Raw genomic sequence first — 72,089 nt, 5'->3', positions numbered from 1 at the left:
CTCTCTGCATTTAATTGGTAGGACTGCAGCTTCCCTGCCTAAACATTTTACCCGCTTCATCAATACAGCACAGTCAACGGTGTAGTTTTCCAGAGCAATGACAAGGCCTGTTAGAGCTACAGGCACTTCACAGGCTTAAATTTTAAAAGTTTGTGTGTAAATCAATTGTTTCACAGTGTGGTTACATTTTTTTTTTCATTGAAACTATATTGTGAATTGTGTGGCCAGCTTCATAAATTCATGGTCTAAGAACCTGTTAAAGCATGTTCTCTTCATGAGGTAGGATAGTTTCTTTTTTTCTTCTCCTGAGCCTAGGTTATGTAGCTCAGTTAAGTGATTGGTAGCTAGCTAGGTTAACTAGGTTGGTAATGGAACTCAGTTCAGGGAAGGAGACACCATCTGCTCAAAAAACTTGGGTTAGTGCAAAGGAAGCACAGATCTTGGTGGTGGAGTAGGTCTCCCTTTGGGTATTGCACACTGAAGTTAGATTGGCCATAGTGAGGCCTTTTCTCAGCACTGCCCACTCTCCCCACTTACGCCCTGGGGGCAGGCAGAGCATATGGACAGGCAGGATATTGAAGGACAGCAGGGAAGCAAGGGGATAAACAAATACTGGGCCTGAGTTTGGAGGAGAAGAAAGAGGAGACCAAAGAGGGAGAAGGTTCCCTAACTGGATGTGGCAATTACACAGCACACCCCAAGTGGAAACGTCATACATTGAACCCATTAGCTCAGAGACAGCCATGGAATGATAGACAGAAAAGAGACAAAAGATAATAGAGAATGGGAGAAACTTTTAGTAACTTGAAAGTGATTTCTGGGAACATTTTTGTGTAGTACACTGTGTACAACCCCTAAACTAGCCCTTATAAGAAATTTATAGAAAATATTTTTGTTCATTGTACTGTTCATTGTACTTTTCCTCACTTTTTTTTCTAGCTGTTTTCCTTCTCCCAGTCTGGGCTGTTGAGCTGTGTAGCTCCAGCATGGTAAGGAAAAAGTCACGTCCAGTCCTGCCCACAGACTATCCAATATCCTCAAACTCATCTTCGACTGTGACTCCATGCAGATATTTGCTCAGTAAGAGCCCAGGACTTATCAGAGCCACAAAGGTAGAAATTGCCTATACCTACCAGAATTTAATTTTTGCCAGCTCTCAAGAAACAAAAATGAACAATTAGATTATAAATGACCCTTGTAAATAGAGCATAGAATTTGTCACTGCAAGCATTCATTGAAATTCCTGTTATCAATACCATTTTTCCAATTTTTTAAGGTCTGAGTCATGACTAATCGTAGACACAATTCAAGGTAAACTGATCTATCATGTCTATCAAAAGGAGAGGAGGCTGAAGGAAAAACATTCCGGCCTCAGGTGTCTCAGGAGCTGGTTTTCCACATATCTTGAGTCTAGAAGCACTATTCTTGAGGTGAAGGAGCAGCTGAGGGAAAAACACTACAGGCAGGCTTCAATGCACTAAATCAGTGTTTGAGGAAATATTTTTTCAGTAGTTTAGAAATAATCAAAATGGTATTACTCAACTTGGTTAGCAGTGTATGTTAATGGAACCCCAGTTCTGGAAGACTCTCATACAATGCCCCCAGGTTTTGTTCATGATCAAGGTGGGAATGACAATACAAACCTGTAGGAAAGGCTGGAAAACCAACTTGATGTAAACCCACCTGTAAGGATTGATAATGGCACTTTTCATTTACAAAGGACAGCATCTCTAATCCACAGGGGCCACCATTTCTTCAGTATGTACATAGAGTGATTCACTCTTCCAGCCTACATAGCTGTGGGAAGTCTAGTGACTTCCCTGAGGAGGGTAATGTGCAATGGTGTTCATATTCTACCAGTGGTCAATAGTCCGCCACCTCTTTCTCTGGACTCCTCTTCCCAGCCCAGGTTTCAGGACATCTCTGGTATATCAATGGTATATCAAAGCAGGGAGAGACACCCTTGTTCTTCATTCTGCAAGGGATGAAACACCCTCCTGTGTGTAATGCTTTTACTGAATAATTGGAAATAATGCATTGAAATTGCAGTAAGGAAATAATTATAATCAAATATTAGTATCACCATTCTTTAAACCATTCATCTAACCCTACCACAGGGAGATGTTTAGATGGAGTTCCTCAAGAAACAGAAACCAAGACAAAGAATAGTGTGCAGGATGGATGTGCTCTTGGGATCAAAACCTGGGGAAGGGAAGGTAAAGAAGCGGAATTAGGCAGAGGGAAAGGCTGGGGGATATGGTGCATCTCAGTGAAGGCTTCAGATGACACCGTGGAGAACTTTGAGATGGCTCTCAAGTTATCTCAAGTTGAGGCAAAAAGGACAGGTCTTTATACTGCTGTGTTACTGGAGGTGAGCTGCTTCAGAAGGATGCCACTGGGTGAGGTGAAGCTCTTTAGTTCAAGCAATTTTCAAAGAGGGCTGACAACTGAGTGCTTTCTGTCAGCGGCACTCCTAGTGGTTGGGAAAATGTCTTTGCTTCCTAAAAGAGGATCGGATGGGGCATCACAGTGTCCCCTGTATGTAGCTTTAACTGGTCATCTCTCTCCTTTTGCATGGCTGCAGCCATGTTGCCAAGATCCCACGTTCCCTGTACTTAGCCCTCTTTCCCATCATCCTCTCTCTTTTCTCAGTCCAGGAAAGCTCCCCAAGTCCCAAATTCAGGACATCAAAAAGTGATAACTTCCTGTTATTTATTGCTTTATCACAGAGTCTCCACTCTAAGCTAAGTATTGTGTCTTACCAATAATAACCAAAATATCTATTGATGTGTTCTTAACAGAATAGCTTCCTTTTGGGATCACAGAGAACAACCATAAGCTTTGAAATCACATATTTTCCTTAATGAATCTATAAATTCCATATTATATTCTTAGGTGGTGCTCAAGGCCAAATTCTCTGCTTCCTTCACTTGCCTACACTGAGTTTTAAATGTAAATAATGGATTGGGGCCAATGAAGAGTCATTCTCCCCTTTTCAAGAGCAAATCTGAGTCATTTTTGTGTGCATTTTGATTTATTTGTTTTCCCCTTATTACAAACTGGTAAGAGTAAGTAAAATGAACTTGCATTAAATGCTAGCAATATAAATACTTAATATATACATATGTTTGTGTTTATATGTAGGCATATATACACACATATATAATATGCTGTTTTAAAAAGTGGTTAGAAGTCATCAACAGCTAACTGAATTCTACTTGACAACTAAGACTTTCATGTAATCAAGTCCTTTTTTAATATATATAGAGACATGCTCAAAACTATTTTGACTTAGTGGATTACAGATGTAATATCTTGATTCAGGGTGAGTTTGGAGATGTTACAAATGTTTATCAATAATAAATTTTATAAAGAGTTTGAAAAAATATAAAATGACAACCATTTTTTGAGGTGGCATTCTGTTCCAGCCACTTTATATGTAGTATTTCATCAAATTCTTCTAACAACTCTACAAGCTAGATACTGTTATCCTCCTTTTATAGATGAGGGATCTGAAGTTCAGAGACATTGCCTGGTGTCCCCAAAGTAATATTAGATATGATGCAATTTAATCCAAAACTCATTGGCCCCAAAGACCTTGTTCTTTTCACTCTTCAACTGTGATGCAGGTCAGAAATCTACATTTAAAGAACTAAGTAGTCCTGGGTTTTAGAATAGGCAGTTTGGATTTTTCAGCCATTATCATTTCACCTCTTAACTCAGTAAATTTTATTTACACCTGTAGATGCTAGAAAACATAAGATTCAGTGTGGTTGAGTCAGTTGACTTTGTATGTATGTATGTTTAGGTACTCAATTTTTGGGGAAAAAATTTGACTGTGAGGAATTTGTTCATCTCATCCAGTCTTGTATGAATACATGAATACATCTGGATGTATTCACGTTTTGGGGATGGTTTTAGATATGAGCCTATTTAGCAGCTTGGGATAAGTGCTGGTAAGATGTTAATGTGGCTGTACCTTTTTCTATAAAAACAAAGTGAAATAATTTAAAATCTGGAAGGAATTTTATGTTGGCACAGTAAATTGAAGGAAAAATGTGTAGTCATTAATTTCCTATTCTATTTGAAAGGACACCTGCAGATTTTATTGATTAGGCATCTTAGCAATAACTCTGTTGCCTTAATTAGTTGCCTTAATTACATCAAGATTAATTTTCACTCTGAGTATCAAATTAAAGAAATCAAATAAAAATGTTTATTGAGTGTCTACTGAGTGTGAGTCATTGTGAAATAAGAACTGGAAAAATATAATGAGGTCATACATTTGTCCTCCATTTTAGAATAATGTTATTTATATTCTCTAATATTTCTTCCAGGGTCTTTTCTTATATAATGTTGGCTATCTTATCCTAAGTAACAAATTTTTCTGGAGATCTTTTTTCCAGATAAGGGCTGATTATTTTTTCATCCACGTGGAAAACCTCTTGTTCTTACCTGGAAAACCCTCCACTCTATTGTAAGCACTGATCGGCTTATCCAGCTCCAGCCCCTATTCTGCTCATAGCTCCCTGGTTTTCCCTTTGAGAATCTCTCATATCACTCCCAGCCACGGAGTAGGATAGATAATCACAAGCTCCAGCAAAGACCATATAACCTAAGCAAAACTGGTTAAAATCTTGTCCACCTGTGGGTAAAATTGCAGTATTTCCAGAATCTCTCCCCTGGCCATAGTGCATCTCCATATCAATAGGTGTTTCCAAGGGGTGGAGAGAAGTAGCCGTCTCCATATCAATAGGTGATTACAAAGTAGGTAGAGAGAAAACATGCACATGGACTGGAGAGGTATTTTGGGGGTCCTTTTGCAGTCGGGTTGTAAGAGAAGCCACAGGGGAGCAGAAGTAAGTGACTGCTTGTAAGCAATAAATGGGTTTCTCCCACTTTATTTCTTCCTTTGACTGATTTTGGCTTCAAAGGTTATTTGCCCCCAGGTGGGAACATATTTTCCCCTGGAGTTATACCACCTTGATTAGATTGATGGGAACATGACCAACTGAGTCAATGAGGACCTTTCCTCAGGATTTTCTGGAGTTATTGAGGGGAGAAACTCTCTTTAACCTTGGAAGATCTGAGTCAGTGTCTGCTGGATGCCACAGGTGGACAAGGCCTCCCTGTGAGGCCAACACAGAGGAAGGTAGTCATAAAGAAGGGGAGAAAAAAATTATAAACTAGGTCTAGCTTACATCATTTCAGTCTTTGCTTGGAATTAGACCACTCCTGAACTTTCCTAATACATAAGCCAGAAAATTACCATTTTGAAATAGCAAATTTGAATTGGGTTTCAGTATTCACAACTGAAAGATGCATGATGAATGCACATACCTGGCCAACTACGTCAGTGGGAGGGAAGAGGCAGCACTGCTCTGGTTGCACAGTCCTGGACCTTGTTATGTACATCATTTCCCTCTAAGAAGTTTCCTTGCCTTCAGCATCCTTACTAAGGTTCTAAGAGGGAATTTAGTTTGGGAAAGTCTCTCTAGGCCTTCCACTCTAAGCCATTGCTTAAATAAGTTTGAGATCCTCCCAGGCCACTGAAGTGAGAAGGGGGCAGGAATTGTATATGTATGAGATCATTCTATCTTGGGACTTTCTTCTATAGTGTTTCTAAGCTGTCATATTACTTTGTTCCTATTGTTCACTGAAACTCGACAGCTGTCAGATAATAGATGATACAGTGACAATACAATTAATTAATATGCCTGCAAAGAGACTGGGAAGAAGATGCTGGCTGCTTCCTGGCACATGAGTTCATCTGTCTTCCCTGAGCACTGATTAACTATTCTGTCTGGAGAGTGCTCTGCACAGTGTGAAAGAATACAAGGGCCTTCAGACAAGATTCTGATGGGGAGTTTTGTCTGGCTTGTCCAGTTGTACCAATGAGTCTCTTAGAGCTCTACTTTTCTTGTGGAACTTGACATCACTCACACTGGCTCAGTCAAGTTCCCTAGTTACAGGGTCACCTGGAATAGTGTTCCTTTCTTTCTGGGCTCTTATTCCAGTCTGTAAGTATGCACTGTGTGAGCTTTTTCATGAATACTTAGCTATCTGTAGGTCCAGTGTTAGGTCCATGAAACTCACTTGTCTTTGAATCTACAGTACCCAGCACAGTGCCTGTCATAGGAAGGCATTCTGTGAACACTTGTTGAAAGAATGAATGCATAATTAATAAAATAAAGAAGGGGAATAAAGTCATATTTCAGGAGATGAATTGAGAAGAACCAGTTGGTAAAAGATGGGAAGAAAGGAAGCAGAAAACACATGCAGTAAGATACAGAAATCTCTTGAGAAAGTACACATTTCATCCATGGGACCCCTGTATGTAGTCTTCCAAACTGAGTGAGAGCTATGTTACTCTAAACTGCAGAGGGTACAGTCCCTATACTCCTTGGAGAATCGGGAGGCTTCATAAAGGCCTTGCTGGAAAGTGGGTGAGATCAGAGAACAGGAGAGAAATTCATAGGTTCATAGTCTTAGAGCCAAGAAGAACTTGAGAATATCACTTTGTACAGTCTCCAGACTTTATACAGGGACTTTGTGTTCATAGGTGTGGCATCCATAGGTGTTTGGTGACTTTTATGAAGTCAAAGTCATGGTTATTTACAAAAAGTGGTTTTAGTTTGTTTCAAAAACAAACCAATTTGACTCTTTTCAGAGTATAATTAGGCAGTTCCCTTTCCTTAGTCCAGAGATGGGTCACCCACATTTTTTGGAATCCTCTTAGAAAATGACTGAGTTAAGAATAGAACAAATCCACATGTCTGTCCACACTGGGGGAATTTCCCATGGCTGTGATATGGTGCTAAGGGGAGGTGTGGGAGTGAATGTGGGAAAGGGGGCAGAGGTGTAAGCATCACATATAGGGAGCTACAGATTCTCTCTTGAATCAGGAATGCCATCAAACACAGAAACATCAACTTTCATTGCCTCGTGAAAGCAGGTAAATCACACATGTAATGCACAGCATGGCTTGACCTGGTGGTTCCAAAACTGTGGTAATAGAAAGCTCTCTGGAGAAGTTCCTGCTGCCAGTGGTAGGGTTTCACAAGACAGCCCCCAAAATGCTCTTGGTGCCACCCAGACATCATGAAAGGAAAGATGTAGTGGGCAGGAGACACATGCTTCCCTGCATGACTGAATCCTAAATGGAAAGAACACTTTCCAAAACAAGGAGAGCAGTCTGAAGGCTGGCTGGAGCCGCAGGTCCCATCCAGGAAGCAGCTGCTGAGCAAATCCCAACTCCAGGTGAAGAGCAATGCACATCGCTGGTGACACGCCTTTGAGGACACTGCGAGATACGGCGTGGCCAAGCTCCAGTGAATTGACAGCCTCACCAAGGTGGCCACATTTAGGCTTATTACCTACATTCAAAATCCACTCTGGCAGCGGGAGAGGCAGGAGAGAGGTATGGGTCAGACCTATTCATGTGGGAATGGGTGAGGCTGGAGGGCAGTGACGGTGTCTTCCTTACACTGCCTGGAATGCACAGGCAATTAATAAATGGCTTTTAATCAAAAGTGAGTGTTAACATTCTTGCTCATATGGCTGAAGAGAATTGTGCTGCATCCACTCTGTCAGCAGGCCGTGATGGCAGGAGAGACGAGGGAGGCAAGAAGCAACATAAGTGGCTGCTTCTCAGTGAAAAGGCAGTTTGGGCTTCAGTCCTGTACCTGAGTTGGCCTGTGCCAGGTGTACTGCTGAGATTGTGCTTCCAGGTTCCCTCTCATTTCCCTTTCCAATTACAGATCAAGGGGTCTGCCTGGCCTCTTCTAAACCCAAGCTTCATGAACTTTAATGTGTCTATAGACCACCTGGAGATGTTGTTAAAAACACAGATTCTGACTCAGCAGGTCTAGGGAAAGCCCAGGACTCTGCATTTCTAGTAACCACCCAGGACCACACTTTGAGCAGCAAGATTGTGGACCAGTGGTTTCCAAACTTGCTGCACATTGGAATCACCTGGAGACCTACAGTTGAGGTGCAGATTCTGATTCAACAGCAGGTCTGGGGTGGGGCCTGAGACTCTGCATTTCCATCCAAGTTCCCAGGTGATGGATGCCTATGCTGCAGCTCTGCCAGCCACAATTTGAGCAATGAAGTCAGACTGCTAGTTCTCAGCACCTAAGGGTCACCTGCAGAGCTAAAAGAAATGCAGATTCCTAAATTCCACTCCCAGAGAGTCTAATAAACTCTTTCAAGGAGAGTCTGGAAATGCAAAGCTTAAGGATTTATTTTTTATTTCTATGACAGTTATAATTAAGGGAGGGAAAAAAATGCATGTTAGAGTTTTCAGAATCTTTTTACCTTACTCTACATTATGACAACTTTGCATGCTTGCATTTTTTAACATTTTTATTAATCCTGGTGGAAGCCTGTCAATAACATAAGCAAAGAAAAGTTATTATTGGATGGCATAACTGTCAGTCATCTTGGGATTGCTTAAGTGCAGGAAGGAGGTCACCTACGCAGACACAGGTTGTAACCAAGTTGTGGGCTTTATTGAAAAAAACCTTCTGAGTGATACAGTTCTTTGAGTTCTGAATCTTTCAAGCCAATTATAAGGAAAGCCTGTCAGTTACTTGGGGTATGGCAAGATTGGGAATCTTCCAGATCTTTGGCTAAGAATTCCTTCAAATAGCAGGTCTGGACTGGAGAGCAGGAATCTGCATTTGTACAAACAGCTTATTTGATTCTTGTGCACACTTTGAGAAACACTTCTAGAGAAAGGTCATTGTGTGAAAGAGCTCTGCAATGTTCAGTTCTTTTACACTATTAATAAAAAACACAGTAATTTTCAAATTGCTCCTGAGAGCCTTAAGGGTCCATAGATGTATCGCTGGAGCCATCCACCAGAAGCCAGCAAAGAACCTAGTGGTCCTAGTATTTTGTACCTTGATTCCACATCAGTACATCTGAGCCTTTATTTATATAATCATTTATAAAGGGGTAGCACATACATAAAGTTCATTTGAAGAAAAAGGAGTGTCACTGTTAACAGCAAAGCAAACCACCACTGTGAACAGTAACAACATCTGAAAACTGCTAGATCAAACAGGTCATGGTAAAGCTCTCTGTGTCAGGCTCTACCGAAGCCCCTGCCTTTGTCTTTCCTATTCGCTGAAGCTTTATTTTCTGTGATTCCCACCTGCTGACCAGGCCCACTGGTGCCACTGCCAATACTGTCTGGAGCAGGGAGCTCCTCAGCTCTAGTGAGCATCGGATTCCACGAGGCTGCCTGCAACAGTGCCTGGACCCTGCTGTCACTGGCAGGTTGCTGTGTTCCTAGTGGCAGACTTGGGTGGGTGCCCAGTTTCCTGGGGAGAGCCAGTAAAGCTTAAGAAGGAGGAAAGGCTTTGAAGTCAGACAGGCTTAGAGTCTAGACCTAATTTTGTTGTTTTCTAACTCTTTGATCTTAAGCAAACTATCTTATGTCTCAAGGTCTGCTTTGAAGTCTGAGCATAGAGCATTCACCATTTAGGGTTGTTATGAGGATTCAGTTAAACATGCAGAGCCTTGCACAGTACCTGGTATCAGAAGGTGCTTAATGAGTGGCAGCTTTCCTTAATTGTGGCTTAAGGCTTGTGTTGCCAAAGTGTGCTTGTCGCTTGATGTAACATCACTATACATTCCAGATTTCCCAGGGGTTTTGTATTTAGTTTCAGATGTAATTCAATGTTATTTGTAGGTAAAAGGTGTTTAATGTGATGGCACTTAGTTAAGTGTAAAATATTCAACAATGTTTCTTCATAATAGCTTAGGAGGGAAAAAAAGTTAACCAAAAGCTATCAGGGGTTTGAGGAAAATAATGGACAAGTCTGGGGGAATCAGACATTAAATAAAAGTTTATTACCTATCCCAGAAACCTTTGCCCAAATGTGTAACCATTTTTCAAATATGTAGTGCCAATCAAACCTCATTTCAGCTTGAACTCTCTGTTTTAACTCCTTGTAAGGAATTCTGTAGTAATATTAGATTTTAAGATTCAAATTGCAAGGCAACCTCCTTATTGTTACCATTGTCATTATTATCTAAATGTTATTGAAAGTTGCATGGCCAGACGTTATATTAAGCATTTCACATACTAATTTATTTAAACAGCAATGACTCTCTGTATTAGACAGTATTGCCATTCTTATTTTACCTGGATGGTATTGAGGCCTAGAGGTAGTTTGCCCCTGGTAACAAAGCTAGTGAGTGGCAGGATGACCCTCAGACCCTGGGTGTTCAACTCCAAGTCTACACTGAAGGTTAATTAACATCAAGCCACCTGATTACTTTGCCAGCCAGGGCTTCATCAGAAAAATGAAGAAGAGAGCTCTTCCTAACTCAGCACTGTCTCCCCCTTGGCCACCTCCACCGTGTCTCCTTTTCTTCTGGTTCGTCTATTCTCTCCATTAGCAATGATTCAACTCTCAGTGCTCGGGCATTTGAAAAATTAAAGAAAGGCAACATTATTATTCATTTCATTTTGAAGCAGCGGAAAGAGTGATTGTATTTCCAAGACTGAGATGTCTTTCCTTGACATGAACATAATAGCTATCAGTATTGAATGGTTTCACCAAGTGGATAACATGTATTGTTGCACGTAACACTTAGTTACCCTATGAGATATCATCACCCTATAGGAACCAAGGCATAGACACTTCGAGTTACTTTAATACGGTCACTTTGTTAAATGGTGGAGCCAGGAGTCTAGCCCTGATGATCTCATTGTGAAGTTTGTGCTCTTTATCTCTATACCACACTGTCTTTAGTTTTTGTAAGAGATTTACGTATTTCTCATTCACATTTGTCTTCCTTACATACTAAATAACTTGAAGCTTCACTTTATTTATTTATTTATTTACTTCCTTCCACTTTCCTACAGAGTCCAGTGCAATGTAGTTCATACAGCAAAGTCTCTGAGCAACCTCTAAGATCTTCTGCTGTACAAGAGGGAAGAAGAGGTGCATTTATGAGCTAAATAATACCACTAGCCACATTCTTTTGTCCTGCCCGTTCTTGGGGACAAACCCTCTCCCATGGAGAAATCTCATAAATCTACAAAGGCGTGTGATTAGTCTCCCTTGGGTGTGTAGTTTATCCATTTGCTTTTATGTCTTCCTGTTAAGTATGGAACTGATTGACGTGATTATCTCTGACAGCATTGAGACTACTAAGAATTAACACAGCAGATGACTTGAAGAATTTCTCTGAGCAGAAGTACGCCTGCTGTAATCCATGTCATCTTGTTTACTCTTCGTTCTAAACATTCATCAGGTGAATTGCTGTGCTTTTTTTTTATGCTCTGTGGATGTTAGTGTCCATCTCTGCATTCCTTCAATTTTTATTGTCCTAGCAGGAAGACAGAGGCAACATGGGAGATTGTAAATAGTTTATTTCTAAACTTCCTTCTAGGAACTCTCCTCTTCTTGGAATCCTATTTGCAGTTACTGGTAGCAATTCACTCATTTATTAATTTTTTTTCTCTCACCAAACACTTATAGAGTGCCCGACACTGGGCTAGACCTCAACCTAAAAAGACAGACACGGTTTTCACCTTCATAAAATGTACAGCTTAGTGAATTCACCTAATAAGTATTTGCCTTCTAATGGTATTGAACTATACATACACTTTATAGTGTTCATATAATTTTCATAGTGTTAAATAGTAAAATCTAAGGATTTTCTACAAAGAGCATCTTATTTAATCCTGAATAAAAATCCCAAGGTAGAGATTGCTGTCAGACAATGTGTAGGTAAGGAAAAGGAGGCTTCAGGGGTAAATAACTCACTCAAGTATCATAGTCAGTAAGAGGCAGGTTTGGGATTTTTAACCCAAGTCTTCCTCAAAGAAGTCCAGTGTCCTTTCTCAGTACTACCGTGATATGACTTTAGTGTTGCTTCAAACTAGTATTTACATTTTAACCTGACTTTTAAAAATTTTCAGCTAATTTCTTTGCATTATGTGTTTATAGATGTCTTACACACAACTACTGACACAACATTGGGGATTCCTAGCTAAACCTTTTAGCCACTTGGATTATCCTCTATTTTCCATTCCAAAAACACCTCATGCGAGTGTGTCACAGCACTTCTTTGTGGGCCTTCAAAATCTTCTAGGACTTATTGAGTGATAGTTACGCTTGTGATTGTAAAAACATTTAAGCCTATGTTGAAAGTTGTTTGTTTTTTAGTGTAGTTATGTAACAAAATTCTCTGGTAAACTTAAGTGTGATAAAGATGGTGGTCTTTTCTTTATATTTGATTCATTTTTAAAGTTATATTAGACTAGTCCAACAGAAGTCTTTATGCAATGCAAGAGCGCACTACATACATTAAGCCCCATGCAACAGAGAGACAGAGAGAGAAAATAGATGCGCAGGTGAAATTCTAAACATTGTAAAGTTTCCCTTGAATCCTTCTAACCTGACAATGTCTAGCAAGTCAACAATGTAGGCTGTGTTAATGTTAAAAAGAGCTTTGTTAAAATAATAATATAATATGTCTGAAAACTTACTGATTGTAATACACTTAGTGATATAAAAAATATTATATAACAAATTATATGAGGGTTCTCATATGTTCCTGCAATGGGATTTGATAACATTTACCAGAATTAGACTGAAAATAATGGATTTCTGCTGCTTTAAATGCTTTTTGAAGCTACGTGGGTGAATAATTTAAAAAACTTAATTTCTCTTGAAGTCAAACTGACTAACATAAGCCTGATTCAGAATTATCTTTTGACTTTTTGTAGCTCATGTAGAATAAATATTCTCTAATTGGAACTCAGCTATTACCATTGACAGCAAGCAACTGTTTCATAATACCTTAAAGCAAGGTCATTACCAAAATCAAGTGATCTCAATTATTGTGAAAGTCCATGGTATTTATTTAAAGCACATTTACTGTGTATCTACTATAGGCATAAGGATAATGATTTATTGCATATAGTTTGGCTGCTGGCATCACAGTCACCTTTCCATTGATTTGAAAGCTATCTAATCTTTCTGTAAGATTAATACTTAGAATGTCGGCAAATCCATCCCATTACGTCTCTTGATACATTCATCCTCCAACCAGGGTAAGTGCAATGTTCCTTTAAATGCAAACGGAGGACTTTCCATGACTATGCAGTTTTGATCCCTGGAGTACCCATTAGCTCCATTCTTTCCCAGCAACTACGCTTTTAAGTATCTACAAATTTGTCCTATTTATGTATTCTCCTGATTCCCAGACCTCAAACATGTCTTACTTCTAGTTTCTGACTCCCTTCAGTCCTGAGTTGGAGTTGCTGTTACTTCCCATGTGGTCATCCCTAGAATTAAAGGGATCAGTCATTTTTGACACTTACTAACACAGCGGCCAAATAAGTGTAACCTCATACCAAGAGTTACAAATAATAGCTACCATTTATTGAGGGTTTATCATGTGTCAATTTGTATACTAGGTAATCACAAATTTAAATTAGTAATATAAAAATTTAAATGATTGATATACTGTTTAATAATTAAATTATTAATATTAATTATAAACTATTCTTATAATCTACATAGTAGCCTGGTGATATATATATATACACCTATTTTATAGATGAGAAAGCAGAGGCTAAAGATATTAAAGTGACCAAAGTTACATCATAACCATCATACAGTAGCAGTCTTTGTTCTCTAGAATCTCAGTTTAAATTTAAAGGGCTATGTGAACAGGAATCAGTTGAGTATTATCCACAGTAAATAGAAAAGGAGCAGATGAGAGAGAATTTTGACCTTGGCTTTGGAAAGATTTCTGGAGGTGGCAGAATTGAGCTGAGTTTTGAATGGCGGAGATAACAGAGTCTTCATTAAAGTTTTACAGATCCATTCATATAAATCCTCCATGTTTCTTATTAAATCTATTGGTGTTATTATATACTTTTGAGTTATTGTGAATGGTATCATTTTTTTCATTACATCTTTTCCAACTGGTCATTGCTGGTATATAGGAAATCTATTGGTTTTATGACATTTATTTTATAATCTGCAACCTTGGCAAGCTCTCTTATTATTTCTACTACTTTTTATTCGATTCCCTTAGGTTGTCTGAGTAGGCAACAATCATATCAACTTCAAATGAAAATATACTTGGCTCCTTTTTTCCAAAATATATATCTCTTAAATTCCATCACAGCATTAAATAATATATGCAATAGCTAATATCCTCATCATTTTCTGAATTTTAATAGAAATACTTTAGAATTTCACAGTTGAATATAACATGGACTACTGGCTTAAAATGAAAGTTCTTCATCAAGTTAGGGAAGCTCCCACCTGATCCTAGGTAACTTAAGAGTTTTAAGCAGTAATGGTATCATTTTTTTCCTAGCATGTGTTAGAGGAAGAACAACAGGAGAGAAATCAAATGTGAAATCAAATTTTCTTAAACTGATGGAACTAAGCTGAAATGATCTTGAAGAGAATTGAATAGAAGTTAGCTGTAGGTTAGGAGAGATTAAGCTAGAGATACAGGTCTGTCAAGGGTCTGAACAACAGCAATTAAGTCAAATATAAAGAGTAAATGCACCATGCAAGGGCCAAGGCCAGCTAAATGAGCAATAAGCTCAAGGATGTTTACCTCGAGAGAGTGGAGGCCTGGGCATGTTTGAAGAGAGAGAGAGAGCCAATAAAGAAAAAATTTAAGCAAACCAGATAGAAGGAATTATTCATAGAGAAAAATCTGAGGAGGTGGGAAAGTGGGAGGTTTGGAAATAGACAGGGAGAATAAGACCAGGAGACAGATGTACGAGTTCATTTGTGTTGAAGTATATAAGAATATACCCAAAGTATGCACATAGGTATTTTCTGGGAGGGAAAAAGAAAAATGGCTTCCAGCTTCTCAGAGAAATAACAGATGGGGTTATCTGCTCAGAAGATGAACTAGACAAAAGAATAGAAGGACAGTATGGCAATAACTTTCATTGCTCAGAGTTTTTACTATGGGGTGGGACTAGATAAGATATTAACTTAAACATTGAAATAAAATTAAACGAACACATTTAAGCCCTTGTTCTTGTTTTGACAGGATTAGATCTATCTTACCACTTTGTAGGTGGACCAAATTCTGTGTCTGTTTCTTAACACATTCAGTGAGAATCTTTACATTTATTTAGGAAAATACCTATAATCACCAATTTATCTTTAAGTAACACTAATGATAAGGACCATCCTTTGCCAGAAGTGTTATAATAAAGTTACCAATCAATCATTAGTTCTTTAATTACTAAACATCTGTTGCATAAGCATCTGGCTTTTTTGCTCTTAATTCCACAATGTGGAATTTTCCGGAGAATTAATTAGGGGAGAAAATAATTTCTGAACAACAATTAGGAGCAACTGTCTGAATCTATCAAGGGCTATTGGGCTCGAAGGTGAGGTTCACTCAGTGTGTGACCTTCTTTAACTGTTTTATAGGGCATGGGGTGATCCAGGACTGAGGACTGGCACAGGCAATGGGAAGCAGTCCAAGGAGGCAAAGGAATGCCGACCAAAACATCAGACATCAGAGAGAGGGCTGACCAAGGCAGCAAGCCCAGGGAGAAATTCAACAATGATCTAGTAGATTATTATGGATTGCATATATCCAGCCTTTACATGTGCAAGTTAACAGGGGAGAAATCAACTTAATGGCTAAAATCTTTCACTGTGTATTCTCAGCTTAGACATCCATCAATAGGGTTGGCTCCTGAGCTACCCAAATCTCAGTAGTAGATGTTCTGTTAACCATAGTTTATCTTTGAGTTGCCTTTACTGTGGCACTGCTATATATTTTTGTTCCCACCCAGTAATGTGAAAAAGAAATTGAACTTATTATGATCAGTAAGTTTAGATTTTTAACCTTATTTCTGCCACACAGTTGTGTAACTTGGGGAAGATTTTATCTTTTTAGAATCTCAATTCCCTCACCTCTTAAAGAGAGGAAATGGAGACAGAAGGAGGGAAGGAGGGAAAGCAGAAGGGAAGAGAGAGAGAGCTATTAAAGTAGATGCACTTAGTGATGTCCTCCCAGTCCCAACAATCCAAAGCCATAAACCAATGAACATTTTCTGTGGTCTTAGAGTGCTTTTAACATTATTTTGCTTAAAATCCTTTTCTTCCTCTGTAACTCTTCTTCATGAAAATCGTCCATCTTGTCTCCATTTTCTTCTGTATTTAAAAATCTCCTCCTCTTCATTCTTCCATCTCGTCCTCCTCCTCTTCCTCTGACACATGCTAGGAAAGATTAAAACCATGATATCTCTAATAAAATTATTTATTTTATTATACAAACCATTTCCTTCTTTTCCATGGTTCCCTCTTTTCATTAGGGTATCTCTTAACTATTTTTAAAAGATAAAGGTATCATTTTTATTGCCATCATTATTATTATTACAGCTTTGATACTGCTACAATGCCTATATATGAAAATTACCCTCACTTCTAATATCTCATTTAGTTAGATTCTTCCTAGTGAGACTAGCAGAACTCCACAGGGCCTGGAGGAGGTCAAACTTTTATTTCAAGGGTCACCCAATGAATATTGCTATTCATCAGTCAAGAGGGAAGAGGTGAATTTGTTCCAAGTTCTAATTAAGAGCAAAAAAGCCAGATGCTTATGCAACAGATGTTTAGTAATTAAAGAACTAATGATTGATTGGTAACTTTATTATAACACTTCTGGCAAAGGATGGTCCTTATCATTAGTGTTACTTAAAGATAAATTGGTGATTATAGGTATTTTCCTAAATAAATGTAAAGATTCTCACTGAATGTGTTAAGAAACAGACACAGAATTTGGTCCACCTACAAAGTGGTAAGATAGATCTAATCCTGTCAAAACAAGAACAAGGGCTTAAATGTGTTCGTTTAATTTTATTTCAATGTTTAAGTTAATATCTTATCTAGTCCCACCCCGTAGTAAAAACTCTGAGCAACTTAAGAAAGGTAATAAAGTACAGCATGATAAAGTAAGTCTGGATGTTCATATGCTCATACTGCAATATATTAGCAGTAATTATCTGAATGATGGGGAGATCTTTAATTTTCCTTAAAAAGTATTGTGTATCTGCATTCTCTAAATTTCATAGCAATTAACATGTATCAATAATATGGTATAAATAATACACATAAAGGTTAAAGGAGCAATTACTTAAAATGAAGTCAAAAGTGAGATTACTGTTCAGAATGCATGCTCTGAAGTCATTTAATGCTTGCTTGCTGCCAACCACAAATTTAACTGAGTTTTGTGCCATCCGGTGCAAAAAGGAAAACACAACCAATTCCATAATCCAGAAGGTGTATGAGGTTAAAATCCCATCCATTTTTCAAGAGAGGCACATGTGATCCTGTTACTGATAACTTAAAAAATATCCTTAACCTGGGTTACACTGTAATGTAAGAAATAAAAACCCTAACAACCTTCTCCTGGAAGGTACAGTGATGAATTTCGTGAAGTGGTCTGTGTATCCCTCAGTTCAAACTAGTGACTTTTTTCCACAGAATAATTCAGTGTAAAGCAATTGCCTAGAGGGTTGACATGGTGTCCATAGTGTATTGGACTGACTGATGGCTGTCTTATTCCAGGCCTAGGTTTTAGAGTGATCAGAGGAATGGATATACTGCATAATCTTCAAGAAATCCTACATAAATATTGTTTCTTTCATTCAAACTTTTAATAGATAAGCAATAACGAATTTATTATTATCCTTTCTGGCAAACCTTGAGAATGCAGTCATCTGAGGAGACTAGTTAATACTTAGACATGCTTTCTTGTAGTGGAAGAATGAATATTCTTTTATCAATTTAAAGATCTTAGCAAGGACAGATGCATGAATAGATGGCCATCCCATCTCTCTCAGAGGCTGTCAGAATAAACACTTATGGGAAAACCAGCCAGTGCTCTCCTTACAAAGCAATCTTGGTTTTATTTTAATACCCTTGAATGGGGTTGAACTTTATCTTGAAAGGGCAAAGTTAAAAACTGCATTTAAATATAGTATTTTTAAAAATTCAGATTTGATACTATGTCTTCTTCCAGCTTCCCCTAAAGTTAACATCTTACATGGCTATGGTACACTTGGCAAGCCAAGAAATTAATCTCATTACAATGCTATTGACTGAACTATGGACTTTGTCTTTCCACTAATGTTCTTTTTCTGTTGAAGGATTTGACCCAGGACACCACTGTGATGTAATCATCGTGTCCCCTGAGTCTCCTCCAATCTGTAGTTTCTTGATCCTCCCCTATTTTTATGTGTTGAGATTTTCAAAGAGCCCAGGTTAGATTTCTTTGTAAAATATATCTCAGTTTGGGTTCGTCTGTTTTCTTATGATTCAACTGAAGTTATGGATTGGGGGGAAACCTACCGAGGAGGTGAATTGACTTTTTCATTGTATCATACCGTGCTGGGTACATACTATCAACATGATTTATCACTGGCTAACCTGTATCACTTGGTTAAGGTGGTGTTTGTCATGTCTCTACACTCTTAAGTTATTAGTTTTCTTTTTCATTCTCTCTTCTTTGGAAGTGAGTTGCTAAATTCAACCAAAGCTCAAGGAGAGAGGAAAGCTCTGCTTCCTGGAGCAAGGAATATCTACATATATTCCTGAGAATTATTGTCTGTGAAGATTTGTCCCTTCTCCATTTATTTCTTTTTCAGTTATTTATTAACATTATTATGTACACATGGGTATTTGTTTGATTCATTGGGTTTTAAGCCACTGTTCTCGTTATTGATTTTGTTGCTCAGATTTTTCCAGTTTTGTTCATTGGGAGCTCTGTCAGGTTGATTCCTGTGTGTCCGTGTGTCTATCCCTTTTTTTCTCTTTTTCTTTTTCTCTTTCAATTTTATTGCATTTTCTTTCTGACACTACAAGGTACTCTAGACTTATCTTTATTTTTCCTGCACTAGCCCAAGAATTAGCCACATCTCTAAGGAGCCCTGTTACCTAATTTTTTATTCATGAATTCAGAAACTTAAAATGAGGTTTATTTTCACTTAAGTATCTCAAGGCTGATGCAAATTTGCAGATGGTCCATCTTATGCATGTGGATCTTCCCTTGATCTTTTAACTTTCACAGTGTCAGAAATTGTATCTGACATGCAATTGAAGAACTTACCAGTTATCAGAAAGCTTCTGTTTTTAACCAGATAAATGCCATTTATACAAGCTCTAAAATGGTGCATATTATTCCTGTTCAGTCATATCTTTTGTGACCAAGAATGGTTTAATTAAATTCTCCTCTAAGAAATAGTGCAATGCCAATTTATGTTTTTGAATTTAGTGGAGATGAGTGTAAATTTCTTAGCTTGCACTTTCTAAATATGTTTCCTAGTTTATCTGTCCTGAAATATGGTACCAACATTGTTGAGGTCTAGACAGCTGGCTAAAGTTAAATGCAAGCTATTTTTCCCTATGAGCCATATGCTCTGGGAATCACTTTGCTGATAGATTTATAACCCTTTGCTATGATCAGGAGGAAAGTAGGTGTGTCTCTAAAATATACCATACATAATCCAGGCACGACCAGGGAGAGCAACAATTTATTGCCACTTCTTCAGTCTTATGAATACAAAAGGGGCAGGAAGTAGATTGTCAACATGAAAAAGACTCTAGCTGTGTTTTCAGGAGACCATATTTTTTTCTGAATAAATGTTTCTTTATTTAATCCATTTCTTTAAAATAGTACTGCAACCTTCCTGTATAAGTTGAATTTGCTTCTCTAACACCCACATCAAAATTTCTCCCAGCACAATATCCCAACATTAAAAATTTAGGTAAAAAATCTTTTTCTTAATAACCTTATAGTCTCCATGATGCAATGTTTATTTGATTTAGTGCTCCATTATGTACTCTTTACTGATCAATTGCTTTGGCAATGGTCAAAAATCAGTAGTTTCATTGTCATGTTCCTTAATTTTAATGGCCTATATACTACTAGGAGACATAAACTGGGCATATATAACAGTAGAAATAGGTTGGGGAAGGAACTAATTCATGCTAATGTTTGAACATAGAGAACCAGTCTGGCCTTAAAAACCCATTCATCAAAACCTTTGTTCCAACACTTCTGCTTTTGCATTATTGGAAGAAATTTCTGATAATCTCATTTCCTGTAGAGTCTAAATGGGCCACAGTGGTCAAGTTTCTATTCTGCCTCATCATTCACAATGTCTTTAGTTCCATGGAAACAGCAAAACAGAGAGAGGAAGAAAGGTAGTTCCTGATAATAATGGTAATTGTATCACCAGGCTTATACATTACAAATTGCCTTCTTATACTCCACCTCTTTAGAGATTCCTAATCAATTTTGCCTGGACACTGACTCAAGTAGAGCATCTTGCGTATTGTTTCAAACACCCAAGTGCTTTCACTAATAGCAGGACCAGAGTACCAAGTAAGGGTGAATCTCCAGGTCTTCTTTAAGGATCTAAGTAGCTTGAGGGCTTCCAGGAAAGATAACTCTCCCTTGACCAGAAGACTTCCATAAAGTACAATTAGTCAAAGATACCAGAACATAAAGAGTACCCGAATACAATGGGGGCAGGGGGTGGGGGTTTAGAGGAATGACATCAATTGTATTGAAGAATGGACAAATATGAAAGGCCTCAACAAGAACATAAAAACATCATAGTTGCTATTATTGTTTCCAGTTTTATTATTAGGTGAACAGCCAAGGAGATACCATAGATAGAACACGAGAGGTTTATGGTGTCAGAGATCTCATGAAGCAGCCAAGTTCAACTAAACTTCCTCATTCTAATAGCACCAATGTCAGCCGAAGATGTACTTAGTACAACAGAAGTCTCAGTTTTCAAAGTCAGTAGTAACCTTAGAGATTTCCCCATTTTTCAAATAAAATGAGACTTGTCCACTTTCACTCAAACTGTCTCTCCTACTTTTAAAGCCTCCACAGAAAGATAATGGAACTCTTCTCTATGACTCCTCTCAGAGTTCATCATTGTTGACTGTCACAGTTTTCTACTGATGTCTAGCTTGAGTATCTCATGCTGCAGTTTACGCTCCTTCCCTTAACAAATAGGAAAAGCAAGATACGCATATTCTTGTTGTGCATTTTGCTATCTCAATGGAACATTCTTCAACTTACAGATATATGATTTGGGGAAAAACTGTTTTTAGAGCTGACAGAAAAAAAATCACCTGATTCACACTCCATTAACTCTTCTTTTTTAAGAAAGTCGTTTTTCCAGTCTTCCACTGAGCTGAAGCATTGCTCTTCACAAATAGACTGCTCTCCTATGATTATATATTTGCCTTTAAATGTTAAACATGAAAGACTGTTCATTTAAGAAGACTTTTGATAATCAAACCTAAATAAATATCTCAAAAAGAACCATTTTTTTTTTTCATAGCTTTGCTGATTATCGCTCTGCAGAGTGATATTAACTTCATGGAATAATGAAAGTTAAAACTCTACAGGGGAAAAGCACTCCCCCAGAAGGTTTCCTTGAAACCACATCAGCATAGGAAATGCTTAGCAAAAGTTTATCTGTGGCTAAGAATAGAATGCAATTGTTATACAAAGCTGCAGTTACCTGGCTTAAATTCCTTTTCTCAGGAAAGTAATGGATCCAGAAACTAATAATTCCATATATATATATATATTAGACCAAATGTTATTTAGGATGAAAGTAGATTTTTCACTATAGAGAGAATCTGCTAAGTTGCAAAATAAATATGTTTTAAAGAAACTATCTATTCATTAAGCATTAACGCATGCAGTAGAGAGAGGCCCTGCCTGGTACGCCCACACACAATGAAGGTGAGCTGTCAGGCTGCCTTCTCATAGGAGAATCAAGTAGTCTGTGCTTACCAAATTACTGTGCTATCCAAAAGTGGCCACTTAACCCCTTGGATGCCTTTTACCCAAATTCACAGCTATTGAGAACAGCATCTGATTGGCTAAAAAATGACTTTGAGGCAGTGTGGGTATTATTTCTCTCTCTGTCATTTTCTTCCTAGTAAAAGCTCCTTATCTGACATTATGCCCCTGATGCTAATTTGATGCACAAGATGCTGTGTTGAGTCTTTCTGGCAGCCTCCGTAACAAGTGCACCTTCCCTAGATGCTACCATGGCTTCGTACTGCAGGAGCTGGAGAAGTCTTTGCATGTCATATACTTCAAGTAACCCTTTCCTCAGATAAGCAACTCAGGCTGAGACAGACTGAGTTACTTGCTCAGGACGGCTAGCTTGTTAAGGACAGGGCTTCAAAGAAAGCCCAGATCTCCTGACTCCCACCCCAGTGCTATCTTTGGTTTACAAAACTACCCTTGATCCCTTAAGTGGGAGGTGGGGGAACTTCTAGTTCAAAGTCATAGCAGCACCATGTAAACTTCAATGTATTGTAACCTCAGACACTGAAGGGGGGAATGGAATAGGACTTGGGGCTCATAATGAATGAGCACAAAAGCACCAGGGAGGGCGGTCTGGGAGATCCTGTGGAGATAAGGTGGTGGTGTAGTGGGAAGACTAGGAAAACCCCTGGGGTTTGGGGAATGTTCGGCTTTTGTGTATGTGTACCTCAGCCCTTTATTTAGAGGCCAACCAAGCCTCAAGGAGGGCCTTCAGTGTTTAAATTTCAGTGCCTTAAGCACAATAACAGAAACCCTAACCACTTACCTAAGGGCTGTTACAGGTCAGAAACTATGTTAACCTCATTAACTGCCTTAGGCAATTTGCTCAAAATTTGTGTATAGAAGGTCTCACCTTTGCTGATATCGTCAGGCTGTACCTGTACCTCTAACCTTCCATCCGGGAACCTGCCTTCCCAGAGCGTCAGTCATATCTAGATTCTGCCTCTTTGTCCGGCAGCTAGACTGAGTTTGGCTCTTCATTCTGGCAGCACCATGAACAGTCAGGCTGAGGACCAGTCTCCCCAGTACTGTATCCCATTCACACTCCAGAAGCCTTTCCCTGGTCTGGCCTCTGGAAGATTGCAGGTACATCCTGGGGATAATAGCTGCTGGCCCTGGAACTGCAGCCTCTGTTGTTCATCCTGGGAGCTGGGGAAACCCAGTTACACCTCTGGCCTCTTTTTATCCTTTGTATAAATGCGATATAATGTTAGTTTTTTAAATGAAGAAATCCCATTTCTATTCAAGGTTAGTGATGTGATAACGCAGACTTCACTAGCCTAGAGCTGTCACCCTGGGTTTGAGATCCCCCTGATTCCCAAACTAGCTATTTAACTCAAGTTCAAATACTCTGTGCTAATTTATCTCTCCATGATATTGCACTCATGATTTTCTCTATTTAGAACACCTTCCTTTCTTTATCTATTCGGTGGTGTTGCACTCCGCTTTTAAGGCTCAGTTCAAATGTGTACTCTGCTAAGACTTTCCCCATCACTCCATTCCTTTCCCACTGTGGGGAGGCTGTATTTATAGAGGAAGAAAAGAAATTGTGAAAACAGAGTTCTCAAGTCGTCAGGAGCCATAGTGTTTAATTAATCAAAGTTGTAAGTCTGTAGGGTACAGGATCCAAGAATGGTAGGCGTGGTAAGATGACTAATGAATAAAGATTTTTTGATACAAAACAAATTATGACTCAGGTATCCTCACTTTGAATCCAAGGCTGTCTTCATCACACAAGGCTGTTGCCACATTAAATTGTGAATTTAACATTCTGTACAGAGGAGATGCATTAGTCGACTGCATCAACACACTTCTGAAACTGCAGCATACAGACAGCAACTGCTCTTAGCAATGAGGCTGAGGTGAGCCTTTCACTGTGTTTCTGAACTGAGGCACTTTACTGGAACAGCCTGAATGTCAGATGAATATTATCAGAAATGGGTAGCATAGTCTTCCCAGTCAGTAATCTGTGCTGCTTTCAAGAACAAGGAGGAAGAAGCAAAGACCAAAAAGAACAGAGATCACTGAATTAAAAAAAAAAACAATGACAAATTGATCTTTTGAATTAGTACATAAAGATAGGATGTCCAGCACACCAATTCTTCTGTGCTGGCAGCTAACTGTCTACCTGTTGGTAGAAAAACATCCCCTGCACAGAAAAGGGACCAGTCATATTTAAGAAAATGAAAAGCTGTTAAATAGCAATAATAGACGCAAACAGGAAGTGAGAAGTCCAGAGAATGCATCAACAAAAGCAAAGGAAACAATGTGCTAGATGGCCCATTCTAAATGTAGCTTTGGTACCTAGAGGGCAAAAAAGTTGAGAACACATTCTCCAGCTGAATTTATGGGAGTGGAGTATACGTTCATTAGCTCATCAGGACAAAGTACTCAACAGTAAGAGAGTAGCAAAAAAATAATTCTGCCCTTCAGAAATACATTTTTTAACTTAAGGTATCAGGAGTTGAGAGATTTCTTGATGAAAAATGCCTGCAGCCCTGCTATCACATTAGCCTTTATGGTTGGGAACTGGAGGATTCACTAAAGGCACCCAGAGATGGAAGCAGAAGGTGAATGCCCTGCGTCTGATAGAGTGTCAGACACAGAAGGGGAAGCAAAGGAAAGTTTTCCCTGGATGCCAAGTGCACATTCCCCTGGGTAAAAGGGAGGACAGCTGTTGAGTTGCTCCCTCTTGGGATTAATCGTGAACAGCTTTTTTACAGTTGTTTCAACTTTATGATACTACCAGATAAAAATAGTTATCTCTATTAGGGCTTTGCAGTTTCTTAAATGCTTCAAATTACGTGACTTTTAATAGCCTACGCTCACAATCACCCCACATGTTAATGCATTTTATTGCCTGAGCTGATCTGTGGCAAGTCACAGTCCCTTCCACTTTGTTCCCAGCCATCACCCACTTCTATGTGATCCTGACCCTGTTCCATCCCATTAAGTTAAGGCCCAAGTCGGTCTCCTACCCTTGGCTCTGACTCCCATTTTCTGGCCTATCTCTGTTGTTTGAGCTTTTGTAAATGCTCATGGCTGCACAGCCAGGTTCCAAGTCCTCCAGACACTTCAGGTCACTCATCCAATTCCTACACTTCTCACTACCAGCCTAATTCCTCCACCCACCCCCAGCCACTCCCAGGTAATTTTCTCCTTAACCGTCCAGTTAGTGTGAAATAAACCTTAGTACTTCCCTGATTGCCCAATATTTTAGCTGGGCCTATTTGTTTAGACAAGGAAACTGACCCTGAGAGAAGTTTTATTGGCCAAGATCACATATCTCATAAATGCTTGAGGTACAACCCCAGTTCAAGCTATTTCTAAGCATCAACAGCCTAAACATTAACCATCCTTTCTTTACTCCCCCATCACATATTACTCAACAGAAAACACTATTTCAGTGTAAATTAACTGTCTCTCCTATAAGGATTTCAAGACTAGAGTTCTCTCCTACCTGTTAATTTTTCAAGTTTACTGACAGTGCCATGGCCTGGATTGCTTTGGTTTGGTGTAAGTGATATAAAGATCCAGACAGAATGCCCCATGTAGTAAAACTGTAACTACAATTAGGAATGTGTGTGCTCACATGTGTGCATGTATGAGTAGCTAGGAGGGAAATCTGGGAAGGGGTAGCCCCTGATCAAGGATCTCATCATGGAGGGCCTGTATGCCATATTAAAGCATTTGGCTTTTGCCTTGAAAACCTAAATGAGCCTTAAAATGTTTTTAAGCAAGAGAATAATAGAATCACATTTATAGTGTTTGTATTATGTTTCGTGGCTTCAGCCTTCTGTGTACCACAGATATACTCCCAACAGACTTAAAGACATGGACAAAAAGAGGTTCAAAGTCTTGAGGGGATTCTCAAACCATAAGTAAATCCAAAATGATCATCTTTTATCAAGCAAATTAATTCCAGCATCTATGTTGATATCTTCTTGACAATTTATAAATTTCATACAAGACAAAGATTAAATTAAATTACATGCAGAAAAAATATTTTAAATCAGATATCAACTCCAGTGTTACTGAACTATTTTCCATTTCATTTTAGCATATAATTGAAGAAAACATATTCTGGGTTGTACACCATTTAATAATTTCCATTAATAACAGTACTCTTTTGGAGATGTCCTTGGCTGACCGAGCATTGTCTCCCAAAAACAGAAAGATAAATAACAAATAGATTGTTCATCAAGTGACATTGCTTTTGTCTGAAAACTTATCCCATTGCTGTTGGAGGTTTAAAAAAAGAAAAGTAGGAAGTCCTGAATTGCCTGAGTTGCAGTTTTCTCAGATGAATATATAATAAATCAACCTCAAAGCCTGACTATATAAACGTATGGTTTCTGTTCTAAATGGGCTTGCTCTGGGGCCTGGAGAATCAAAACAGTTTTTGGAGAAACTAAATAATATTGTCAGCCTTTAAAAATTACCTCTTGGATTGTAACAATGAAAAAGAACAAAGTTTAGGCCCAAAGAGTTGCATCTACTGTGGTCTATGCTTCTACCTGAAGTACCAGGGGTGGCCTGTAACTCAAAGTAATCAGCATCCCAGGCAGCCAATCCGTGAAAAGCAGAAGACAGGTACTTCCTAGGAGCTGTCCGGAACCTGCAGTCATGAGACACTGGCCCTGGCACAAAGAGGCTGTGAAAAATCTCATTAATAATGAATAAAGCAGGAGACTACCACTGGTCATTTCAAGGGCTACAACTTCATAAGAAACCTGAAGGGCAGAACTTGGTCACTATGTTATATATAAGCTGAACAACAGAGTCTCAGTCAGAACAGGTAGTAACAGGAAGTGGAGGATTCAGAGAACTGAATTTACAGAACACTAAAAATAAGTCACTCTCATTTACTGTAGCTCCCATGTTACTACAAAATTGATTATTATGATGAAAACCTGATCACATCTGTGCAGGTCCCTGATAGGCTGTTAAAACTGGTATTTTTCTAACTCATGTTTCAACATTTATTTATAGAGATGGCTCAGGAAAGTGAGGAAAGGAGAGGGGAAAAAGGACTCCAGATTCTATACTGCATACATCAGAACAGGGCTGGAGGTCACTTGTTTGATCTTCCTCAAAAAACAGTTTAGGTCTATCTATTGATACTTATTCCTTGAGGGTCTACTCTTTCCCCCTAAGTGGCCTATCAGAATAATGCTCCCAAATAAATGCAAACCCATTCCCCATCTCTTCCCATCCAGGAGTTCTGGTAAGTAAACTTTTCTCCCTCTTTTTACATTCTATATAACATTTTAATGTTCCAGTCAACTACCCATTTAACCTGGCTCTGATCACAACTAGATGCCATTCATCTGAGAACAGTTACACACAACGTGACATGTTTTATAGCATATTTCTAGTTTATCAAGCTTATTCCAATATTTCCTCATGTACATATCCTTCTGAGCGTATAAGAGAGAGTACGTAGCATGTGCAAGGTTGTACAGATCTTAAATAGCAGAGACAGAAACTCAAATTCAAGTTCTCTGACTCTGACCTAACCTTTAAAATATGCTTCTAGATTGGGCCTTCCAGCGCTTCTCTCTACCTAGTAGTCATTTTTTTCAGTGATAAAAAAAGAAAAAAGCATAGCCCTTGCCTTAGCTGCCATAGGCAGTTATGATATAAACGAAGGACTTAAAATCTAGGTCCGTAAGTATGGCATCTTTAATGACATTACAGATGTGCATGATTGTCTAAAATAGACCCTCTGATACTAGTTGTTATAATGATTCTAAGAATGTGTAAGGTAAATAACCTCTGGAGTAAACTGATTTGGGGGCTCCATTAACTCCTGTATGACTCTTGACAATAGTGAAAATTTCTTAATTAACTATTTAACCATATGACCATGCTGAATATTTTACCACATACTGTGAGCAATTTGGTGGAGTGAACTAAAGGGAACTTTATCTGAAGTTAACAAGAACACAATTTCCAAGTCTTTTCAAAATGCCATTTACTTACAAGTCAGGCTTTCTTTTAAAAAAAATGGTAATAGGGAATTTCAACTATGGTAACATTTGTACAAGTTAACAAAAATATGAAATATAGATCTATTTTTTATATGTGAGTTTTATCACTTTCATATTCTCATAGTATCCAGCACTAGGATAATATAAAGTTCACAATTAGCATATTAAAGTAAAAACCAAGGACAGCTTAGCTTTTATTTTATTCACTTCTAAGTCAAAACATGTTTATTGGGCTCTTATTCAATAAAGAGCCTGGAGATTATGTCTGAGTCCCTGCTCTGAAAGTACTTAAGGTGTGGCTTCGTTGAATGAATATGGAAGTTAATATAGCAGCAGGCTTGAAATGTTTATGACAGCTCTCTCAACTTCCCATTAAAATACCCATGAAATTACAAAAAAAAGTTAAAAGAAAAGAAGCTGGCAGCATCACTGAAAACTCAAGATAAGAGAAGACCATATGCCAAATCCGGGTGGAATTTCAACTAATTGCATCAGCCGTGGGGATGAATTCAAGAAGCACATTTTTGAACTGCACAACACATGCTCTCTAATCTCTGAACCAGAACAAGCCAGATGGACCTAGTAAGGTTAGAAAAGACTTTGATTCACCTTCTCTGCAAGTGCTTAGTTCTGAAACAGTGAAGAACTGACTAGAAAAACAGGTGGCTGTTCTCCAACTCCAGAGGAATTAATTTTGCAGCCAGATAGAACCAAGGTATTTCCCCTCCACATTTTCCCCCTATGGTCTTCTTTTTATTACCATCATTTCAAAATGTCAATTCCCAGAAAACAGCACAGAAGGAAGTACATAGCAATGAGAAGAGACTTGATAAAACATAGAAAGTGTTTGTCCCCTAAACTTGGGCAGAGATAAGAAGAATGTTAGAAGTGAAGGCTAGAAGCTGTGGTGTTTCACGTAATTCCACTTTTCAAAATATTATAAGTTGCATCATACCCCCTTGTCTAGTGAAAGAATCTGATGGAGCAAGAAAAGTCCCAGGAAACTCTCACTAAATTCCTAACTTCCAACAATGATAAATTAAGTAAGAACACAATTTAGTTTTATTTTAAAGACACAATTTTTCAGACAACCAGAAAATGGTGGTGGAGACCTAGAACATGCCACTAATCCTTTCTGATAGCAAATTCTAAAACTTCATTTATGTCTCCCCTGATAATAAAGCATAAAAAGACACACACTGAGCTCATAAAAAAAAGTTGCCATAGAGAGATCATCGTTCTGAAGATTCATAGGAAAAAATTCTTTTTCTATTATAAAACAATGGAAACTTTAGAAGCTTCTGCTTTGAATCCTCAAAATATGATGAAAGGATAGTACTTTCTATCCTCTTTAAAGTTTTAAAATGACAGTAAAAGAGTGGTTTCTCCTTTCCACTCTTTGATATCACACAAAAATCAAAGAAACTGAGCAAGAAGAGTACCATCTCCATTTTCAACAAAACGAAGAGATGTCTATAACTTACTAAGATTTTTGAGAACTGAATGTACTAAAGGTCTAACAGCATTATGGAAGAAATCTAGAATATATGCTTATAACTGTAAATGTCAGACACAGCAGTAAGAGTGCAGATCTCCAAAGTCATTGGCACCCCAGTGAGTTCTGGTTTGGCATAATGAGAATGGAAATATTGTCTGGTAGCAGTCACTTCTCTGGACTTATTTTTGCCATAATGTCTCAAGCAACAGGGAAATAAAGGTTCAGTAAGAAATCACACAGAGGAGCCCTATTTGTTGGAAGATGTCTCCTAGTAAAGCAGGGGATGAGAGACTGCATATGGTGGTTCACCCTGCCAGTTGATCCCAATGGGCTGGGGAAAGTAAGGACAAAAAAAGTCTCACACACACACACACACACACACACACACACACTTCTATCTGAGATGAATTTGTACAAGTTTGAATCACAGTCTTGATCCTTAACCCATAAGAAGCCAATATGAATTATATGAATAGTAATAAAAAGAACTAACACAAGATCATTACAAAGATATTACAAATAAGCAGAGGAAAATAATATGTAAATAACTCGTAGACAGAATATACTCATTCTAAAATTTTTTTGATGGACCAAGCAACAATTGTGGGCAAATGTACTCCCATAAAAATTAAAAATAAGCTTAATTGTCTCTAAATTACTTTTAAAGAATTTGTCTCTAAAATAAGAGGGGAGATACGGCAAGGCAACAAAAGGAGATAACATCTGAGCTTCCACTGGGCCAGTAACCATAACAGAAGTAAAGGACACATTAGAAACAGAATACTGGGAACTGCTGAGAACAGTTTAAGCAAATGAGGCAAATGATAGGCTTGGTAAAAAGGAGTAAAATGAAATAAAAACAAGTGAAATGGAAAATACTACAAAGATTATCTGTATGAAAACAGACATGGAAATCCAACAAGTTTAATTCCTATCTCTCTCTATGTCCCCCATAAAAGGGTTCCAAAATAGTGAGACAAAATATCTTTATGGATATTTATAATATTGCCAAAATTTCTTAAAAGCCTTTAATCTATAGACTGTAAGGTAACATCATGCCTTGGGAAAAATGTTTACACAATCATCCACACTAAGAAATATATTCTCATAAAATGACCAACTTTAAAGATAAGAAAAATAAGACTTTGATCGTTGAAAGCTAGTCATCTATGAAGGGGAAAAATAAGATTAATTTCAGACTTTTCCACAGCAATTTTTAAATCCCAAAGCATTACATAATCCTTAAGGGGAAAAGTATGATCCAAAAATTTTACACCTAGCTAATCTGTCCTTAAGATATAAGGGTAACAAAAAGTTTGAAACAGGCCAAATTTGATCATGTCTTAAAGACAAAAGAAAACTTTAGCCAACCAAGATATAAATGTAGGCCTTACAGAAAAAAGTATGTCAGTGAGCATTTGATTCATTTAGCTATAAATCTGAAACTAATGCAATTATGGGGATAATGATTACAGAACAGAGTATAGAACTTGTAAGCCCAGACAATGTAGAAATAATCAAAAGATCAGAAAAAATAACTGTAATAAATAATGATAACAACCCTAAGCAAATGAGCAGGAGTTAATAAGCTAGAAATCATAAATTAGTAGAATAAGTCTAAGTGCTGATTCTTTGATCAGAATGAAAAAATAATAAAATGATAAAATAACAAAACTAAGAAAAATGGGGATAGCACAAATTTACAAAATAATTATAACTATTACAGGATGATTTTATCAGCTTAAACAAAATATATTTTAGGATTTGGATGAAATGGTTGATTTTCTAAGAAATCATAAATACCCAGCATTGACCTAAAAGGAAAAATCTGAACAGGTCAACTACACAGAGGAGAGAGACAGATGTCAAAGAACTAATCTTAATAAAAATGCACCAGTCCCCAGATGACATTGCAAGGGAATTCTACTGAAGCTCTAAGGAAAGGATAACTTCAATGCTGTTTAAAATTTTCACTGAGATAGAATAAGAAGGAAATCTACTTAATTATTTTTACCAAGTGAGTATAACAATGATACCTAGACGCCATGCACTGAAATGAAAACAAAAACCAAGTTATTTACAAAGGAAAAGAAACAGATGAACCTTAAACTTCTTTGACACTGAACACCAGACAACCACAGAACAGTGGAAATTGTTGTAACCCAAGAATCTGAGTTGGAAAATATGATCATTTAGGTGTGAAGGCAACAGGAAAACTGTCTTCTAGATACACAGAAAATATACCTATCTACTGTGTCTGTGAAATCTATTTCAAGATATTCTAACTAACTGAAGTAAATGAACAGTTTTGAGATCAGACAAATCAGAACATAGCTACTGGTAGATCAAACGGAAACGGCTTAAAGGGTGAAGAATACATCTTGGTAAGATATAATTTCTGTGGGAGAGGAGGCAACTTGGAAATAAGGTATTCCTTAGAGGTTTAGAGAAAAAAGAAAGAAGGAAGCCAATGATGGAAATTAAGACTCCTTCAGAAATAAGAGAATCCCCAGATTAGAAAACACATCAGTCCATACTCTACTCCCAAATATGCCATTAATTTTTTTTTAATTGCATCACTGTACCAATAGAAGAAAGCCCTCTTGAAATGTAGTAATCCCCCCAAACACTTCACCCCTTCATATTATGGTGGCCAGAAAAAAATAAGACATTTCAGAATGAATATCTGACAGTATCCATACAAAACTGCTACATGGAAAATCAATGAGAAGAGAAACATTTTTACTGATAGAAATTCTTTGCCTAAAGCTAACTACAAAGCAGAAGAGAACTATAACACAATTCCTCACCCTGAATTAAATATCTTTAAATAAGCTTTTTACCAAAAGAAAAAAATATCAGAAAAGCATAATTCAATTATAAAATAAAATAAGATATGAAGAATAGATAAAACCTAGGAGAAAACTGAATAAAAAGTAAAATCATTTCATATAGAAAAACAATTTTGAAGACATTGAGAAAAAATGATTTCCTTGAAAATATAATAAGAATTAAGAAAATAAGTGGGAAATTTCAAGAAAATGAAAACAAAGAAAAATGTTAAAAGTATCAGAGAGAAAATAATATAGAAGATATGCATGAGGATTATACATGTGTATAATTAGATTTCTGAAAAAGAAAAACAGAATAAAGGAAAAGAGAGCTAGTGTTTAAACCATAATACAAGAAAAATTTCTTTAAATAAAAGAAAATTTGAATATATGAATTGAAAGGGCCCAATGTCTGCATGGAATAAATGACCCAGAATGGTCACCTTGAAGACATAATATAATAAACCTAACTATAGAAACAATGTTCTGGGCATCCATGCAAAAAGTCACTTACAAAGGAAATAAGATGATAAAACAAGAAAACAGTGGGAGAATAATTTTAAGAAACTCAAGAACAGAAAACATGAGCCAATGATTTTATACGTAGGCAAGCTGTCTTTTAAATATCAGTTCTATAGAAAAATAATTTGGTATAGGAAAAAACTCAGTAGATACTCTGTTCATGAACTCTTCCTGAGAAATTTTATAGACAAAATTAAAGTAGTGATTAGAATAAAATTTATGGCTCTACTTAGATAAATAGAAATAAAAAACTGAAATTAATTCCCAACTCAGAAAGGTGGGAGGAAAAAAAAGTAGAAGAAAATTTAAAAATGCAAAAGTAGAAATCAATGAAATAGGAAATAGAAAAATGGTAAAACTAAGTAAATCAAAATGCTAGTTCCTGGGGGGAAATTAACAGACAAATCACTAGGTAATCTAACCCAGAAAAAGAGGAAGACACACAGACATATAAAATAAGAAATGATGTGAGAGAAATAACTTTGAAACAGAGTAAATTTTAAAAGTTACAGCAGACTGTTTTGTACATCTCTATGCAAATAGGCCAAGATTGACTTCAATAGAGATAAAAGGTTTCAGCAGATAAGTTTTCACAGGAGAAACCAGTGAGATATGAAAGCATTATCCCACAAGAAGCACCAGGTCCCAATATCTTCTCCAGGATAATCCAACATCCCTGCTCTTGAGTGTAGAAAAACAAGGGAAACTTCCAAATTTCTTTAATGACACAAGTATAACATTCATGCCTAAATCACATAAACCATAAAAAGAAAACTTAAAAATAGTCCAGTTTTTGAAAATTGATGTCAAAATTCTAAGTAGAACACCAGATTTCAATGTTATAGTAATAAAATGTACTATGATCAAGTGATAGTACAAGATGTTTTAATATTAGAAAATCTATTAATATGGTTGATTAATAAATATGTATAATTCATTTCTAAACTCATAATTTTACTTAATAGGGACACTGTAGAGATTGTCCCATTAGGGTTAGGAAAAACTTAAAGATGTCCACTCACCTATTGTTTAACAACATATAATAGGTTTTAGTCAATATAATTAGACAAGAGAAAATGATTTGCAACATGAAAATGGAAAAAGAAGAAGCATATCTGCATCTTGGATTTGGAGAAACTATGATAACATAACCTACAAAATACAGGAAACAATGATAAAACACAAATACTAAAATAACAATAATGTAGAAGATCCAAAATAAACATATACAAATAAAGTCTTTAGGTATATAAATGGAAATACATTTTATACTAACAATTAAAAAACGCATAAGAATAAGCTTTAAAAAATATGCATATTAGTTCCAGTTCTGTCATGGTGGCATAAGTCTACTATAGTCTACCTGTCTAGCTACTTACAGCTTAAAACCATAGACAAAATACAAAAATGAACTACCTGTGGCCTCTAAATTAAACAAAAACAATCAGATTGTGGAGGAAAATAAAAACTTGAAGAAGAGACCACACAAGTGAGCTTCCCAGTTTGCTTTTTATCTCTTGTGATGGGCTTTACCCTGAGCACAGACCCCTGGTGTAGATGAGGGTAGCACACTGAAACACTAATCATAGCCCCCTCTTTCTGACCAGAAGAACCAGGAAAAGGACATCCCGGGGGGCTGGAGCATAAGGAGGGAAAATCTTAGATCAGAAAGAGATCCCTAATTATCCACATAAACCCACAGATCTTAGGCTCAGCTCTGAATCGTGTGTGTGTGGGACAGACCCAAACCATATTAGTAAAGCTTAGAGAACTCAGCTGAGATGTGAACCACAACCTGGAGAAAGGGAAGCAGTGCTTGGAGTCTGAACCTATACAGGTGTGTTCTAACCAAATCATTAACACTCACTAGAGGATTATAACCATGTCTCAGAGACTACACATTAAAACATTCCACAATTTACAGAATATAATCAGAAATTGCCCAGAAAATGTGAGCAATTATTGGCAGAAGACAATCATAAAATAACTTGAGTTTAAAATATGAGAGAAGATTTGAAAGCAGCTATTACAAGTATATACCATGAGGTCATGGAAAATACACTTGAAAGCAATGGAGAGAATTTCACTGAACCCCCCAAAAAGGATATAACAACAACAAAAGGAAAAAATTCATACCTGTGATGCCGGGGTTCTTGTTTGCGGAGCCAAAGAATGAGCTGCACAAACAGTCAAGGTAGGAGAGCAAGGTACAGGCTTTTATTTAGAGATAAAGTGAAAGGACAGAGCTCCCGGCTCACGCCAGGAGGGGACAAGAGAGTCAGTAGTGGTGCATTGTCTAGGGGGTTTTATAGGCAGTTGAGGATTTTTCGAGAACATGAAAATACTTAGGGGCGGGGACTTGTTAAGTGGTCTCTGAATATTAAAAATTAACTTAACTGAAAGGAATTTCCTGCCTTGATTTCTCTCTGGGACACCAGCACCTTGGTCCGGGAGCACATCAAAAGGCTGCCTGCCCAGCCCCCAAGGTGGGCTGAGGTATTGTCTACTTGCTAAAGAATCTTGCCTCTTGAACTTCCTGGGTGTTAAAATGCAATCTTATCTTTAAGATGGAATTCTTCTTGCCTTTTACTATGCCGTCTACAGCTGGGTCTGCATGCTAAGTTAGTTGCTCAGTTTGCAAAATCACCTTGTCAGATCTGAAGGAGGAAAGACAGCACAGAGGCCTGGGCCTTTTAGTATGCTAAAGTGAACCTTACACATGATTATAAATGGTTAGCATAATAAAACATGTGCTACTCTTCTTTATCTGGGGAACATTAACTGATTTCACTGAAGAATGATTCTAGAGCTCAATGTTTAACATAGAGTTTTAGTAGGAGGTTTCCTTGCATGTAGTTACATTGCTCTGACTGCAAATATCCCGTCCTGCCCCTTCCAGAGGCCCTCACCCTACTCTGACTACATCCATGGTCCCTGTCTCACCTAGAGATAGTGTAATCAAACTGCTGAAAAAACTAAGAACATAAACAAAGAATATAAAAAATTTTGAAAGCAACTACAAAATTTTGCTTAACATTGACTTCACAACTTGCCATAGGCAAAAATAACAAAGTAGATTACAGACCTAAACATAAAAATCAAAATTATATAACTGTAGAAGAAAGCACAGGAGAAACTCTTTACAATTTTGGAGTAGCAAAGACTTCCTAAATAGAACACAAAAAGCAAAAAAAAAAAAAAATTTGGATATCTCCAAAATTAAAAGGCTCTCCTTTTGGAAATCATAATTATGAAGGAAACAAAGGCAAGTCATAATATGGGAGGACATACTCAGAATATATAAATCAGAGACTTGTATCCAGAATACATTTTTTTTTAAATCTTGCAATTCAATAACAAGAAGACAAACATCCCTCTCACCTTGGTATGAAGAAAAGGTTTGAATGAACAGCACAAATGAAGATATACCAAAAGCAGATAAGCATATGAAAAGATGATCATCATTAGTCATCATGAAAATGCAAGTTAAAACTATGGAGATTGCACTACACACAAGACTAAAATTAACAAGATTAACCTAATACCAAGAATTGGAGAGGATGAGAAGAAAGTAGAACCTTCATACACTATTGGTAACAGTGTAAAGTAGCAAATTCACTTGGGAAAAGAGTTTGGTAATTTACAAATAACTAAATATATACCTAACAAAAGGCCTACTCATTGCATTCCTAGGTACTGGCTAAAGAAAAGGCAAAAGAAAGAAAATGTGGTCACACAAAGTCTTGCATACTTTTGTTTATAGCAGCTTTATTTGTAATAGCCAGGTACTGAAAACAAACCAAATGTTAATCAGTAGATGAATGGATAAACAAATTGAGGCTGTTTATCATGAAAATGTATTGAATATTGTTACTTTTTCTTTTTTCTTCACCTATTGAGATGATCATGTGATTTTTTTACCCTTTGTTCTGTTAATGTGATATATCATACTAATTTCTTTTCATGTGTTAAACCACCTTTGCATCCCAGGGATAAATGCCACTTGGCGATGACTTCTATTCAACACACTACTGGAAATCCTACCCACAGCAATCAGATAAGAAAAAAAAAAAATCAAAGACATCCAGATTGGTAAGGAAGAAGTAAAATTGTCACTATTTGTGCATAGTATGATACCGTATATTGAAAACCTAAAGACTCCACAAAAAAGAAATAGAATAAATGAATTAATTCATTAAGATTGCAGGATACAAAAATCAATATACAGAATTCTATTGCATTTGTATTTATTAATAATAATCTAGCAAAAAGAGAAATTCTTAAAATCTCATTTACAACTAGAACAAAAAGAATAAAATACCTAGGAATAAATTTAACTAAGGAAACAGACCTCTATTCAGAAATCAAAAGACATTGATGAATGAAGTGAAGAAGACACAAATAAATGGAAAGATCATGGGCTAGAAGAATTAATATTGTTAAAATGGCCATACTACCCAAAGCAATCTACCGATTCAGTGTAGTCTTTATCAAAATACCCAAGGCATTTTCCACAGAACTAGAGCAAATAATCCTAAAATGTATATGGAACCCCAAATGACCCCAAATAGCCCAAGTAATCTTGAGAAAGAGGAAGAAAGCTGGGTACATTATGCTCCCTGATTTCAAACTGTATCACAGCTATAGTAATCAAAACAGTATGGTATTGGCATAAAAACAGGTACATATCAATGAACATAATAGAGAGCCCAGAAATTAAGTAATGCATATTTGTTTGATTAATTTACTATAAAGGAGGAAAGAATATACAGTGGGGAAAGGGAAGTCTCATCAATAAATGTCATTGGGAAAACTGGACACCCATGTGCAAAGGAAAGAAACTGGAACACTCTCTTACACCATATACAAAAATTAACTCAAAATAGATTAGATTTGAATGTGAGACCTGAAACCATAAACGTTCTAGAAGAGAACATAAGCAGTAAGCTACACATACGCACACACACACATGCACAGATGCACACACGCACACACACACACACACAATGGAATATTATTCAGTCATAAAGAAGAACTAGATCTTGCCGCTGAAACAACAAAATGGACATTGAGGACATTATGCTAAGTGAAATAGGTCAGATAGAGAAAGACAAATACCAAATGATCTGTCTTACATGTGGAATCTTAATTTTAAAAGCCCACAATAAAAAGAACAGATTGGTGGTTGTGAAAGGTGAGGAATGGAAGGTTGGGAGAAATGGGTGAAGGGGGTCAAAGAAGGAAAAAAGGACAAAAGATTTGAATAGACATTTTTCCAAAGAAGACATATAAATGGCCAATAGGCATATGTAAAAATATTCAATATCACTAATCACCAGGAAAATACAAATCAAAACCACAATGAGATGCCACTGCATACATGTTAAAATGGCTGTCCTCAAAATGACAAGACATAATGAGTGTTAGTATGGATGTTGAGAAAAGACAAACTGTGAGCACTCTTTCTGGGAATGCAAAATAGTGCAGTTGGTCTGGAAAACAGTATGGTGTTTCCTCAAAAAATTATAAATAGAACCACTATGGGATCCAGTAAAGCCACTTCTGGGTATTTTTCCAACAGAAATGAAATCGGGATTTCAAAGTGATATTAGCATTATCATGTTAATTGCAGCACTATTCATAATAGTAAGACGTGGAAGCAATATAAATGCCCATTGACAGATGAATGGATAAAAATGTGGTTTATACATACAATGGCATATATTCAGCCTTGAAAAAATACAGATTCTTCAGTATGTGACCACATGGAAAAATGTTGAGTGCATTATGCTGAGTGAAATAAGATGGTCACAGAAAGACAAATACTGAATGAGTCCTCTTACTTGAGGCATTTAAAACAAACAAATTCATAGAATCAAAGGCGGAATGGTGGTTGCCAGAGGCTGGGGAGAGAGGGAATAGAGGAGTACTGAACAACAGACGTAAAGCTTCAATTAAGCAAGATGAATACGTTCTAGAAATCTGTCATATAACATTGTACCTGTAGTCTGTTATACTATATTGTGCAACTAGAAATTTAAGACGGTAGATCTCATGTTTTCTTTTCACAATGAAGTAAAATAAAGTTCAAAGCTTTCAAATAAAGCTTTCAAACTATTCAAAGTAAAAAGGGCTTTTTCAGGGTTAAAAAGTACCCAACCATTTGAATCTCCATATCTCAGTATTAATAATGCCTCCCTCATAATTACATTGGCAGGATTAATTTAGGTACATGTAAAAATGGTTCCCACTACCTAATCTTGTAAAGGTTAGTATAGAGAGAAGATTTACAAGGGACTTAAAAGTGGTTTGTTTTTAGAATTTGTTTTCCTTTAAAATTGCATATTTACAATTGACACACCTTTAGGGTAAGAGAAGATGCACCTGTGAGCTGCTTCTGCTTGAGTTGCTGCTTATGTCTGCCAATCGCAGTAGAAGGTAGGCTCTGGGCCAGTGTAATAACATGACACCTGCAACTTAGATGGCATAGGAGAGAATGAGAGAAGAGAATGATAAGTAGCTAAGCTGTAATAGAAAACTAAGAATTAGCTAATCTTTCTCTCCATGCATTCCTGCTAGTAGTCCCAGTTAATTCTGGTTTTATTTTTAAGTTTCCTGTAAGTTAAGGACAATATTCTGTTGATGGACTTCTCTGTCTACACCCAGACTTTGATTTCAATGTAGAAAAACCAAATTGTGAGTTTCTTGAGGGGAGGAATCATGTTTAACTTATTTTTTAAAGCTCCAGCACTTAATAGGTGCTTAGTATATAGGAACCCCAAAAATTCTTAATATTTGGATAAGTAAATAAAAGGAAAAAAAAGTGTAAAAAATTATGCAGAGAAATCTTTGATTTTTATTTTTCACTAAGGAGAAATTTATGCTTAAAATCTAAAGGAATACAGTCTTACTGTTTAAACAAAGCTAAAGATGAGAGGGGATGAATTAGGAATAATAAGGGATAAAGGAATGGTAATTCTCATTTACAGGAAATGACATCACCCTGGAGAACTTGTGTTTTTTCTATTCTTTATCCTTCACTTTCAATGACTATTTCTCCAAGTTTTCCTGCACAGTCCCTGATGATAGAGTCAGAGCCTTGAGCTGTGCTAAATAAAGTAACAATTATAAATTTCATGGTGAAGGTCTCTCTGACACACCATTCTCTTGTGGGGAGGTAGATGAGAGACAAAGGTGAGGGAAACAGCATGATTACTTTTTTCATGGCCTCCTTTTTCTTCTTGCCCATTGTGTGTTTTACTACCATCCATCAGAGTTATGTTAAGAACAGGCTTTACCTAAAAGAACTGAAAGTTCCATAGTCTATCACTTACCCCAGTCAGCGAGTCAACTCAAAACTCACTGTCTTTTACTAGGTCAAAAGGAATTGCTGATATTTTTAGAGAACATGATGGATTGCAGCTAAGATTCTAACAAAAGATGACCAAAATAAAATGTCAATATCACTTTCATTTCCGAATCAGATGGAAGAATGGGAAAAGAACAGATGACATTTCTCTCTCATCCCAATTTGACACTTATTTTGAAAGGGAGGGAGGAAGGCAGTGGGGATAAATTCCAAGTCATCATTTAAAATGTGGCTATAGGCATTTGTTATTGGTGTGTCACTGCATAATGCTACTTGATAAAATTTAAAATGTATCTTCCTTTCCCTGAATCTGGTTTAAAGTTGTCTGCCCCAAAACTTCTCCAGGGATGTGCCCATCTTTGTGTCTTCATCTTTCAAGGAGTGTGAAATTGATGCAAAATTTATACAGAATTTAGAAAATAGAGGCAAGAAAATTGGTGTTTGGTATAATCAGTTCCTTCTCCCATAAGCCATTTCTCTGAAATTCTGATGTTCTTCCTAGCTTACTCCCGAATTAACCAGAAACGATCTCCAACTGCAGCCAAGCTTTGGCTTTGACTGCATCACTTCCAATGCACCCAGTTAGTTTCTAGTGCATTAGGACCTAGCATAACCACACTCATGGGGCCAGAAAGAGGGCTGAGGAAAGTAGCAAGAAATTATCAAATCTACCTCCCACCCACAATGCATCCACAGAACTTCTGCCTCTGTTTTATATGTTAAGGTTAATCCATATATTATATGAAGTAACACCACTTATTTAAAACTCAAAAAAACCATTGCTCTACCGAATTCAGAACAACAGAAGAAAAGCTGAATCATAGCAAGTTAAAGCTAAAAGGTATTTAAGTGACAATTTAGTCCAATTCTCTGATTGGATGAGCAATTTGAGCTGGGGAGAAGTAGAGACATATCTGAAGGTTCACAGTGATTTGCAGACATGAATCTGTTGATTTCTAGTCCAATATTCTTCTTTTTTGCTCTATAATATCAATGGTGTTTAAATAATAAAAAGTGAGGAAACAGCTGTCCAGTGGCTAAGCTCTGTGATGTTAGCTACTCTAAGACCTTATGGAGCATTAAAGCAAATTACTCCCTCTTCACTCACCTGTCCATCTTTCCTTCCCCCATCATCCATCTTTAGTGAAGGAATTGTAGGTTAATACTAGAAACCTATTCTTACCATATTTTTTTACAACACAAGCACTACAATGAATCCATCTAATTCCCTAGCACTCAAAATCTGAAGAATAGAAACACATTTTGAAAGATCTATAAAGAAGGCAGGTATTCCGAAATACTACATTTAAGAGAACACTGAACCAGATAGTAGAAATACATATAATACAGGGCTTCTGATCACAGATTCCTGGGGACTTCCAAAAATAATTCATATTATAAAGAGGAACTTCCTGCTTAGATTTTGCAATGAAACCTGGATATCAGTGTGTCAGGTTGAATTACCTGCTGATGTCACTTTTTGTCGTAAGTAATCTTGGTGTCTTCAAGCCCGGCATCCTCACTCCTGGACTTGGGTTACTCACTGGAAGAGCATGAAACAAGGGAATTACAGTAGCATTAACAACGTGTTTTTCACTGGCTATTACTGCAACAGCTGTTATGGTATCACCAGCTCCTACATCAACTCCCCAGCTCACAAGGGTTATCTCACATACCACTTTTGTGCTTCGAATAATTCCGTTAGTGACCAGAAGGCATGCATCCTTTTCTTATTCTTCTGCTCGAGACTCACTTAGTGATGTCTGCTGCCAAGTGCATGTGGACCCATGTGAAGCTGCCCTGCATCAGCCAACAGAACCCACGGTGATTCTTTCTTTCAGGGCAGTGCTGCTCTCACGGGTATCACCATCACCTCCAGAGGGCCCTCATGCTCCCACTGGGCATGGCCCCTGCCTCTCCCTGGTACCACTTCTCTTAGAGTGCTGTCAGGTGCTGTGGACAATGTGCCACTGTTGTCTCAGTGCACACCTCCACTTGCCCTGGCTGCCGTCACTGCATTGGGGCCACCCTTGCATATGAACCCTCAAGGAACCTTGGCCAAAGCTGTACAGGGCTCTGGGGAAAATCATAAAATCCCTTCCTTGTACCTTATGTTCTTCCCTTTAGTGGGATATCAAAAAAGGGCTCAAGCTCTACAGAGTTTGAAACAGGTGTGATGATATAAAATTAACATATAGATGTTCACAGCTTCTTTGCCTCTCTCTTCTCTGAAAAGATCAAGGACAAACAGTGGATTGTTTGAGAAAAGCAAACAAGGAAAAGAACTGCATCCCCAGGTTGGGGGTCGGGAAACATATGACAGAGGAATAGTCCATGCCACAGGCGTGTTGTGTGCTCTGTGCAGAGGAAGGGGGAAGTTGATGGTCCAGGATGGTAAGGACAAGACAATGTCGATAGGAGAATTCCATTTGGATGCAAGAATGAAAGACTTTCAGGCATCTGGGGATACTCAAGAATCTGGAGACGACAGGTTTTCATTCAAGTAGCTGTGGACTAAGTTCCTCTACTCACATGGTGTTCGAAAGATAAAAAAGTGAAGTCTTAAATTTCAGCTTCGACTAGGTGCAGCTTCATGCACACTATGCAGTTATTCCCATTGCATATATATACTGCACATCACCTTACCCCCACCCTATTCCTCTCCCTTCCATAGACTAATATAAGAGTTCGTAAGGACTAAATCAGGAGACAAATGTGATGGAGAGACACCAGGATGTGTAGAGATTCCTGCTGCCTCTTGAGGCTGAGGCTTCACTATAAAACCAAGCCTGACTCTTTCCTCCCCTGAGATGAATTCTCACCAAGAGCACTCTTGGTCCCATAACCTTCTGGTAGATTCACTCCTGGCCAGAGTTGTGCAGCCTTGCTGAAGCCACAGCCAAACAAGTAACAGAGTTTAGGCTCAACTGGGGCCCCCAGTATCTTCATTTTCAGTAAAAAGCAGAATTGTCTCTTGGATCATGGTATACTGTAACTCTTGCTCATGCACTTGAGTTCTCTGGGTGCCAGTGTAAGCTGAAACTTTCACCCTTTTCTCATTCCTATACTCCAATTTTGTAAATCCCAAAATTAATTCAGAGCAGCTGAAGATGAATCCACTTCAGAAGACTACACACTTCCCAAAGTATCCCAGTTGATTTAAGGGCTGATTTACTGTTGACTTGTGGGCTCACCAGCTTTTAACTTCATTGTGCTTCCCAGATCAGCATCCGTGTTTGGTTCACAGCCACTGGCTGAATCACCCTGAGAATCATGGAAGCCATGGGTAAAGCCCAGGGGCCATGTGGTTCATCTCCTGAAGTGACACTGTGGTGTCTGTATCACTCATCAGCCTAGGATTTGTCTTGTGGAAAGTGAGACAAGGATTGAATCTACCAGTTCCTTGGAAAAACAGTCACAGAATTCTCTGACACATGGTTTTCCACAAATATGCCAACATCCTTTTTTTCTAAAGCCAAAGTGTAGAGCATGCCAACTCCTGAGAGCAAGGAGGTTGCATTTAATTGATATTTTCATTGTTTATTGTGTTTCATTTTTTATTGTTTGTTGTGTCCCTACTATGTGCCAGGCCCGGAACTAGGCACAGAGGTCACTAAACTATACACGTTGTCTCCATTCTCACCTCAAGGAATACCTGGCCTGCTAAGGAAACAGATAGATACTCCCACAAAGTGGAGTGCAATACTGAGTAAAGGTGCACTGCAGATGTATGCCCTGATTCTGGTAGATGGGCAGTTCAGTTTGACTGTGGAGGTAGGAGTAACTGATGGGAGAGCAGAGTGAGGCAAGGACACTTCGCCATCATCTTGCATGTCACCCCATCTGTGTCATGAGGGGAGGCGCTTGGCTTGCAAGCCCTCATACCTGCCATTTTTACAAAGCTGTGATCTTGGTTGAAGAAGGGAAGAGGATGGAAAGGCAGAGGAAGAGGCAGGTCAGCTGTGGGTAGAGAGGATGGTGGGTACCAGTGCCCTACCGCCAGGGCTCCCCACAAATGCCTCCACCCCAAGTTAGTGTAATGGTTGCCTATAAAAGCATTTGAAGTACTTCTGAAAAATCGAGATACCCAAGCACCACCACAGCCTAACTGAAGGAGGATCTCCAGGGGAGTGGCCTGAGGGTCTCTAGTTCTTAAAGCTGTCTCTCCAGATGATTCCATAGTGGTACAGTCAGCCAGTCCAGCACTCGCCTTCCCACTGGCCTTGGAATACCATTGCCCTAAAGGTTCTCCCCAAATGGCCTCAACCAAAATCCCACACAGCCCATCAGTGAGACTGGTGAGTATCCCTGAAGTGCGCCCACCTGGTATCATCTGCTTTTAAAGACTCGGCTATGAGCCTAATCTAAAAGTGAGATGCCTGGAGGAAAGACGGTATATGTTAAGCTTGCAAGCCCCTCAAGTCTATTTTGATCTCATCTGTCATGTCTAGACTCTCAGTTGCCACCATCATGTAGAGCTATTTAGGGCACAATTAGACCACAGTGGGCTGTAGGGATAATTTTATAAGGGCAGTAATAGGCCAGCTTCAAGGTTAGTTTCAGCCACTCCGTAATTCCTGGAAGTACTTATTTGCTGGTTAGGTTGAGTGCTCCTTTTTCTTTTTGATTTGAGTACATGCCAGGTTCAGCTGCTTGCTCAGACCAGTGAGCTGCCTGAAAATTTGCAAGTACCTGAATCTTCAGACCTCATGGGCTCCGTGTGCCCTGGCATTTCTTTTGCCCAGCTGCAGTAGTATCAACACGGCGATGGCAGGAGCTCAACGAGAGGCTTCAAATCCTGCTTGTGCTACTGCGTACCTGTGTGACCCTCGGGTGACTCCTTTACCGTCTCTGGATCAATTTCCTTGTCTATAAGATGAGAAATTGAGCTAGAAGAATGTCAAGGTCAGACCCCTTTGCAATGGGGTAGGGTATGATTCATAGTGCTTTGAAAATTGTTATCAGATGATTACCCAGGTATTTTCTACCTAATGCTCTAAATAGTAAGAAATGTGATTCCCAGCAACACATTTTCAAAGACATCCTTTATTAATTAAAATTGGAAAGAAGAAAAATGCCTAATAATTATTCAGTGGCTTCTTCTTTTGTGAGTTTATATAATCCTCCTAAAATTCCAGGAAAAATTCTGTTTAAGTTAGAAGACCCTGAAAAATTCTTATTGCAGATAAGAAAGCAGACTCAGAGGGTAAAATAACTTGCCTAACTTCACAAAGCAAGTAAATGACAGAACTAGGGCTCAAGTTCAGGTTTTGTGATTCTGAATCTAGTGCTATTGGTAGCTCCAAGTCTGATACAATCCTGCAGGTAGAAGAGGCTCCTCCCTTTCAATGCCCTGGCTGGCCCACTTCGGTGGAGAATGCCGATGGATAACAACACGGGAAAGCACTGCTTTTATTTGCCGTTCGTTTCTTGTTTTTCTTCAATGTCCATCGTAAGGTTTACTTTAGCAATTCAGTCTCTGACTGAGTTACCAAATTAATCTCTCTCTCCACTCTAACTTCTTTTTGAAAAAGGAAAAATAAAAATAAGGCATTGCTAAGTATTATGGCAAATTTAATGTGTGTTTTTAATCATGTAAATGCCAGCAAAATTTCCCAGTTTAAAATCCCAGGGCAAACATACTGAGCCTATTGTTCTCACAGAGGAAGGAATTAATACCATACATGCTAATAAAAACTTAAAAGCATTGCTAGGACATTGGACTGAAGTAGCATAGGGAGTCACAGCTTCACAATTTCAGCCTTTCAGTGTGATTAAAATACTGATTTTGAGACCGCATTAATTTCAACCATAATTCTCTCCCATTTTATGAAACATTCTTAAAAAATGAGGCATCATTATAAAGATCTGAAATATTAAAAAGAAATACATGAAGATATTACTGTCTCAATTAACATTCATAACAGATGAGGGAATACCATGACTCTGAGGCTACCCAGGAGGGACCTTTGTTTGTCAAATCCCGGTTCACTCTTGGCACCCGGCAAATGTGTAAACAACACATCCAAGAACCTCTTCACCATTCTTCTGAGTAACAGAAATGCCTCATGTGGAAGCTACTCTGGCAGAGGGGCCAGCTGAGCATTCATGTGATGTGGAGGGGGTGCGGTTAGAGGATTCCACTTAGCTGTCGCCTTGCCCCCCGACATTCTGTTATTTCCTTAGTGTTCCTTTTCCTCTCATTTCCCACCACTACTACCACCATTTCCATTTCTTCTAGCTGAGAAGTGTTCTAATATTAATATCTAGTTGGTCAATTCCAGAAGCTAACATCCTCACCAGTGCTGATCTAAGGTAAACGTTTCTCTATGTCTATCTATCAACCTACATCTAATCTCTCTATCTTGGTCGTAAGCACAGTCCTTCCAGTCTGGGGTGGTGAGATTTTTCAGGTATTTTATTTCCTATTTAGTTCTCTCAGTTTCTTTGGTTTGGTTTCCATATAGACCAATTTGGTTTCAAGTATGACCAATAGGTAAAGTGGATACAATATTATGGTCCTGTGAGAGTAATTGCTTTAATGAGCACTGTGACAAGCTTCTCTTGGTCCCCAGGAAGCAGGGCAGAAAGGACTGTGTTTATAATTGACTCTAATCCACTCTAATCTTCTACCTTAACCTCATCAAGAATTAAGTGATTGATTTTTTGGTCTCTTGAACAAAAATAAAGGCCCCCTGGGATGAAACTTGGCAGCTGCCCAGAGACAAAGAGACCCCTGAGGCCTGGCACCATTTGTAGTTGGATGTGGAAAACTTCTTGATCTAATCAGGCCATTTCCCTCCATGTCTCCACAGAATCCCAGTTTTTGGCTCCTAATTGAGTATGACCCTGGGTCAGAGGTTAGATAGAATTTCACAACTATTTCTTTTCCTCAATGCCAGAACAGTCCAGATGCCCATAAGACACAAGGCAGCGATAGTACAGGCAAAGGTTATTATTTGGTATTCTGCTTCCTCTAAGGATCACCCTCACTCCCTGGTCCTCTGTTTCAGGATCTTAGGCTACAGGCACTGCCCTATTCTCCTCACCCTACTCAGGAAAGCTAAGCACATAGTATCCCTCTAACAAAGTCCATTTTCCCATGTATATCCAGGTGTTAGCTGCTACAACAATGAGCTGTTGGGATAAGGAGTAGCTAAATTTTTTAATGGATATTATTCACACAAATTCTTGTTTACTTTCAATCTATTAGTTTAACTGGGACCACAACCATCAACCAGTGGGAACAGAGAACAATACAAGAAGCACTGAGGGAAAGCTGACCTTCCTGTTCCTCACCTCTGTTCTCTCCAGCACTCCCATTCTCCCCGCCCTTCAGCCACCTTTTCAGTTTCCATTTCTTCCTATATTCCCCATGGTCATCACACTTTCTTTCTTGCCTTTGCACCCGGGCCTCTCAACCTCCAGACGTCACCACCCGGCCAGGCTGCAACCTCCTGCCACACCTTCTCCTCTCCTGCTCTCCGACACCAGCTGTTGTTGATTTCAGTCCAAAGTCAACCCATCATGTCCACCCATAGTCTCCCCTCTTCTCTGAATCCTTTTCTTGATTTATTTTGCTCTCCTATCACCCTCTTCCCAGTCTACAGTCCAAAACTCTCTGCTCTACTTTCCTCAGGGTTCCTCTCACCAACTTTCAGCAAATAACCCACCAGCTTTTCATTTTACAGACAAGAGTGGAGGGCTCAGATTCAAATCTTTATCTGTCATACTCTCCACATTCTAAATTTACCGTGATGTTTCTTATCCCCCCTGTCAATGCAGAAACACTTCCCTTGTGCTTTGCAGTCGGATCCTCCATCCGTGCTCTGGGTCTCTGCCCTCTTAAGCATCTCCCAGACATTCGCCTGTAAATTTTTCCCTCTGTTTTAAGTCTCTTCCTCTTCATTTTCTGCTTAGCCTAAAATCCATGCTGTACTACCAAAAAATCCTGTCTTAAAAATACTTAACCACTTCCCCCTCCTGCTATCTCTAACTCTCCTCTTTTTCTCAAAAGAATAATTTACTCTCTGCCCCCCAAGTTTGGAGTTCAGCCTTTGTGCACACTGTTACTCTACCACCGCCCACCTGAACTCACACAAATGGGAAACAGAGCAGGGAAGATGGAGAAGAAAAGAAGAAACAAAACACAACTTTAGGAAAATTCATGTTATGGAATGGAGGATGAATGGCCTACAAAGAGGATGGAGGAAGGCTGGCCACAGAAGTGGGGGGGGCAGGGAGGCGGGGTGGAGGCAACAGAGGAGCACTGCCCTGTACCTGCTGTGGAACCCAGAGCTGGTTTCGCAGGAGACCCACCCTCTGAGCAAGGGGAGTCAGGATAGGACAGAGCCGATGTTCCACTCCAGCAGGTGAACCCTCAACCCCGTCAGTTCATGGGTGTGTTGCTAAGACAGCACTGGAGTCCCGGTGCAGCAGGGATGATGGGGACGACCTTGAACTTCTGCCAGATGCTGCTGCACAGAGATCAGTCACCTGCTGTACCAGGGGTCCCAGCAGTCCTGGATGTAGCTACTGGAGTTGATGCCCCCTCAAGTCTCCCCACCCACCCATCCACCCACACCTTCTAGCCCAGGCACTTCAGTTTTAAAAAAGCATTATTAATTCCCAGGTTTTGCTATGATTTGTCTCTTTTCTCAGTGCTTGTGTCAGATGGTATCTTTTTTCTTTGAATTAATGGATAATATTCTTGGTCTTTGACCTATCAGCAAACTCCAGGACCTATTATCAAACTCACACATATAAGAAGAAAAGTCAGACCAAGGCTCAAGTATAACTCAAAGAGAAGAGAGGACTTTATTGTCTTGTCACATAAAGGGCTTAAGCCAGACAGATCAAGTTTGTCAGAAAATATTAAAGGACCAATTCTACAACATGTGGATTTGGGGGCATATGTCACATTTGATGTGGCAGAGGAATATCCCATCATTTGGCATAAGAGAAATGTCGGGGGCAAGTGTTCTTGGTAACAAACTACAAGGAAAGGAAATCACTGCAGAAAGAACATTTGTGTCTTTCTCAGCCAATAGAACAAAGTTCCTCACTCAGACAGTGCTGAGCCTGAGTAAATATCATCAGTGAGATTATTCATCTTTGTGTTCCCACTTTCTTTTATGGAATCATTATTCTAGGCAAGGATTATTCCTGTCGGGTCTCTGCTGAGGCCCCAGACATCACTGGCACAGGAACACTAACTTGCTTAGGGAACTCCACTGGCAGCCAAGCCCGGGGAAATTGTGTCATTCATTTAAGATGTCTCACCTCCCAGACACAGTTATCCCAGGCCATTGCTGGCTCCCTTGAAAGCAATAAGTGGACAGTACAGGAAGCTATCGAGAAATCCAATATCTAAACCCAATATGAGATTGTGGCCCCAATCTAATAAGAATAGATTTATTTTGCTGTATTCCCGTTTTGTCACCTCCTTTGCAGGGAAAGTGAAACCTTATAAATCAGAACATTATGGCCACTTCTGAGTACATATTGATTCATCATTCCTTGAACCATTATGCCAAACATTTTGAACCATGTAAATTCATAGGGACTGAGTTTCTTAACTCTTTTTCTATTACAGTGTTAACAGCCTTCCTCTGCTGCACACTCCCCTGCAATAGTACAGAACACCACCACTCCAGGAGAGACTGGGTAGGTGCATTGGCTAACTTGCCTGTGACTTCCCTGGAATCTATGGTTTTAATAAAACTTAAATTTGAATTGAGCAGAGTTTCTAAGGAGGAAAAAGGATAGAGAATCTGAGATCACAGCTTCTTTCAGTTTAGTAGGTTGTGGGTTTTTTTTAAGTAGGTAAATTTATTAATTCGATTTTAACTGTCTTTCCTAGTGTCTCTATGCCTTAAACAGTACATCTGTATATTGGGGAGCTGTTTGCTTTGGGTTTTTATGTAAACCCTAGTAAAATCTTCCCATTAATCCAATCACTACAGCAGGCTATGATTAATTTACTATAGCATTGATTTTTAAGGATCAGAGAAAGAACCTTCTTAGCCAGGGGGACAAAGCATTAAGGGATTGCAGGCAGCATCTGCCAGAACTAAGATATTCATCCATATAATTTATTGTAATTTTCTGTGTTTTGTATGGTCTATCATCTTCTGTATATTTCATGGATATCTTATGCTTTATCACTTAATGGAGGCCAAGGAGACTACTGTAATGTTGAGATATCTAAAAAGCCATTTATGATGACCATTACATTCACCTTGAATCAATGAGCTAGAAGGTCATTTTCATTTCTGTAATCCCTAGCAGTTTACTATTTTACTAGTGAGGAAACTCAAGCCCAGAAAAGTTGGATGACCTGTCTGTCCAACATCACTGACTTGAGAAAGAGCAGTATCTAGAATATCTTCCTTGTCTTGATTCCCTTCCTTTAAGCCTTATTTTAATTACCATTGCTGTGGCTTTATTAGCTGTGCTATTGGCCTGGCCAGACTCTGTACCACGTGTTTCACATATGCAGTCTCACTGAATTCTCTCATCAACCTTGGAGCACAAGTATTGTCATTATCGTCATTTTATACATAAGAAAAGTAAGATAAGGCTCAAAGAAGTTAAGTTACTTGCCCAGAGCCGTCTGATAGCTAGTGAATCCTAGATTTTGAACTAAAGTTTGTTTTAATCCAAACCGTAAATTCCTAACCATACTCTATACACAACATTGCTTAAAAGATAACATTGCAATGTTCCCTCTCGCTTTTCTCCTTTTCCCTATGCTTCTTTTAAGGCAAAATGTGATTTTCTGAACTGCTCATGCTCTGATCTAAAACCTTCATCTGAAAATCACTCTCTTTGATCACTTTTTGCTCTGTACATCCCTGTGTTAGATATTCAAAACAGACGGAAACATTTGTTAATGATGGGTGGTACTAACCAGAACCCAGATCACTTTTCTCCAGATCTTTGGATCTGCAGTTGACACAAGTAGAGAAAAATAAATTCACATTGTTTTCCTCAAGGAAAGAATTAGGCAATAAATGAAAACTGGCATTTTGTCAAAACATTCTTCTTATCATTACAAAACAATTTAAGAAATGCTATGCATTTTGTGTCAATAAATACTTAGTTTTGTGATGGGTTTAATGCCGGGGGCTTTACGTGTCATTACTCTTCACACCCACCCTATTTCACAGGTAATAGGACACAACAGCTTGAGAGGTAAGCATCTTGTTTCAGCTGACAATGCTAGGAAGTCTAAAGCCAAGACTGAAGCAGGTCTAACCATAGAGCTCAGATTGTACCCTCAATTGCTCCAAATTAATACAGGTACTTTTCTTTATATCTTGTACAGGTGTAGGTGTGATTTTCATACATGGTTTCAGATTCTAACATGGCAAAACAATCCCTAGTGGAAAGGGATTATTTGGCAAAAGTGATATGTTTGCCAAATACTTGCACTGGGAGTATAGACCAGAAATTTCTAGAGGCCAGGCTGGAGGCTACTTAATCTCCCCCCCACAGTGGAGACCTACCCTGCAGGTCTCCACTGTCACAACACAGAGCACCCGACACTGGGAAACTTGTTCCATCCCAAAATTGTTAGGTACTCAAACCAATTCTTGACTTGTCACTCATTTTCTTTTTTTTATCTTATTCTCTGTTCTCAATATTCAGGAGCTTTTGCCTTCATTTTCTGCTTAAAATACATTCTCTAATATTTTTTACTATGATAAGATTTAGATTTAATTTATCTTACTAGCAGGTAATACCCAATACCTGCTAACCATCTGCTTAGGCTTCCATCTGATTTTTGAAAAATATTACTTCTATTTTTAAAACTCTTCCCTTTGTGTGTTAGCTTCTTAACCTCATGTTTCTAATTGCAAGGATGAGAGTACAGAAGAGATCCAAACAAGGGAAGGTAAGGGCTTCATTCATGCAAGCTCTGTTTTGATCGTCCAAATGACTCTCCTGGCCCCACTGAGAGCATGACGTCCTCTGAGCTGCTTAGAATATCTGTGCTTTATCTCATGTCAGGGTGTGTCCTAGGTCAGGGTCCCTGCAAAGCAGACACTGTGGTGAGATCTGCCTACAGGAGGTTTACTGGAGCCTGCTCATGAAAACAACACCTACAAGGGAGAGAGGGAAGCAAGATGGAGCATAAGGAAAAGTGAGCTTGTGAAAAAGCTGCAGCAGAGGCCCAGCCCAGCCCTCAGGGGAGCCCCTGAGCTGGCATGATCCTTCAGAGTTGTCCAGAATTGAGGCCAGGGACCAGGCCGTTGTACTTCCCCCTCATATCCTCTCATAAAATTGCACTGTTACCAGGAAGGAAGCAGAAATTTGGCAGAGGAGAATCTCTTCAGCTGAAGAAAATTCCTGAAGAATGACTCTGCTATGAGCCATTAGTAGGCATCACTCCCAGCAGCAGGGAATGAGTGCTTCAGTCCTGAATGGGGGAGTGGCCAGCACACCACAGTGTCTTCTACAAGACACCCATTTGCTTAGTGCTGGTGGCTGAGTTTTCTGAGATGACTTTGCTCTTTGATACCTTTAACGGTTTGAATGGTAGCACTAAAAAGAGAGGTACAGGTCCTAACCCTCAGTACCTGTAAAGGGTACCTCATTTGAAAAAAGAGTCTCAACAGATGTAATTAAGTTAAAGATCTCTAGAAAAGACCATCCTAAATTAACAGAGTGGGCCCTAAATCCAATGACTAATCTCCATGTCAGAAACAGAAGAGCACATGGCACAGGAAAGCAGCAGGCCATGCAAAGACTGAAGCAGAGGCTCAACTACTGATGCAGCCCCAGAAGCTGAAATTCCCACTGAGCACATTGTCCCCTAGAGCCGTCATTGTCCCCTAGAGCCGTCAGAGAGAGAGGGCATATGCTGACACCTTGATTTTGGGCCTCCTGTCGCTAGAACTGTGAGAGAATAAATTGTTGTTTTTAGCCACTGAGTTTATGGTAATTTGCTACAGCAGCCCTGGAAAACTAATACATGTTACAACATTTAATCCCTACATGAAATTATATTTTAAAACCCGTGGTCTCCAGCGTCTCTGTCCAGTGGATCTAGTGCAGACGATAACAACACACTTGGACCCAGGACCGTGAGGACACGCCCATTAGCCATCCACAGCTGTGTAGAATGTCTTGATAGATATTATGAAAAAGATGCTTAGTGCATAGTCTGTGGGCTGGCTCCTGATACCTACTTGAAAAGCAGTAAATTTCTGGTTTGCTTATTCTCAAGTATTCATTTCCCCTCCTCATAGTTCATGGGAGTGTTTTCCTGGCCTTTCATGTTGTACATCAGGCTTCATTTCCACATTATAAAGGTAAAGAGTTAGCTGGGAAAAAAGTGCAAGGGTTTTCCTAAATAAGGGTTTCAAGTTGATGCCTGTGTTTGCTCTTTACTTGTCAGGGGAAACTTGGTCCTGCCTGTTGAGACCTGCAGAGAAAAGGAGGCCTATTAAATGGTGACACTTGGTCTCACCAGGGAATTCTTTTAACATGCAAGGAAGTGACAGAAGTGATGCAGCCCAAGGGTGCTGATCCTTAGCCTGTCTTTAAAAGCAAGAACTAGATGCTATTCCCCATGGTTAGAGTCTCAAAGAATGTCACTGTCTATGCAGAACATAATGACACACTCCTGATTTCAACTGTTTTCTTTCATGAGTTCTGAGAGCCTCTTGCAGGCATTGCCAATAGCGGGATCTCTTTCCCATAACAGGGCAAACCTCATATTGCCCATGATTGAAACAGGGGCATCTTTTAAAGTCCTTCTTGGAGGAGGAATAGGATCTTCAGCTAGCTCTCAATCACCCTGCTGTACACTGGTGGCTTCTGAGGTGCATCCTCACCAGTAGGCTGGGCACTCAACAGTGAGCCCTGCGTGGTACAGGTGGACCAGCAAAGAGAGCCTGCAGCCCCTCCTGATATGACAGCAGAAGACCACACAGCTGGCATTCTGGGTGGTATTTGCTTGTCCCTCGGGATCCATCATGTTCATTGTCCCTGCAGGCTAAGCTGTGTGGACTGTATAAATGAGCTTCCATGACCTCTGGTTCACAAACGGGTGCACATAAATATCTCAACCTCCTTTCCTAGTAAGGAAGGAGAGTGAAGTAGAGATATTTGTGTCCCCAGCCCCCCCTCTGAAGGGTTGCCAGGGCTCACCTGTATTTACATGCTGCAGGTCACAGGTTCAGTCAGGAAGCCCTCTCCCTATGGCTACTCTCTCTGGCGACCCTTTCCCATTTCCCCTCAGTCCTGGGAAGGAAATAGCTTCTCACTATTGTTAGCCCTGAGAACTATGCCACTTGTTTTCCCAACCCTACCATACCTTTATTTTTAAAAATCCCGTGTTAAGCTCTCCTCAGCTATCACTTTAAATGTGCCTTGTTTTCTGCTGGGATGAGATTGGCTCACCAACTGCAGTGAGGCAGCTCCCGGAGAGCAGTAGCTTCAGTGAATACTAAGCTGCTAGTGATGGCACAAGTGGCACTGAGGCTTTTTTGATACTGTTTCATGTTATGTGCTTCAACGTAAGAGCCTTAGATTTTGTCATATTCATTTCCCCACAGTTACTGCCTTGTGCCCTTCAGCTCTCTGGCTCTCAGAGAAAAGAATTGTCTGTAGTAGAGGTAAGTTTGTTACCCTTAAATCTATCTTAGGTACTGCTATTGAATTCCATGTCTCACGTAATAAGGATTTCTTTATTTTCTACAGTTGATTTGAGCATTTGGCCAGTCAGCCATGAACATGTCTCTAAGTTTCTGTTTACTATATCAAGGTACTAAGAGCTGCTAATTTCCTTATTTTTCAAAACTTTAAAGTAGACCTAAAGGTCAAAATATAGTGGTGGATCCAACAGGAGTCCTAGAGCCGCTCATACTCTGGTTATCCCCTCTCCTTGCAAATACTGAGATGACATCCGAGGGAAGGAGGTGTTCTTAATTTGTCTCTGAAGATCAATCCTAGTGCCTGACATGCTGTTGTGGCCCAATACTTGCTGAGAAGCTCATCAGAACAATGGATATATCCTATTTTTAGGAATATTTGACTAGCTTATTTCAATTTTGTGGATGTTGTGAGATGAATATGCTATATTGTACCCATTGAAGGGAAATGGTATTACTTAATCAGGAGAATTTCACCAAAAAATATTCACATAGTATCTATTATGTACCCAATGCCATCCTGGGGGCTGGGGAATGGAATAGTGAATAAGGAGACAGCCTTTGCATGCCTTCCCCACAAAAGCACAGTGTGAGATTAGGGCCTGCTAACAGCTACTCTGGGATATTATTCTCTAGAATAGGAATGGGACACTTAAAAGAGCAAAACAGGGAAGGAGGGGAAGCTAAACAGGAGCACGTTATTACCCGGCAGCTCACACCATGGCCGGATGTGTCTGGGTCCCTCTGGGTGCCCTCTGGGGAGCCCTGTAGAACTCATCTTAGAATCATCCCCTGCACATCAGAAGAGGAGGGATTTACACACCAACTCCCGCACCCCACTGGTGTTGACTCTTGCACGTTGAGTGGTGTTCATGTGTCAGAATGGATGAGGCACTGTGTCTGTGCCCTGGCAACACCCAGGTCCAGAAGTGAGGCATCTGGGCTTCTGAGGGGAGGTGCTCTCAGGTTGTACACATGAGCAGCTGCTCGCCTCCACAGTAGCTGGACTGAAAAGGAGGCCTGAGAGATGATTAATGCACAAAGTCTGTCCTCCCAAAGCTTACTTTCTAACGGAAAGTGGCAATATGCCCACAAGAAAATAAACAAACTAACTTATAGTTCATAAGCACCCTGAAGGAAATACAGATGTTAATGTGATAGAGACCCAGGGCAGGGCCTCCCTAGATAGTTACAAGGGTCAGGAAAGGACTCAAAGAGGAGGCGACATTTCAATAACTCCAGATTGGGAGAATCCAGACTTGCAATAGACTGCAGAGTACTCTAAGCAAGAAAATGACACGATCCCTTGGGGTGAAGAACACGGATAGCCTGGGGGGCAGAAGGGAAGGAGTGGGCAGCACCAGGTGTGCATAAAGGTATGTGGGGCTGGTTAGCGGGGAGAGGGAGCCAGGGGCCTGCAGGTCATGCAGGGCCTGGCAAGGATGGTGAGGCCTTGGGTTTCTCTCAAGCATGTGTATGTGTGAAAAGAGGAGCTGGTGTTTGAGGTTTGCACCTTTCATAAGTGACCACTCTGGTACATTGCCTTTACCATTTTAGGTCACAGAAGCATACATTTGAGTTACATGTGCCGGGAAACTGGCGTGTGGGGTTGAGTCACCTTGCTGTGAAGTGAGTCTAGGTCACAACCAGCACCCACATTTCTTATCATACAGTATAAGCCTGGTTTAGTGTCCTTTACTCATGTCATGTAAATAGCAACTTTTGTGATGTGATTAATTTGTTTCTGAAAGGGGAAATAAAGGAGCCCAGGGTAAAGTAATCCTTGAATTAATATTTCTGGTATGAGTAACTCAGTGACTTGAGGGTCATCACTTCCCCTCCTTGGGTGCCAGATTCCTCCTTTATGAAATAGGGGACTGGTTCTTCTGAAGTTCCATGGTTCTCTAAGTATGGTCACAGAATTGTTTGGAGATATAAATCAGGAAACCGATAGTAACTTCCCTGAGCAAAACAGAAAGGGAAAATTACATAATAAATAGCTAAAGAAGAGTGAAAATAAAATAAATGGAATGCTGAGTTATATAGCACCAGGGTGAGGTTAATTCAGTACTTTCGAAAACAGCCTGTCTGGTTTCACCCAGAGAGTTGGTCAGAATTTCTCTAAGAAATTAAATTGAAAAGCAAGCAAGTGAACAAACACACAAGCAGAAACTTCTCAAACACATATGTGTGTGTACACGTATATGTCTGCACACATACATACATATATAAGTCACTCCCTATTGATTTTTCCATGACATATAGGGGCAGGTTAGTAAAGAGAAATGTCACAGAAACAAAAAAAAAATCAAATGATTTCTAGATTGTTTCTTACTTGTGTAGACTTGGAGGCAATTTACACTTTACTTTGAAGAATGGTTGCTTTCAACTGTTGAATAGTTTGAACTGAATAGTTTCGCAGTGTGAGATAAGACTCCATGTAACCAGTAACCAGTAGTACAAGATTCTTTAAAACAAATTCTGACCTCTGGAGCCTCAATTTCTCTACCTGTAAAATGAAAGACTCTGTTTATACTGGATGATCAGTGCAGTTCCTTCTAGCTCCAACATTCTGTAAGTCTTGGCAGAAAACTGACCATCGCATACAAGCATGTTTATGCCTCTGTTTTTGACTCTCCCACAAAGGAGGCAAATCTTTCAAATGACACTTCTTTTCCAGAAGAGGGGAAGGTATTTTTATTCACAGCAATCCTCTGTATTCTCATGGTCCATGCCCCCATCCCCCCTGGGGTCTGAAGTTCAGAACAACGTCCATGGTCTCTGTAAGATCCTCAATCACAAATTAATGTGAAATAATGTTCATTACAAGGTTTTTATTGAGCCAGAAATGTGAAACAATACTCTTTAAAAAGATGGTCAGCAACAAGAACTTTCTATCCCACTTATTTCCCCTCCCCTTCCTTGTTCAAAGAAAGAATTTGGTTTAGCTCCTTGTTACCCAGAAATGGTATTAATCACAATCTATTTATGATTATATTACTAAATTGAGGTTGTATTGAGCCACACCATTACCAAAAGCAACAAATACCGAAGTAGTCTCTCTCTCTCTCCCTCTCATATTCAGAACTCCATTTAAAAGGAAACTATTGACAAAAGAGGCAGGGGCGGGGGTCAGGGAGAGATCACTGGTAAAAGGTCAGATCCAGTCCTTGCTTCACTTTACCTAGCCTATTTTGTTTTCATCAAATATAAAAACACCATATCTTGATGTGAATCTATGGTTGTAAAAATACAATGTCATTAAGAATATTTTTGTAGCAGTCTTCAAAAGGGTCAGAGTATGTGATCTGGGCTCCATACTGTCTTTTTTTAAGCTCTAAAATCAGCTGCAATACTTTTCCATTTTTCAAGGTGTTCTTTTTTTCTCCACTGAAAGTAGAAACGTTTTAAGTAAATTTCAGTGTTTGAAACCAGGTAGAAAGTGGAATTTTAAATATTTCTTTTAATTCTGGCTATGGTAATTTAACCCTAGAAATATTAATTTTAAAATGTATTTAAAATACATTTCTGCAAAGGTCAATAGTATTATTAGTGATTCAACATTAGTTTCCAAAACCTTTGGCAAAACCATGCTTTCTCCTCTCTATCTCCTTATTTCAACTTACCACTGAAAATAAATATTCAAAGATTACTAACTATAATTATTCAATTGAATTTTTAAATTCTATTTCTGGAATTAAAACATTAGGTAGAAATTTTATATTTATCTTAGTTAAAAATTGTTTTTCCCTACATACATCCATAACAAAAATTGTCATGCAACTACTTTAAAAGAAAGTAGTTTATCTTTGTTTTATAACACATACATATGTCTACAGTATAATGAAAAAAGCAAGATAGAATGCATATGGTAAAAACAGTAAATATCAATCTTCTTCATATTTGTATTTTGGAAACACCTAGAAAGACAAAATGTAAGTACTATTTATCTTTGGGCTGTGAAATTCCAGCTAATTTTTATTTTCTTTGATATCCTTTTAAGACATTCTCTGGTAATGAGCAAATATTGCTATTTTCACTGGAAAAATGTATAAATTAAAATCAGTCTTTAATGGATGGACTTGAGTATGGTGCAGTAATGGTGAGAAAACAGATTGCTCTGCAGAAAGTCTTGTGAAATTTCTTCTCCATTAGATGGGAATTATTAAAACTCATAACATTTGAGTGAAAACCAAAAGGAGGAACTCGTTTCTCATGAAGGCAGGACCTCTGCCCGAATGGCCATGGATCACACCGTCCTTCCCCTCCAGACCCAGAGATCTCTCGGTGATTGCTCATTGGGTAGGGAGGCTCTTCCAGCAGGGGTCTGGCTCTATCGCAATTTTTCTTTTCTCCTTATTCTGATGTATGAAACTTCAGAGATTTTGATTCAATGTCCAACTGGACACCAAGACTTACCTCCTCTTTCGTTGTGATGTCCACACTGCCATCACCCTTGCCATGACCTCTGCCAATCCACAGGCTCTCATGCTCAGGTCCAAAAGAAACGGGACTCCTAACAGGTCTGCTGCTTCCCTTTTCCCCTTCTTGTATTCAGTCTACTCCACATGTCCACCTAACTGGTCCTTCTAAAATGTTACTTTAAATAAATTACTCTTTTGTTGAAAAACCTGTAACTTTCTCTGACATGAAGACAAAACTCTGCACCCCAGATTTCAAAACCTTGCATAATCTAAGCTCACCCTTTGGATGTCTTTGGTCCTAAGTCCTCCAATAAAGCCAGCCAACAGCTGACTGGCTACACCGGCCTTGAACTTCAACACTTCCCAGTGTTGGTTCTTTACTGTTTCCTCTGCCTGGAAGGTTACCACCAGACTAGCTTCTCTAACATAAAGCCAAGGTTAGATTCTGTTCTTTAGATACTCCTAGCTCACTTGATCCCTAGGAAATCTCCTTTCCTACAGTCCTGTGCTACTTATTCAGTTCCATGTTTTATGTTCCTTGACCTTTTTGGTGTATGTAGGTGTTTTTCCCTGCAAAACTACGAGCACTTTATGAGTATGGGCTGTGTTTTATCATTTGTATTTTGAAATAACCTAGAACTTTGCCTCTTCAATAATCCCGTAAGAGCTGGTACTCCATAAGTATTTTTTTAAATAACTGAAATATTACATATATTTTCTAAGCCCTTCGAGAGAGAAATATCTGCAAAAATATAATGCTCCACATTTTTATTTTTTCCATATATAATAGTTAAGGAATAAATCCAAGACACTTCAGTAATATTAGCGTTCACCTCTATGAAAACCATAAAAGTACATTTTACTTTTCAGCTTCCCACTTCTGAAAATGTCCCTTTCACATTGAAGGTAAGTGTTTAGACTGAGCATTTAAAAATTGGTCCAAAACACACAGTTATGGCTCACCTCTCCTAGGAATAATGTGTGACCATTCTTCTCTTTGTAAATAATTGAATTTGCCTCTGAAGTTCAAGAAGTTTGAGGCTTCTTTTTGTGTGTGAAACTGCTTCTGTTTTCTCTTTCTATGCAGCAGAGTACAATCTAAGGCAGCAGAAACGCTGTGCAATTGGGATTTGGTGAGCGGGAAGGATAATAGAAGAGATTTTCATGACTGCCATAGCAGAGTTATTTTTAAGTACAGAGAATGCCTATCCCCACGCTGAAAGGGCCTTTAGAAATATTACCGGGATTGAAAAGCAGTGGGGGCCCCTTCCTCTCCGGGGCGACCGTGCTGGTCTGCAGGCTGTTGCTGCCCCCTGCTGCATGCGAACAGTCACAGAGGGGCTGCCGCCGGGGTCTTGCATCTGCAGGACACCAGCTGTGCGCAGTTAATATTCTGTGAGCATCTGCAAGTTTTCTTCTCTTAGAGTCTGGGTGAGTCCCAAAGGAGAACTAGTCAAATCTAATGACTCCAGGCCACAGACTTCCTAGGTATAAAAACCATGAATCAAGCTCTGAATAACACCCCGAGAGAGCAGATATGCCCAGTAGCCACTGAAAGGGTGCCTTGGCACCTCAACCCTAATGAGTGGCAAGGATTCCACTAAAGGGAGTCTGTAGCTCTGGAAAATAATTGACGATTTCCCTTTTCCTAAAGTTGAGGGATTTTTTTTTCAATAATTGCTCTACTTTAAAGCAGTAAGAGATAAGAGACCTCTAAAAGCTTCAAGAGGAGGTGTTAGATAATTCAACAGATTTAGATCTTTATTTAGGTAGCAGTATTTTAGAGGTTTCCACTTAGGTAAATTCCTCTCAATGTGACAAGAGGAGTGGGATAACTGCAATCCTTTCCCAGGCTTGTAATGTGTCCCAGTTTAATAGGAACACCATCCTGCTGATCAGCATCTTCCTAGTATATCTCCTGGCCTGTTTCTGCCACTGTACTCCATCACTGTGACTAATGGAATTTTCAGGGGCCAGGGGAAGAGGTGAAGGCATTAAGAACATAATATCTCCTCCTGCCTTACAGTCAGAGACTTTGGACTCCAAGCCCTCCCCGTAAACATTCCTGTCATCACCACCTGCCCCAACACTTCCACTGATCTGAAATTTAGTAGGGAGGTAGGGGTAGGTGGGAATAAAGGTTTAGGGAATCCTAGCTTAGGATATAAGTAGCTCCATTTTCTGGTCTCCAGAAGACATCATCAGCTTAGTAGTGATGAGTAAATATGACAAATGTCATGGCAAGGATTTGCAATGGTGGTGTAGGGGGAGGCTGGACACCCGAGAAGACAGTAGCCCTTGTTTCACCATGTGTAAATCTCTGTTCTCCCAGTTAAGTTCTAATTTCCTGAATGGTGAGGATGCTGCTATGTATCTCAGCATCATCTATATTCCCCCCAAGTCCTTGCATAGGGACAGACCAGTGTATACACGATGACATGACATGATGTCATGATATACAGTGACATGACACATAATGACAGCCGGCCAGCATGATCTCCCCCTGGCCTCAGGAACACGGCTCAGCCTTCTCCTTTGTCTTTAGGCTTGCCGGATGGGGCCTCTATGGTAGTAGTGAGATTAGGAACACAGACTATTTCATTACTTGTTCATATGGCCATATGCAGATATATGTTTATTTGTTTCATCCTTTGTTAATTAAACATTGCTTGTTTTCATAAGGATAGAAGGTGAAGAGGACTGTTTATCCCAGGCCAGAAAACCAATACAATCATGCCTGTCAGGGCACAGTCATCATGAGCCAGGAGTCACCTCCCTGAACACCATATGGGTCCTGTGTAAATGGAAGTAACAGGGCAGATATCACACACCAGCGGCTGGCTGAGGAAGAAGATTCTCACTTTGGATTCTAATTGTTTCGGCCTTGTTCTATATGGTTTTTGGCTAAGGCACTGAAAATATTTTTTTTACTGTCAGCGAAAAAAGGCATACAGCCATCACAATGGGAGACTTCTCTGCCTGACATCTAGCCTGTCAGACAAAGGGTAGAAAAGTAGCCCTCCCTTCTCCACCCCCAAGGAAATGTGGATTTCCCTGCAAGAGGGGAAACAATAAAATTCAGCTTGATAGCTGATGCTAACCTTTGCTACTTTTTAGATTTTATTAAAATTAAATGTGTTAATTTTTTGTTCTTTCACCCCAGAGCAATTCCAGAAAGAAAACGTATTTTCAAATCAAACAGAAAAACTATTATGAAAGACACTAAGCTCACATTTGTTAAACAACTTTTTGCTCTTGGAAAGAAATGTATAAAAAGTACATTAAGAACAGCTCTGCATGATTTCCTTTGTCTGGATTTTAAAAGCAGCTTGACTGACAGAGATCCTGAAGGAGAGAGTCTTTGGATACTGAACTGTCTTTTAATGAAGATGATACATAAGATTTCAGGGAACAATTTCAACATTGTTCTGTTGAAGCTTATACTTAGCTCCAAACCACGTTACTTTCCTGTCTATGCTTCATTTCTTGGGGTCTCACTAAGTGATAAATAGACCAGGCATGTGGTAGATTTGGGGTTTTTCCAGTTAGAATATGGTGCCTAGAGTTTGCTTCATTAAAGGCATCAGTTGACTTCTGTGATTATCGTGGAAATGCTGGCATAAGGCCTTCAGGAGACGATGGAGACAGAATGGACATACTGTGTCATCTATTCCATCGCCCAGATGCATCTTGTCAGGGGTACGGCCTCCAGCTGTCCTTTCTTGTCAAACTGGCCACGTAGGTCGAATAGACCTCTGTTCATTTAATATGCTTTGTGGCTGCTGCCTAAATTGATCGCCAAAGTCAGATCATTACTAAGGTTTTCAGTTATGTATCCAGCCATCAGAGAGATGCTAGAGTCTAGAAATGATACCGAACAAACACGAAACACAAGGAGGAAGGGAGTGGTTCATGCCACTGCTCTGAGGCAGTTTCACCATTTCCTTCCTAAGAGGGTCTCTGAAATAACTGCGAAATAGTGCTTCCTGTGAATGAAATGCTCTCCAAATGGTAGACAGAACAACTCCGTCAATGTTCAGAAATCCTTGCTCAACTTTTTCTCTCTCTCATGTATCCCTTTTCTTTTGGATATAACATGCATTTCTCCTCCAAACACTAATGTCTTTGGGAGTTGAACATAAGTTGAATTCTAATGAGGCATGTACAGGTATGAGCCTGGGAGACAGAGTGAGGTCCTGATGACAATGGGGACCATGGCCTGAAGGGCTGATTCAAAAATAGCAGGAGGAGAGATTAGTTCTGCATTCCATAGCATGGAGGTATTAGAGTGAGCCCAGGTGTCTTAGGAATTAACCGTGCTTTTCAGATATAGCTACAAAGATTTTAAGAAGAAACTCTAAATCAAAGGAGACTTTTGGAATATAATGCTGTGGATAGGATCAGAGGCACATTACCAGGCAAAGGAGAGCTCGCAGGGAGCTACATTAAACTGTGCTAACCTCTGCCTACCCGAACTTTTGCATCCATGAAAGTGTAATAATTCCCATTTGTCAAGTACCTTTGAGAGCCTTGTTTCTTCTCATTTGCTTGTTATCTTTTTAACTTTTCCCTTTGTGAGCTTCAGTGGTACTCGCCATAATAATATACCATTCCTGTAAGAGTATTCAATGTTAGTTCCAAAACTGAGGCCTACACTATTAAAGGCATGTCAAAGCCTCAATGCTTAACATGTTTTAAGTGTCCTGTACAATTTGGGCAGAGATCTAATGGGAAAGAATCTTCTATGTCTAGTATTTCAGTGTTGGTTACAGAAGATGCTGACCAATGATGTATCTTTCGGGGAACCTCCAGCTGAGGTATTTTCTCCCCTCTCTCTAACTGCAGGGAAATAAAGGCCCTTTTGGTCCTCATACATTGAATGCTAAATTTCTTACACTTTTCAACCAATTTGGGAGGCAATTTGGAGGTTATGAAGGGTGTGGGAAGAGCACTGTCTAGCCAACTGAATTCATGTTCTTTAACTGAGGTGTAACATTAAGGAAATCAATATCTCTGTGACTCATTTTCCTCTTTGATAGAGTGTTAACATCACTCTTTAGTGTGTGAAGAGCATTAAACAAGATAGCCTATGGAAAAGGCTCTTGTAAACATATTTTTTTAAACTACTGTATGTGAGTTATTTTATCAGTTTCAGAAAATACTATTTGTGTGTTACCTGTAGCTCTTGATTCATGAACAAAACAAACAAAAATATTCATTGTAAGAATAGTTGCCATAAACTGAACAGTGGGCTTGAATTCTTAAATGGGCTTAATTTTAGTCGTAGATAGTCAGGGACCTTACATTATGTTTTTGACAGCCCAAAAGACAAAGAGATGGGTGTTCAAAAGTAAGTAAGTTCCTCTAGTATCCTTAGGCAAGTGTTTCCTCCTTGTACTGAGTGCCATGCTCGTCTGTCTGGATCATGCACAAAGCTCTCTCCTATCCCTAAGGCGGCCAGGGAGGCAGTTCTTCACTAGCTTCCTCACCTCGCCCAAGCAACCAAGGTTTTTCATTAAGAGTCACTCTGTGTGAGTCATGCAAATGGATGGCTTGTGTCCTACAAGAGTTTGGAGGAAATTTTTCATTGCAGGAGAAGACATCTGTGTTTTCTTGGGCTCTAGTATCAACCTGATACGAGAAAGGCAAATACAGAAGAAAGGCATCTTGGTGCAAACACAGCGGTCCAAGGTCCCTCATAAGGCAGACCTGATTGTCCCTTATTATCCCCAACATGTTTTCTACTGTGCCAGAGGGAGTCCCTGTGACCCACTGATGGCTTTCACAGAAACTCCTGGGCATTTGTCAAAGTGGACTCTTCAATTAAGGAACATGTGCTCTTCACTGCCCAGGAAGTAGGAGGGCAGCTTTACTCTGCATCCAGAGGACATTTGGACAAAAGCCCACACCCTGCATGGTCACACAGGCAGTGTGGGGAGGGAAGCACGTGCTGCTAGGCAGCTCTCATTCATTCAACCAACACGTACGTACTATGAGCTGACCATGTGCTTGGCATAGTGCTAAGTACACAAAGGTTAAGCAGAAAAGAGGTATTGCCTGGAAAGGAAAACAGAAATTGATCAACTGATTCCACAGAAAAATGTAAAATTGCAACAGTGATAAGGGATGACTAAAACGGTTTGATGAAAGAGTGTGTAACAAGAGTCAGGGAAATTGGTCCTGAGAAAGCTGCCCGCCAGCTGAAGTCTGAAGAATGAGTTGACATTAACACTGTTTAGGAGGTGGAAGGTTGGTGAGTAACCTGGGAGAGAGGGAATGGCTTATGTGAAGGGCTTTGCAGTGTTTGAAGAGATGGGAAGATGGCAGTGGAATGGCGGTACAGACATTAAGGGATGAAGTAGGAGGTAGGGGAGGGACCGAATCACGCCGGACCTGGTCAGCTTGTGTGACGTGTTAATTTCTATCTAAGAGCCAAGACATGAAGTATTTTCAACAAAAGGATGGCATGACATTTATAGCCTGATTTTACTGTTATAAAAACATCATGGTGGATTCAGTATAAGGCTGGAGTGAAGGTGGATGAGAAAAAAAAGATGGAGACAGGTCAGGAGACAATCCCAGCCACCTACATGAGACAGAGTGGTATTTTGGGTAGATATAGAAAGAAAATGATGAATTTTATGCTTTAGATATGACCAGTAATAGAGTGGATAGAGGACAAAGAAGCATGAGGGAAGGAAGGAGAAAAATTGAAGGTGACTTGCAGGTGTCTGACATGAACACCTGAATGGTGGTGTCATTCACTGAGATGGGGGGCAAGGGAAGCAGACTGGATTTGGGGGAGGATTTATAAAAGTGGCTTTGGATATATTTAGGGCAGGTAAAAGTGCCAAGGAGGCTGCTGGACACATAGCACTCACAATATTTGCTTTAGAAGGCTGCATTTGGAGGCAACCCTACGCTGAAGTTCTATCACCTTTCTGGCGAGACATGAATTTCCCCTGGGGCCTGTCATGTAAATGCTCTGGGCTCATCTGAAAAATGGAGATAATAGTATCTACCCTAAATGAGTCAGTCCTAAAGTAAATTATTTCCATTTATGTCCTAAAGTAAATTATTTCCATTTATACTAATGAAAAAAATGAAAATGAAAGCCAACAAATGGGAAACACCCTGGAAATGAAATGTTTTTAACTCAGGGGCAAAGAGGGCTGGTAATATAAGATAATAGCAACAAAAATTAACTCAATGAAAGCTGCGCTAAAGGAGGCATGGAGCTGGGGAAGACAAGTAACAGGTCTCTTTCTTAGCACAGGACAAGCCCCGGGTGTTGGAACAGCCCACTGAACAGGAGGTGCTCCACGAGTACCTCACAATGCCCTGTCACCACTGCTGTTTTCCAGGGGAAAAAATGACTTGATTTCAATGGAGAATGGGGTCAGGTGGGGTTCGGTGAAGAGACATAAGGAGACCCATGCAGAAAAATGTTAAGTTACACATATTCTGAAGTCAGGCCTCCTGGATGGCAATGTTGACTCTGTCATTTACTAGATATCATCTTTGCCATGTTATTTCCAATCTCTAAGCTTTTGTTTTCTTTTATAACAAATACAAATAATATGAGTACCTCCTTCATAGGGAGCATTATTTTCATGATTAAATGTGATAATCTTTGTAAAGCACTAAGGATCCTGCCTGCCAAAGAGTGAGAGTTTGGTACATGGTCGTTTTCATTAGGAAGAGTAATAATGATAATGAGTGAACTTTACTTCTCAGTTCTTATTAAAAATGAGTCCTCTTCCCTCTTTTAATATTTGCCTAATTTGGAACCCAACAGGATACTGAACATACCTTAGCACAAGAACACTGACTTTGGCCTTTGACAAAGACTTTGAACATTCTCCCTAAATCTGAAAACTATGCTATTGCATATCTGAGGATCTAATGTTTACTCCATCAAGAACTGGCAGTATCGGTTGATGTACCCTCTAGGAAATAGGACATGGGAAGGCTCAGCGTGAAGAGAGCAAAGGAGAAGAGGTGTATGTCATCCCAAAAGGAGAGTGGTGTTGCCTTCAAGGAAAGTGTATTTCTTAACGTAAAGGGCAACCCAAGGGAGCCAAATTTGTAGGTACTAAAAATGTCAAATCATTGGAGAGGTAGAAGTCATGTCTCCATGCTTTGTGGTGTGCTGGGAGATTTCCCAGTCTTCATGTTGTAATGTTGCTATTGGTCAGCTGGCCCAGATGAAAAAAAATGGCCTCAATGTTAGAGAAATAGTTATGAAATTATGTTTTTGGGTATACAAAAAGCAAGACAGAAAAGAACAAAACAGAAAAGGAAAATAATCCTTTATGATGGAGTGATAAAAAATGTAAGCCTGGTATACAGCTAAGGGGGACACTTAACTCAGATGAGGAAGTTGTTACAAAGCCCTGTCAGTCACCACCCAGTGACACATCTTTTTCCCCTGCATTCTGTTTTTTCTAATTGAAGTGTAGTTAATAGACAATCTTATATTGGTTTCAAGTATGCAACACAGTGGTTCAACAGTTGCTCATATTATTAAATCCTTACTGTCAACATAAAAGATGTTACAGAACCATTGGATATATTCTCCATGCTGTACTGTTCTGCCCATGACCAACTTACATTATGACTGAGAATTTTTGTGCCCTTTTGTCCCCCTCACCTTCCCCACCCACCCCCTCTGACTCCTCCCCCATGGTAACCACCAGTCACTTCTCAGTGTCTATGAGTCTACTGCTATTTTGTTCCTTCTGTTTTGCTTTGTTTTCATATTTTACAAACAAGTGAAATCATATGGTTTTTGTCTTTTTCACCTGGCTTGTTTCACTGAGCATAATACCCTCTAGATTCATCCATGTTGCTGAAAATAGCAGGATTTCTTTTTTTAGAGCTGATTAATACTCTGTATATGTACCACTTCGTCTTTATCCATTCATCTATTGATAGACACTTAGGTCGCTTCCATATCTTGGTTATTGTAAATAATGTGGCAATAAACATAAGGGTGCATATATCTTTTCAAATCAGGGGTTTTGTTTTCTTAGGGCAAATTCCTAGAAGTGGAATTACTGGTTTGTATGGTATTTCTGTTTCTAGTTTTTTAAGGACCTTCCATACTACTTTCCATGGTGGCTGCTCCAATTTACATCCCCACCAACAATGTAGGAGGGCTCCTCTTTCTCCACATCCTCACCAACACTTGTTACTTCTTCTCGTTTGGATAGCAGCCATTCTAACTGGTATGAGATGATATCTATTGTGGTTTGGATTTACATTTCCCTGATGATTAGAGATGTGGAGCATTTTTTCATGTCCCTGTTGGCCATCTGTATTTCTTCTTTAGAAAAATGTCTGTTTAAGTCCTCCACCCATTTTCTAACTGGGCTACTTGTTTTTTGGTGTTGAGGCATATGAGTTCTTTCTATACTTTGGATATTAACCCCTTATCAGATAAATCATTTACAAATGTATTCTTCCATACTGCAGGTTGCCTTTTTGTTCTGCTGATGGTATCCTTTGCTGTACAGAAATCTTTCAGTTTGATGTAGTCCCACTTGTTCATTTTTTATTTTGTTTCCCTTGCCCGAGGAGATGTGTTCAGGAAAAAATTACTCATACTTATGTTCAAGAGATTTTTGCCTATGTTTTCTTCTAAGAGTTTCATGGTTTCATGACTTACATTCAGGTCTTTAATTCATTTTGAGTTTACTTTTGTGTATGGGGTTAGTAATCCAGGTTCTTTCTCTTGCATGTAGCTGTCCAGTTTTCCCAACACCAGTTATAGAAGAGACTGTCTTTCCCCATAGTATATTCATGGCTCCTTTATTGTATATGTGAATTGACCATATATGTGTGGGTTTATATCCGGGCTTTCTATATTTCCCTTTCATTGTTTTTTTCACTTGTTTTTTATTCTCTCACCTGCACCATTTCCCTCTTACATCACTATGAAATCTTCACATTTATAAGCTAGCTGGGTAAGCAAAGATGTGAGCATGTAAACAGAGGGACTGAAAGGGAAAAAGAAAGATTGCAATTGGCTAGGGAGTCCAGTTAAGTTCTATCTTTAATCCTAAGAGCTATGGAGATTAATCTCCAAAATTTGAAAGGTGGTTATTTTGATATTTTTATTTTGCATTTCAAGAGGACCTTTGTGGCCAGGGAGAAAATGAATTGAAGAAGGGCAGAGAGGATAGTGTAGATCAGTTAGAAGACTATGGCAGAAATCTAGGTGAGAGAAGCTAGAAACATTGAGTAGAGTGGTAATGAGGTATGTGGAGAAGGATGCTCAGATCAGAAACATGTTTGGGAGACTCATCCTATCAGATTTAGTGCTGGATTGCATATGTGGATGGAGGAATAAAGAGCAGTGTCAAAGATGATGCCTTGGTTTCAAATAGGTGAAACAGAGAAAAATGGGGGAATTGCTCACTGTGTTAGCGAACACTAGAAGGTGATCAGATTGTGCAAGGGTTATTTTGAGTTTGACTTTACACAAGTCAAGTTACGCATGAAGTTGACACATGCATTTACCTAACTGAACTCATCTTTCTCTCTATCCACAGAAGCTATTTCAAACCTCCAATCTCTTTTTTCTGAAGCTTCTCTCCTATTTCCACTTGAAAATGATTTTGTTTTCTATTTTAGAGAAAATAAAAGATAGCACCTCCCTCATCATATTTTCTCTCCCTTCTGTTAAAATTTAAAAAACTTTTTCTAATTTCAGGATAGTCCTACTGCTAGTGTTACAGATCTCACCACTTATGGTGTATATATATAAGTGAGTGGGCTTGGTTGTGTTCCAATCACTTTATTTACAAAATAGTGAGTCCGTATTAAAAGTTAAGAGCAGTGAATATGGGAGAAGAAGGGTTATTTAGTTTCTTTCGAGGTGTGTTACATATAGCTGGCAATACTTGAGAGTATTTTAATTGATTCATTAAAAAAACTTAAAACACCTCCAATTTTGAAAAATTTCAAACACACACAAAATTATATGAAATAGTATAGTGAGTTCCCATTTACTGTGCATACAATTTCAACATTTATCAACTGATGGGCAATCTCATTTCATTCAAACCCTTAGTAACTCCCATCCTCCCAGATTACTTTAAAGAAAACCCAAGATACCCTATTTATTTTAGAAAGAATCTAAAAAATAAGGATGTGTAAAAAATGTAGCCATACCACTACCTATACAGAAAAACAGTAAATCCTAACTATTACCAAATATCCAATTGGCCTCATAGTTTTTATTTTTCAATTTCGGTTGTTTAAATTAGGATCCAAATAAGCTCAGTGTACTATGATCATCAGATAAATTTTTTTTTAATCTGAAGCCTATCTTGTATTTCTTATTTTTCTTTTCCACTGTATTTGTTGAATAAATTTGTGTAATTCCTCACAGCCCTGGATTTTGCTCTTATCCATGGTATCTCCATGTTTCTCTTTCACCTTTTAGTCACATATGATATTGTATAGTTACATCAGAGGAACATAGTATCTGGTTGTGTGATCTTAACAGCCACTGGTGTGTATTGCCTAGGTCCATTAATTCATTATGTGTTGACAAATAGTGATGTTCTAATTCTACCATTCTTCATTAATTAGTGGAGGTATTCTTACAAAGAGAGACTTCCTCTCATGAACCAATTATTTATAAAATGTATAGTTTGTATAAGAAAAATAGAACAGATTCTTTATTCTTTCCCTTTCTTTACCAGTTTAAAAAATGAATCCATTCATTAGCATTCTTAGAATGTGACCAATAAGTATTTTGTGTTAAGTATCATTAATTCATACGAATTTGAACAGATTGATGAGTTTCAATTCTTTAGTTATTATCCTTATTATGCTGAAAATGTCCCAGATATAAAATCTGTTAACTCTTTATAAGTAACGTATTTCTCCAGTATGTCATCTACTCTTACTTTCTTATGATATTGTTTCCAATGCAACGTAATACTTTTATTTATTTATTTATTTATTTATTTATTTATATTTTTTTGAAGAACATTGTGTTTACTAGGCTCTCCCCTACCCCAAGTCTCCCCCACAAACCCCATTACAGTCACTGTCCATCAGCATACTAAGATATTGTAGAATCACTACTTTTCTGTGTTGTAAAGCCCTCCCCTTTCCCCCACACCCCACATTATAAATGATAATCATAATACCCCTTTTATTCTTCCCCACCTTTATCCCTCCCTACCCTCCCATTCTCCCCAGTCTCTTTCCCTTTGGTAACTGTTAGTCCATTCTTGGGTTCTGTGATTCTGCTGCTGTTTTGTTCCTTCAGTTTTTCTTTTGTTCTTATACTCCACAGATGAGTGAAATCATTTGGTATTTGTCTTTCTCCGCTTGGCTTATTTCACTGAGCATAATACCCTCTAGCTCAATCCATGTTGTTGCAAATGGTAGGATTTGTTTTCTTCTTATGGCTGAATAATATTCCATTGTGTATATGTACCACATCTTCTTTATCCATTCATCTACTGATGGACACTTAGGTTGCTTCCATTTCTTGGCTATTGTGAATAGTGCTGCGATAAACATAGGGGTGCATATGTCTTTTTCAAACTGGAGTGCTGCATCCTTAGGGTAAATTCCTAGAAGTGGAATTCCTGGGTCAAATGGTAAGTCTATTTTGAGCATTTTGAAGAACCTCCATATTCCTTTCCACAATGGTTGAACTAATTTACATTCCCACCAGCAGTGTAGGAGGGTTCCCCTTTCTCTTCAACCTCGCCAACATTTGTTGTTGTTTGTCTTTTGGATGGTGGCCATCCTTACTGGTATGAGGTGATATCTCATTGTGGTTTTAATTTGCATTTCTCTGATAACTAGCAATGTGGAGCATCTTTTCATGTGTCTGTTGGCCTTCTGAATTTCTTTTTTGGAGAACTGT

General features: G+C 38.9%; 1 long non-coding RNA gene across 1 annotated transcript; it reads right to left on the bottom strand.

The window, feature by feature from the left end:
* Window positions 1-12,238: 12,238 nt before the first annotated feature.
* Window positions 12,239-59,598, bottom strand: LOC118972313 (uncharacterized). The gene is made up of 4 exons (XR_005061220.2): window positions 59,187-59,598; window positions 41,569-41,647; window positions 39,097-39,211; window positions 12,239-16,244 (listed from the first exon to the last, which is right to left on the bottom strand). It is a non-coding gene; the product is annotated as an uncharacterized lncRNA (long non-coding RNA).
* Window positions 59,599-72,089: the final 12,491 nt, after the last annotated feature.

Source organism: Manis javanica, chromosome 3 (genome assembly GCF_040802235.1).
Source record: "Manis javanica isolate MJ-LG chromosome 3, MJ_LKY, whole genome shotgun sequence".
NCBI classification, from domain to species: domain Eukaryota; kingdom Metazoa; phylum Chordata; class Mammalia; order Pholidota; family Manidae; genus Manis; species Manis javanica.
Note: the sequence above shows the minus strand (reverse complement) of the source record. Positions and strands in the feature narration are given on the sequence as shown.